The sequence below is a fragment of the Alosa sapidissima genome, chromosome 23 (genome assembly GCF_018492685.1).
Source record: "Alosa sapidissima isolate fAloSap1 chromosome 23, fAloSap1.pri, whole genome shotgun sequence".
NCBI classification, from domain to species: Eukaryota; Metazoa; Chordata; class Actinopteri; order Clupeiformes; family Clupeidae; genus Alosa; species Alosa sapidissima.
This window is the reverse complement of record NC_055979.1, coordinates 9,185,960-9,256,804: the sequence shown is the minus strand read 5'-3', so window position 1 is coordinate 9,256,804 and position 70,845 is coordinate 9,185,960. Positions and strand designations below refer to the sequence as shown.

At 44.9% G+C, this 70,845-nt stretch overlaps 4 protein-coding genes across 12 annotated transcripts in view; 2 read left to right on the top strand and 2 right to left on the bottom strand.

Moving 5' to 3' along the window:
• stat1a (signal transducer and activator of transcription 1a) overlaps positions 1–17,453 on the bottom strand; it is a 25,407-nt gene extending 7,954 nt beyond the window's left edge. The window contains exons 1-20 of the mRNA XM_042081241.1: positions 17,280–17,453; positions 15,735–15,897; positions 15,050–15,200; positions 14,796–14,891; positions 13,338–13,427; positions 12,542–12,620; positions 11,920–12,011; positions 11,261–11,412; positions 10,158–10,316; positions 9,630–9,722; positions 9,308–9,367; positions 8,808–8,831; positions 8,375–8,462; positions 6,521–6,559; positions 3,427–3,510; positions 3,121–3,219; positions 2,792–2,927; positions 1,069–1,124; positions 834–925; positions 95–234 (exon numbers count right to left, since the gene is read on the bottom strand). Coding sequence (XP_041937175.1) covers positions 95–234; positions 834–925; positions 1,069–1,124; positions 2,792–2,927; positions 3,121–3,219; positions 3,427–3,510; positions 6,521–6,559; positions 8,375–8,462; positions 8,808–8,831; positions 9,308–9,367; positions 9,630–9,722; positions 10,158–10,316; positions 11,261–11,412; positions 11,920–12,011; positions 12,542–12,620; positions 13,338–13,427; positions 14,796–14,891; positions 15,050–15,200; positions 15,735–15,862 — 1,858 coding nt within the window. The 5' untranslated portion in view covers positions 15,863–15,897; positions 17,280–17,453. The remainder of the gene's footprint in view (positions 1–94; positions 235–833; positions 926–1,068; positions 1,125–2,791; positions 2,928–3,120; positions 3,220–3,426; positions 3,511–6,520; positions 6,560–8,374; positions 8,463–8,807; positions 8,832–9,307; positions 9,368–9,629; positions 9,723–10,157; positions 10,317–11,260; positions 11,413–11,919; positions 12,012–12,541; positions 12,621–13,337; positions 13,428–14,795; positions 14,892–15,049; positions 15,201–15,734; positions 15,898–17,279) is intronic.
• A 6,374-nt stretch (positions 17,454–23,827) lies between these two features.
• LOC121698819 (protein Shroom2-like) lies at positions 23,828–59,148 on the top strand. Of its 8 annotated transcripts, none has more exons than XM_042081234.1 (10): positions 23,828–24,440; positions 29,563–29,711; positions 45,295–45,417; positions 45,891–48,582; positions 48,997–49,058; positions 50,739–51,494; positions 51,779–52,372; positions 53,449–53,617; positions 56,628–56,900; positions 57,812–59,148. In XM_042081234.1, the coding sequence occupies exons 1-10, from the start codon at positions 24,246–24,248 to the stop codon at positions 58,082–58,084; spliced, it is 5,286 nt and encodes a 1,761-aa protein (XP_041937168.1). In that variant the 5' UTR covers positions 23,828–24,245; the 3' UTR covers positions 58,085–59,148. The 8 variants fall into 8 exon arrangements, with proteins under 8 accessions (XP_041937168.1, XP_041937166.1, XP_041937170.1 ...); XM_042081232.1 differs by having other exon boundaries at positions 23,829–24,440; positions 53,446–53,617; XM_042081236.1 differs by lacking the exons at positions 23,828–24,440; positions 29,563–29,711 and adding exons at positions 36,182–36,520; positions 43,397–43,498 and having other exon boundaries at positions 53,446–53,617.
• An 889-nt stretch (positions 59,149–60,037) lies between these two features.
• LOC121698822 (claudin-34-like) lies at positions 60,038–64,398 on the top strand. Of its 2 annotated transcripts, none has more exons than XM_042081251.1 (3): positions 60,038–60,401; positions 61,773–61,817; positions 62,036–64,398. In XM_042081251.1, exons 1-3 carry the CDS (start codon positions 60,359–60,361, stop codon positions 62,812–62,814), a joined length of 867 nt encoding a protein of 288 aa, XP_041937185.1. In that variant the 5' UTR covers positions 60,038–60,358; the 3' UTR covers positions 62,815–64,398. The 2 variants fall into 2 exon arrangements, with proteins under 2 accessions (XP_041937185.1, XP_041937186.1); XM_042081252.1 differs by having other exon boundaries at positions 60,038–60,421.
• Positions 64,399–67,877: 3,479 nt separating this feature from the next.
• On the bottom strand, positions 67,878–70,223 carry LOC121698823 (putative claudin-25). Its single transcript, XM_042081254.1, has one exon. The coding sequence runs from the start codon at positions 69,642–69,644 to the stop codon at positions 68,967–68,969; it is 678 nt and encodes a 225-aa protein (XP_041937188.1). The 5' UTR covers positions 69,645–70,223; the 3' UTR covers positions 67,878–68,966.
• Positions 70,224–70,845: the final 622 nt, after the last annotated feature.

Below are 70,845 nucleotides of genomic sequence, written 5' to 3'. Positions count from 1 at the left end.
TGTGGTGTGTGTAGTCCTCACAATTGGCAGAATGTTCCTCCCAGTTTAAGGTGGTGTGGGTGTGTGTGTATGTGTGTGTGTGTGTGTGTGTTACCGTTGGTGCCCAGCTCTACCCAGCTGAAGGTGATGGCTCCGTCCCGGTTGCTCTCACTGAAGCGAAGCAGAAAGGTGCCCTGGGCCCTGTTATTTAGCAGGACCTTCCCACGATCCTTACTCACAAAACCCATGATGCATCTGCACACCGCCGAGGAGAGGGACGGAGGGAGAATATGAGAGGAGGACAAACAGAGAGACAAAGAGAGAATATAAGAGAGAGTTCACAAGATTTTGGGAGATATGTGACTTGAATGACTATCTCAAGAAGATAAAACCCATATTTAATCTCATCGCATTGCATCACTTACTAGAAACGCAGACGATTCGAAATTGTGTTTTTCTGACTTGTTGAAAATATTGGTTACGTTTTGCACAAAGCTGTAATGGAAATTCAGCTTGTGTATAAGTGTGTGTTGAGCTGTTAAAACACAGGGAAACGTTCTGAGCAATGTTGCTGGGCAATGTTCCTAAGTATGGTGGTTCTGGCATGTTTCCATTGATATTGACCACCATTTTCTTTTAAATAATGACTTCAATCATCAGTAGGCAAATTTTCATGATCATCTAATCAGAACACATGGACCAGGTTATGCGGTTGCCCAGCAACGTTGCTCAAAAAGCTGCCACATGTATACCGGTAATCACCATTATGTATAGTATGTGTACACTGCATCCTGACCAGTTTATTTACAGCTATGTATAGATTTCTAATTTAGTGTCATGAGCAGTGTGCCTACCCATCATTCCACAGGGACAGCAGGTGTCTCTTGATGAGGTCCAGAATAGCATCAATCCACAGCCAAAAGGTGAAGTTCCGCTCACTGCCTCCCTGTCAGAGAGAGAAAAAAAAAAGGGGGGGGGGGGGCTTATTGCGTCTGTCACTGCCGCCTTATCAGGGAATAAAAGAGGATGGTGTGTGTGTGCGTGTGTGCGTATGTGTGTGTGTGCGTGAGTGAATGAGCCGTAACTCACCCTGCAGAATTTATTCCAGGACACAGTAGCCTCTGAATCCTGCGCTGCCTTGGGCCCTGAGAGAAAACCGTATGATTGGACAGCGTCATAGAACAGCAACTACACTCCGTTCTAAGTGTGTAAAACACACTAATCTCACTCTAAATGTGTAACAACACACTGATAATCTAACTTGTAACAAAACATTGATCATGTAAGGGATAATGTATTGTCCGCCGGTAATTGTCAGCAAATAAGTCCCGACAGGGAGAACAGAACTGAGGTTTTGCTTCGACCTGAAGGGACTTATTTTCTGATAATTTCCGGCGGACAATACTTTATCCCGCTTATTACACGGCTACTTGCCAAAACGAGAAAAGAAACCTAACACAATGGGTCTTTACAATTATTTTTTGTTTCGTGTCTTCTGCTGACAAAATAAATAGTTCTCCACACAGATAGAACTTGACAGTTTCAGGTGTTGCGTGGCAACGTCTTACTAGCTTACTTTCCCTTTCAATGAAATTCCATTGCAATAAGCGAACAGACGTCTTGCGGAGGGATATGAAAGACGTTAATCAACCCGTTGCCATTGACAGCGGTGATTATACACTTTGCCGGTGATTTATGTAGATTTAACATTGGGCCTTCCCAACGTTCGGGCCTTTCATGTGAATGGAACTTTCTGCAGCACTCTGAAGAGCCGTGTAATAAATATTATTATTTCAGGTGCTATTTCCACTGTAAACCTATTGCTAATCCTTACCCTACTCATAAACACAGTCGTGTTCTTCACTGTAAGCAGTGTAGTAGTGTTCTTCATTGCTCCTTCAACAGAACACTGGCACTGTCATTTCACATATAAGCTAATCAACATCTATTATACATACTTTATTTGCAAACAACAGCAATGATAGAGGATTATTAAATATTATATAGACTCAGTCACACAAAGTCCAACAACACTAATAGAGCGCATGTGTATGGCAGGCAACAATAACACACACACACACAGAGTGTGTTAATGTGTGTATGTACATGTACTGTATATGTAAGTGTCTATACAAATTAACATCTATAATTAGTTACACCTTCTGTAACAGTTTGTAGTGCAAGTATTGGATAGCTCTAAGTCTCTTGCTGTTAGTCGCTTTGGATAAAAGCATCTGCCAAATGAATACATGCAAATGTAAACCCCCCATGGAGCTGAATTGCAAACGGCCGTGGCTAAATGTCGACCCGAACTCAAGCAGGTTGGAAACACGATCCATCATACATGACGCTGCTCGAGTCCTGCAAGCCACCAACCTGTGTCTGGCACTTACACTACCCACATATCAGTGACAAGCCTTCAGAATGTGTGTGTGTGTGTGGGTGTGTGTGTGTGTATTATGTTTGTACACCAAATGTGAGTGTGTGTTAGTCTTTATGTGGGTATGTGTATGCATAAATATGTGTTTTAAGGAGCGTCAATGTAGCATGTTTTGATATTTCAATGTAGCTTGTTTTGATATTTCAATGGGGCTTGTTTTGATATTTCAATGTGGCTTGTTTTGATATTTCAATGTGGCTTGTTTTGATATTTCAATGGGGCTTGTTTTGATATTTCAATGTGGCTTGTTTTGATATTTCAATGTGGCTTGTTTTGATATTTCAATGTAGGCTTGTTGTTGTAGTTGATGTTGTAGTTGTAGTTGATGTTGTAGTTGTTGTTGTTGTTGTTGTTGTTGTTGTGGTGACTGACCCAGAAGCTTTTCCCCCAGCATGTTGAGCTGTTCCCCATTGAGTCCCCGCTTGGTGACGGAGGAGAACTGCCAACTGAGGACCTCCGAGAGCTGACTCCACGTGGCCTGTGGCGGCTTCATGAAAAACAGCATGTTCTATAGATGCGCGCACACACACACACACACACACACACGCGCACACATAGGCACACGCACACACACACACAGCAACACACACACGCACACACAGAGGGATCATAGAGGGATGTCTTTTTTGGGTAAGTGGTTTTGGTATCATGTTGAAATTAATTTCAAGTGCGTGTGTGCGTGCGTGCGTGCGTGCGTGTACCTGGGGTTCGGTGGTCAGCATGTTGTACCACATGACGGAGGCCCAACCACTGGGCAGCTGGCACACGTTGGAGATGACCACTACAGGCAGGGAGCTGGCCTACAGCCCACAGACAGAGAGAGCGAGGGAGTGAGAGATGCAGAGAGAGAGAGGAGGGGAGGGAGTTTTTGTGAAAAGGGAGTTAGACGGGGGGAGTGAAACCAAATGCAATCCCAATTCAGGGTACAGGTGGAAAAAAAATGAAATCAAATTGAATGGATGGGTTTGCCCCATTGTGTGTGGGTACGCGAAGTCTCACAGCTCTACCTCCAGTTTGATGACCTGTCCGCCATGACAGAGTTCTGCCTCGAAGTTAAAGATGTGGAGCTCCTCGGTCACGATCAGGGGCCCCTACCACAGAAACACACACAGTCATACACAACAATCACACGGCATCACACACAGTCATCGCGAAACCCCCTCTCACACACAGAACGATGCAGTCTCACGCGGTCCAACGCCATCAAACACAGGCATACATTGTTTTCATGGTTGGCTAGAGCAGTGTTTCTCAAAGTGTGGTCCGGGGACCACTGGTGGTCCGCAAGCTTTCCCAAGTGGTCCGCGAGCAGACGTGGTAAAATATGATATAGATGAGTTGTTTGCAATATTGAACCAACTTGTATGTAAATCCAAACAGTTCTGCAACACTGTCTATGTAAGATATGCCAGTTTAAATCATATGAATCCTCTGACACAATAAGCAAAGTGAAAATACAATAAGCAAGGTGGTTCAGTGAGTAGGCCTATTGTGCTGATATACTGTTGAAGTAGGTCTAATCTATTTTTTTTTAGCTAGGTGGTCCATGCATTTTTTATTGGTTAAGTGGTCCTCCATCTGAAAAGGTTTGAGAAACACTGGGCTAGAGCACTGATTTATCACTATATGCTTGAGTCACTTTCCGAGATTCATTACTGGTAGATGTCCCAGGGAATGAAACATTCATCCTGTCATTATTCGTCCTGTTTAGTTCACGCCACTCCAGTTTAGTTCACACCCTAGCCTGTATATGCTCCCATTGAGTGACATTATAAAAAAGGATAACATCTCTTTCCACCTCTATGCAGATGACTCTCAGCTGTACTTGCCTCTAAAATCTAGGGACTCCATACAATCTCTCCTGGTCTGTCTTGAAGACATCAGAATTTGGATGGCTAACAACTTCCTCCAGCTAAATAGCGACAAGACAAAAGTCATCATTTTTGGTCCTCCCAAGGCAAGATGCACTGTAGTGCAAAATTTAGGTCACCTCACCCCATTTATCAAACCCTATGCCAGAAACCTGGGCGTCATCCTCGACTCCGAACTCTGCTTTGACGAACAGATTAGCTCTAAAATAATTTTTATCAGCTCAGAACAATCTGATAAATTTTATTCCTATCCCACAATGACCTTGTAAAAGTTATCCATGCCTTTATTACATCACGGCTGGATTATTGCAATTCCCTCTACCTTGGCCTCCCCCAGTCCTCACTTAGACGTTTGCAGCTGGTCCAAAATGCAGCTGCGCGTCTTCTAACTGGCACCAGTAGGCGTGAACATATCACCCCTATTCTGGTCTCTTTGCACTGGCTCCCAGTTGTTTTTAGGATTCAGTTTAAAGTTTTATTATTTGTTTTTAAGGCACTTAATGGGCAGGCCCCAACCTACATCACCGACCTTGTTCAGCCCTACTCAGTTCAAAGGTCCCTGAGAACCTCAGACAAAGGGCTTCTGCATGTGCCCCGCTCACGGCTCAAACAGAGGGGTGATAGAGCCTTTGCAGTTGCTGCTCCACGTCTTTGGAACCAGCTCCCCCTGGATATTAGATCTGCTCCCTCCATTTCTGCCTTCAAATCCAGGCTAAAAACCCACCTTTACTCCATGGCCTTCCTTGTTCCCTAACCCTGTACTTCTGCTCATCATATGTATGTCTGTGTTGTGTGCCCTGATATTGAAGGTTTCCTTTTAATTATGTTTTTAATGTTCTTATGACTATTGGTCCTTAGGACTATTGGTTTTTCTGTATTATCTGTCTTAGTCTTTATCTTAGTTGTCTGCTGTACAGCACTTTGGTCAGTTTATGCTGTGTTTAAATGTGCACTAAACAGCATTGGTCCAGTTCCATTACCTAGTGCTAAACAGCATTGGTCCAGTGCCATTACCTAGTGCTAAACAGCATTGGTCCAGTTCCATTACCTAGTGCTAAACAGCATTGGTCCAGTGCCATTACCTAGTGCTAAACAGCATTGGTCCAGTTCCATTACCTAGTGCTAAACAGCATTGGTCCAGTTCCATTACCTAGTGCTAAACAGCATTGGTCCAGTTCCATATTGGACAAAACATACTTTACTCTGCTACACCTCTACATGTTTGAGATATTTACACTTCTACATCTGTGAGAGATTGTTTGAATGTCAGCACACCAGAAACCAGTTTATCAGGTTAAGAAATAGTAAGCTGTAATGGCAGTAAGACAATGCAAGATGTGGACTACTGTGAAATTTGTAGACAACACTAATCTGTAGGGGTGTGTGGAGGAGTATGTATGTATGTATGTATGTGTGTGTACGTGTGTGTACGTGTGTGTACGTGTGTGTACGTGTGTGTACGTGTGTGTACGTGTGTGTACGTGTGTGTACGTGTGTGTCACTTTCCAAGTAACTCATTGTGGTTAAGGCTCCAGCCAACACGGATCTTCACTAATGCAGTTACATGAACATTACAACATTTCTGTGTGTGTGTGTGTGTGTGTGTGTGTGTGTGTGTGTGTGTGTGTGTGTGTGTGTGTGTGTGTGTGTGTGTGTCCAAAGCGTGTGTACGTGTGTACTCTAGCCACTTTCCAAGAACCTCATTGTGGTTAAAGCTCCAGCCCTGAGCTCTGTCAATACAAATCTCCACTAATGTAGTTACAGGAGCATTAACACACTTCAATCGAGCGTGCTTGCTGTGCTCACACTGCAAGGTGACCAATAAACATTTCTGATGTGCCATAAATCTAAACGGAATCTTAAGTCAGTTCAGTTGGCTTGGATTACATCTCTGGGCTAAAATCACAGTGCATTAGTTATTTATTTATGTTTTGCTTTTTGATATGTACTTGATATGTATATATGCTTATTGATATGTATGGATATGTATGTACTGTATGCTTTTTAAGATCTATGGATATGTATATATGCTTGTTGAGGAGCTTTCCTCTTAGCATCACGGCAATTGGAGCTGATGCATCTCCAACTCCTCAATGTCCTTGTCATTGTTTTGTGCTGACTGTTTGTGATCAATAAACAATAAGTATAAATAATAGTGCAAAAATGGCAGTGCCTGAATCGCAGTATGTGCCCAGCTTAACAGAGACGTGAATACAGGAAAAGCCCTTACGTCGTTGGTTCTGCCTTGCACCTTCTGCTCCTTGAGTTGCTGTTGGGGGCAGAGAAAGAAACATCAGTCAGTGCCATACTCTCTCCAGTCTACTCAGGTCCAGACAGCTGTTGTTAGTTTACTGTCCACAACTCATGTCTCATATTGCTTCCCGTGCTCTACTGAAAGATCATTATATTGTGTGTGTGTTTTTTTTTTTTTTTCACAACATGACACGAGTCCTCTTAATGCCCACAGACTTAATATTAGGTTGTGAATGTTTGTCTATGTGTTAGCTGTTTTGTTTATTTTTATGTCTTGGTGTCACGGGTACGCTGGGGACCACGTATATTTCTTAGTATTCTGTGTCTTTACACAACACCCCAGACAGAGTAGATTTAATCATTTCCTGGGGCCTGTACTACGAAGGGAGCTTAACCTACCCAGATGTAACCCAGGGTTACTTTGTTAAACCGGGGTTGACAAAACCTGGTTATCTTAAGTGGTGTTAATCGGTACTACGACGCTGATTATGAAGTTGATTTGTTGAGCCGGGGTTAACCTTATTGGAGTTTGTGCGCGTTCACATAAAATGGGCGGGTTGCAGCGCAAATCACCACTTTCAGTGATGACGCGTTCACCTTATTTTACGGATGAGGAATGCACAATTATTATGACAAGTTATGAGGGATTAAAACCCACTCTACGACAAAAATCAAATACGTCGGCAGTGAACAAAGCAAGGCAAGGCTGTTGGCAACGTATTGCAGATCGGGTAGCCTAAATGCCTAAAAGTAAAGTTTTATTTCCACATGTTCTTCAAATACGGAGGATTAATAGCTTGCGGAATGTATTTAATGAGTTGAAATAATTAAATTGCCTATTTTGAGTTCATAGAAATGCCTACAGATGCAACACAATTTAGAAGTGGGCATATAGATTACAGTAATAAGGATAATTGAATGTTTAAGTAGCCCCATTGACTGATTTAGTGTATTGTATGCCTAATCCTGTGAACATTTCAGATGCAACACCATTGCCAAACGCACATGGCAGCAGGTGAAAATGAAACACAAACACATTATTCAGAATAGTGGTTTATATAGTCATAGCTTGCATTAATATTTCTTAATTATGAAAACATGTAGGCCTAGTATGCTTATAGCCTTCACTTGGCCTCTGTTTTACAGCTAACAAGAAAAAGGTGTCTTTGAACACTACTGTAAGGCACCAGAGTGTTTTACAGTAGCAGAGGAGTTGGCCATCGCAAATAATAGCGGAAGGCCGATTATGGAGGGTCCAATGTCGTATGGATCATCCGGGTACGCTGACATGTCTCGGGAGAAATTGTTAGCGGAGGGGTGGTATTTATAAAGGGTGTGGTTAATGGAAACCTCGGGTTAACCAAGAACATAACCTGCTCGGAGCAGGTTTGAGATGCAGCGTAAATTGCCATGGCAGCATACCTCGGTTAAAACCTATCCACCTTTCGTAGTACGGGTTAATCGGGAAGTTACGCCACACGTGATCAAGTTACTCTCGAAGTTACCCAGATAAGCCAGTAACCCCGCTTCGTAGTACAGGCCCCTGATCTCCCTGCAGAGGGTTTTCCCTGGAGAAGTCAGTAATGCTTAGCTCATCAGCCAAATGCATCAGAATAGGACGCTATGCTGGGCTTCTGTTGAGGAGGAAGTGTGGTGTAATCTAGTAGAATAGTGTACTTTGTACAGTGTGTCAACAGCAACACACAGAAAACAAACACACACACACACCCAAAAGTACAAATAACAGAAAAAACGACTCTGAATTCCCATCAGAACCCTCATGCCTTGCTTAATTACGTATCTAAAATATCTATTGTTCAGTTTTCTTTACCAGATGGCGAAATTCGGCCGTCATGCCGTTGGACTCCTCCATGTTCATGACTTTCATGTTGGTGCCCAAGATATTAAATTTGCGACATCTGCAAAAAAACAGGGTCACAAAGGTCATTTGTTGCTATTTGCTATTGCTATTCACTACACATGCTGATGACTGCTCGCTCTCTCTCTCTCTCTCTCTCGTAAGGCCTCAAACAGACGGAATGCTATGCTGGTATGTTAATGCTGCAGAACGCGCACACACACACACACACACACACACACACACACACACACACACACACACACACACACACACACACACACACACACACACACACACACACACACACACACACACTGCTAGAGATCAAATGTCTACTGCTGATGGCGCTATTTAAAGATGTACCATGGAATTGCATTGAAAGAATGTGGACATGAGGACTTACCCCTTCCTCTTCTCCGTCACGCTCCTGTGAAGAGATAAAGCCGCATGAGTGAGTGAGTGAGTGAGAGTGTGAGTGAGTGAGTAAGTGAGTGAGTGAGTAAGTGAGTGAGTGAGTGAGTGAGTGAGTGAGGCACCGTAGAGTATGAGCAGCTCACGCACTCTGCATCGCTCCTCTAAACCTAAAGGGACGTCAACCTCGAACACCTTTCGTCAACAAAAAAACTACACAAAAGTCTGCAAACTGTAGCTCCCTTTACATGCAATTTCAATGAATACGATTGCCAAAAACAGTGACGTTTCAAGCCTTATGCTCTTCATCAGACTTCATCGGTGTACAGTATGAGCAGGTTTTTCTGCATCGCTTTTCCCTATGGCAACCCAACCTCTATCATCATGACAATTGACCCAAAACAACCCTGCTTATCCTTGAAGAGCTCTGTCCGTCTGCCGTCTGCCATCACAACTAGGCTACTCTACAGAGCTCTGTCCTGAAAAACTCACTTGTCAAAGAAGACCTTCACTTTGACGGTGTGGTTCAACTCCTGGAGTTTGGCCAACAGTCTGGGGAAAAAAAAACAGACACACACACACACACACACACACACAGACGCACACACACACGTGCACACACACGTGCACACACGCACGCCGCACACACAGACACATGAAAGACTGGTTTTAAGAAGGCTGGTTTAGCAGATGTATAGATCAGCATTGATGTGCCTACCTGACCTAGACACGCACGCACACACACACACACCTGAAAGGCTTGTTTAACAGATATCAGGTAACAGATAACAGGGATCAGCTCTGGTGCGCCTACCTGAGCTTGACTGTGAACTGCACTCCAGTCTTCAGCACCATGGGCTTCTGCGGGTGCGTGGGCATGCACGGCTGCCTCTCCACTACCATGGAACTGCCAAACACAAACACACACAGTATGTTGTTACTGGCAAATGTCCAAGTCACAGAGAAAAAACACCAATGGACCAACACAGATACAGAGAGAAAGAGAGAGAGACTTTGACAATTTCATTCACTAAAGTATCACTTGAAATTATTCATTTAAATGAAATGAAATTATTTAATTTAATTTGGTTTACTTGGATTTGATTTGGCAGGCAGAGAGCAAGAGCGGATACAGAAGAGTACTGCATTCCAACTCCACAAGGGATAGATTCAACAAAAGTAAAGTCAAATAACCCTCATCCCACTCTGACCTTCGGTTTGAAAGGGACAAGAGAGAGAACGAGCCCAGTATAGACCCTCCACTGTCTGGACTTGACTGGCAGAACGACTCACTGACAAGGGCAAGGAGCAGACTGACTGACTGACCGGCTGGCTTACTCACTTGACGATGAGTTTCTTGAAGAGATTCATTGTCCTCTCGTCCAGCGAGGTCTTGCTCTGGGTGATGGGGTCAGAGTCGTACGTGCACTTCTGTTCCAGTTCAAGAAGCTTCCTTAGCTGCTGGCGTACCTGAAGGAGACACTCAGCCACCACCGTGAACCTGGACACACACACACACACACACACACACACACACACACACACACACACACACAGGCTTTTACAAAGGCTAGCTCTTAGCAACACGAGCCAATTGTCCTGGTATGTTGTTGTTAATGCACAGAGATACGATCATCAAAAGTGACGGGGTAATTTCCAGCACTCGAGCGATTCTTTTCACAACTAGAAATGACGCATGAATCCTGAACTAAACTGGAGCCACAAGGCGCTTTGAAACACCTGTTAACCACACAGGATGTGGTCATCTGCTGTGAAATGACTGTAAGGACCATCCTCACTTCAATTTAAACTGCTGTCATTTCAACAGAGCTAAGTTGAAACAGGGAGGCTCTGATTTAGCCTTCATTTACAGGTCATACATTTTAAACACATAAAACATTTTCATATTATCCTAATTAATCATCCACTCAACAGAATTTCCAATTCCATCTAAAGTTTTCACAAACAGGACCAGAGTTGACCATCATGACCCTTCAATGTAAAGCAAGGGCAAAGATCCTTGATTACTAATTTGGGTGCCAGGATAAAGTGCTACATTATGCACATTGTTGTTGTTTTTGACACGGAGGAGAACTCAACTGCCCAAACAAGACCAGTGTTGGATGGAGGAGTTCTCAGTTACCCAAAAAGTTCTGAGTGCTCAGCTACCCAAAGGACCAGAGTTCTGAGTGCTCAGCTACCCAAAGGACCAGAGTTCTATGTGCTCAGCTACCCAAAGAGTTCTGAGTGCTCAGCTACCCAAAGGACCAGAGTTCTAAGTGCTCAGCTATCCAAAGGACCAGAGTTCTGACCTGAGCACACACAAGGGAGAGCTCACCAGCCCAAAAGGGACCAGATTACTCTGACCATATCAGACAAACAGGACAAAGCTTAGCTGTTCAAAATTGTCCGTCATGACGGTTTGAAGGGCAGTAGTGACCTCACCAGTTCTGCAGCTGGTCCAGACACACGTTGGGCGGCCCGCCGATGCTGGCCGTCTGCTGGCGCCGTCGCCAGTCGGGCAGCTCCATGGAGATGAGCTCGTGCTCAATCTGCTCGGCCAAGTTTAGCACACCCGCCATCTGACTCAACACCTCCTACAGGAGAGAGCACACATATGGATTTACCCACATGGAAAGATTAACTACTACTACACACATAATTATGGCTTTATCCACATGGAAAGATTAACAGCTACTAGTACTACACTATGTAGCAGTATCTGTAGCAGCTGTAGAAATCATAACAGCATTAGTAACTAATTATTTATTTTTTATTAGTATTACTTAATTAATTATTATAGTAGCTAATTTAGATATTCTTACATAACCTTTTTGTGTATTCAAGGTAATTCAACATGACTTCATCAGATAAGGTATTGGTGCTGGAGTAACCGGTCATAGTGTAATGTATATTAATCTATCTGTTCCCCCGGTTCTTGCTGCACCAGCATAATGAATGGGGAACGTTCACCCTGCAAAGCACTGCTTCGCTAGCTAGCGTGCATTTGTTCATTAAGTTCTTTAAGTAACAGGTTCAGGTGTGTGTGTGTGTGTGTGTGTGTGTGTGTGTGTGTGTGTGTGTGTGTGTGTGTGTGTGCTCACCTTCCTCTTGTTGTTCAGGTTCATGAAGAGGCCGTAGATGTGCAGATTGAGCCGCTTCAGGTCCTCTTTCTGAGGAGCGGTGTTTCCTTCTTCTGTAAAGGTCAGAGGTCAAAGAGAGTTCTGATGACTAATGCACTGTAAGGCAGCACAGCATCGGGAAGCATGACCTCACTATCTGTCTATGCATTCTGCATGCGTCATGTGGAACTTGTGGAGTCGTGTCCAGGCTTTTTGTCTCTCTTACTAGGTGATGACAGATATATTTCTTCCTTCAGATGTCACAGGTCAGGAAATTGTTTTCAAAGGACACTGTCTGTGGGATGGATCTGGTGATCGATAAGGTGGGGATCACATGGAGTGATGGAATTTAGGCGACTGCTGAGAAGGGGGAAAGTGAGGGGGGGAGTGCGTGTGTCTCTGTTAATCGCCTTTCTCTATTGAGGCAGGACGTTTCTTTCCACTGTACAGAAATAAGTAGTTAACATCACTTACATCACTACGGTCTGAGTGTACTGTCACGCTTCGCTGCTGCTGCTTGGGTACCACCCCACCCCCTACCCCCCCCGCCCACCCCCCCAGCATGGCTGGCTTCGGAGTCTTTCATCCACCAGGCCCCTCTCACCTCGACATGATAAATCCTTCTTCTTGAAATCGTAGTCATCCTGCAGGTCCTCCAGGTTTTTGATGTTCGTTTCTGTCTCCTACGAACAAGTAAATAAGTCCCTTCAGGACGAAGCAAGATCCTAACGCTGTGCGTCGGGGTCCGGCTCGCCCTGTCAGGACTTATTTTCCTGATAATGACCAGCGTTCCATTCATTATACATAGCTTACATAATTCCTCCTTTAGCTCATTACTATAAGATACTATATGATACTATATGAAGACATCCTAAATTGTGTAGATTGAATTACTGCCAAAACATTACTTATTAGTAATAATGACAATGAATTGTCACAAAGAAAAGCTTTTCATTAGTGAAATGTACATACTGTATCATGTCATATCAAATCATATCAATGTGCATATATCTCCTGCTGATAAGGATCTAGTGCCATAAATCTCCAGCCTATAGGATAAGGATGCAGTGGCGTTACGTCATCAGACCACTTATTCTCCCGGAGTTTCCCACTTATCTCGCTTGTTACCCTGAAATAGGGGAACTAAACAGCATTACTTTTTAAACACTTTTAAACTATTGCCCTTTAATAATTTTATGTACTATTACCTTGTGTTTTCTTTTTTATCCTTTACTTTTTTGACTATTGCCCTTCTGTTTGCTTATGTAAAGCACATTGAATAACCTCTGTGTATGAAATGCGGACTTGACTTGACTTGACTTGACTATGTGTTTAACTGTTTGGCAGTCTGAACGACACTTGCATCACTGTGGGGTTAATGACCTGATTATATAGCATACCTGCACCCGGTTCTTGATGTCCTTGACTTTGTTGTCGAGCTCCTTGTGTTTCTCCAGCACCATGTCAGTCTGTGAACTTGGTTGTGTTTTCTTAAAGGCATGAAGGAAAAAACAAATAGATGTTTTCAAAAGTATGCGAATTGGAACAGTCTTAATGTGCATATTAAGATATGGCGCCTCAAAGGCCTACGCACACGGCCGGCGACGTGACGGCGATTTATGGCAGGCAACAGGCAAAGTGGAATAGAATCTATTGAAGTGAATGGTGCAAAGCACACAGCAAGTGGAACGACAGGGCGACCGTCGCCGCCGCTCGACCCTTTTCTATTTTTCAGGGCGATTTCGATACGTCATAATAGAAAACAGCTGTCTGGCCACTGAATCGATGGGTGATCGCGTCGCCAGCCGTGTGTAGTAAAGCGATTACAGAATTCCACCTTTGTGTTTGACTGTCCTATCGCCCGCCGTGTGCGGTGGGCTTAATGTGCATACTAAGATATGGAGCCTTAATGTGCATACTACATACCTGCCAACTGTTAGCTTTCAAAAAACGGGAGATTGTTTTTCTTGTGTGTGTGGGGGGGGGGGGGGGGGGGGGGGTTGTATATTTAACATGTTTCATACACTCTTTGCAACACTGCATTTCGGTTGTTGCTTTTACCTTACCGAAACAGATACGCATGCCAGTTATTTATCCACCACATCCAAAACTCCAAAGCTGCTGTCAGATTATATGTTCCGAGGACACAAGTTTCCTATGTGTATCAACAAATTACGGGAGTTTTCAGGGAGAAATAACAAAACGGGAGGGCGCCGGGAGATGACCTTGAAATACGGAAGAAACCTGGGAAAAACAGGAGTGTTGGCAGGTATGGCATACTAAGATATGGATCCTTAATGTCACCCTACAGCTTGCCACGCACCAGAGACAAAACAGTTTGTCACCACACACACGGGTGTGCAGCAATGTCATCGATGACCATAATCTTAATTGCCGTTGGGAAAAGGGGTCGGTGTTCGCGTGCGGGCCATAACAGATAACAGTGGAGGCTCAGAAATGGACTATATGCCACGGAAGCGCTAGTGGTCAGGGCCTGGTGGACTCTATAGACGTGACCGTAAAGAAGGCTGTGACGCACAGTAGGGCTGCAACGATTAAGAGATTAGTTATTGACTATTATCTGATTGTGGCTTCTTAAACTTGAATATTTTCAGCTTTATTTACTCCTCTATGACAGTGAACTAAATATTGTTGGTGCGTGGACAAAACAAGGCATTTGAGGACATAATCTTGGGCTTTGGGAAACAATGATCGAAATGTTTTTACCATTTTCTCGCATTTTGTCGATCAAACAACTAATCGAGAAAATAGTCGGCAGATTAATCGACTATGAAAATAATCTTTAGTTGCAGTTCTAACGTACGGGGGAAAAGGAAAACGACAGTACAGGGCCGTACCTCTGTTTGCTCTGCATTGATGATGATGTGTCTTTCCTCTTTGAGGCTGCGGCTAATGATCACTGCCATGTTAACAGGATCATCCTCAAAACGAGCCTGGTGGGGGTGAGGGGCGAAATGCACACACACATGCACACACGCGCACACACACACAGATTAACAATTCTGATAATATACTGTAAATAGGTTAGACACTATGAGGACACACACACACACACACACACACACACACAGAAACTGTGCAGTGGTCATACCTGTAGATTGCGCTTGATTTTGCGGATGTTGTGTTGAGACAAGAAGTCCTTCTCCAGGGCGAAGCGGTCGTACTGATCATCGAGTTGATGTAGGAGGTCGTGAAAGCGCAGCGTCGCACAGGAAGCATTGTCCACATTGGCTGCATAATCCCTTCAGATGTTCACAAGCATAAACATCATTCAGATGTTCACAACATGATATTTTCGATGACTGGTCTAAAATCACCAATCCAAAGATCTAAACTAGCCATGAAATCAAGGGATTGGTTGTACTACAGAACAGCAAGGCCAGAAAAACATGTTCTGGCTTATATAACTATTGTACCTTTTGAGTACACAGGTTAGGATAGGGAAGCACATGTGTATACCCAAATAACCCAATAGAAAACATTTGCACTATCCGAATGATAAATAGATTATCTTAAGTGAGGCTATACAGTGCAGGTAAGGCAGACATGTCATCAGTACATACTGTATATACCGGATTTATCATGTCACCCATAGAACAATAAAATAATTCTGTAATTTTGTAAAAAAAAAGAAAGAAAGAAAGAAAGAAAGAAAAGAAGGAGCATTAACAAGTAACCCAGAGAAAAGTAGGAAAAGTAGAAGAACCCAGAGTCAGTTAACCATATAAAATAATTTAAGCAGGTGATGTGTGAGAGAACATCTCTGTGTTGCTCACCAGTCGTGGCTCTCGATCCAGGTGCTCAGGTATTGCCGCACTGCCATTGGAAAGGTGTCATCGTACAGCTGGTCCACCTGCTCCAGGTATTTGGGGTCGAGCTGCTGCAACCTTAGCCACTGGGCCATCTCTGCAACTAGTCTGGTCTACCACTTCCACTGAACTGGAAAGCAATGACCACCATTGAGTCTGCATCATTGGAGCTCACAACTGACAAACACTACAAATGTTTAAACACACTGGGTAAGTGCATGACAGTGTTAACAGGTATATCAGTTGCTACAACATGCACACCTGCGCGCGCGCGCGCACACACACACACACACACACACACACACACACACACACACAGGGTAAATCTCTCTCTCTCTCTCTCTCTCTCTTTCTGTCTGTCATCAAATACTGATGAATTCTGATGATGTTCACTGCTTTCATTGAGTCTTTTACCTTTTTGCATGATCATATGCTGGTTTGAGATCACAAAAGCACACACTCAGGAAAATATGAATCAACACCAGCAAACTGCTAGACATCGATCATCTGTCTCTGTCTCTCTTTCTCTCTCTCTCAATAGAAAGATCTTAATATCTTCAGGACAAAGAAGGTCTAAGTATGTAACTATTTGAAGTATATAGTAGGTATTTTTGACTCTGGGTAGATCCATATCTGGGGTGTGGAATAGGCTGATATTGTAAAATTGTAAAAACAACATCCTAATAATGGTAGCCTGCCAAGACCAACAACCCGGACATCAACGATTTCTGACAGGCTCCAAACAACCTTGCTCGTTATCTCATTGCCAAGTTCTCCTACAAAAGCAGCTAACCAACAACATACTTAAAATCTATTCTATCCCATAGTGCGAGTACTGTACTTGCAGGAGGAAGTAAAACATTTGGAAATAGGAAATGGAGGAAATAGAAACATTTGTTTTGTCCTCGCGTGTACGTGTTTATGTGTTCTACTTCGAGGGAAGGGGGCCGTTTACGCCCACTCTTGAACCTCCCGTGTTATGACTTGTACTGTAACTTACTGAAATGTTAATGTTTGTCGTTCCACAACCTCTACAGACTAACAAATAGCCTAAAATAAAATGCATGCGTTTCCAACAGATAAATGTAATATTTTAAGCTAGATATCAGTGCAACGAATATGCTGTTAGTTGACTAGTTGTATTAGTAGTAAAGTTAACGATCACGATAAAATTGTGATATGCGCGTGGTGAACATGGATAGCCACTAACGTTAACGTTACCTTTAAATAACATTATGCAATACATGTCAAAGACATTGTTTGTTAACGCCGTCGTCACGCCTTTTAGTGTCATGTTTACTTGTGAAATATATACATTTCCTAATTAAAATCACATCAACCTTGAGTGATTGCTTAGTCTCTACGTTTTCTCTGAGTGGGCCTAGTTTTGGACAGTATCATGGTGGTGCTGCTTACATGCGATTGTTTGTTAGCAGTATGTATGTAGCAACAACTTCCTGTTCACAATGAAGAATTTTGCTCAGAAAATGTAAACAAAATCGTTTCACTCACCTTGTTTATCAGTTAGATAAACGATGGACGGTCTCCGTATATTGCTTTATCGCTCAGGCTATACTTCTCAGAAAGCAAATATGCTCTCCATTGCCAGAGTGATCAATGAGTAGACATTTCCTATTCGACCCAAGGGTAGGCTACTGTCACTACAGAAGAAAGCGTCTTGTCCGCAGTAGGCTACTGCCATGACGTGTTGATGACAAGAGCATGGGCCAATCAAGAACCATTTGTTGTAGAGGGTGGGCTTTGAATTCATGACGAACGTCACATGTTCGTTTACAAGAAACTGAAACTCTAGGATAGCTTTTCAACTGAGCGGACTTGCTGGAAATGACTAAACGTCCTGGGGCCTGTACTACGAAGCGGGGTTACTGGCTTATCTGGGTAACTTCGAGAGTAGGCTAACTTGATCACGTGTGGCGTAACCTCCCGATTAACGCTTACTACGAAAGGTGGATAGGTTTTAACCGAGGTATGCTGCCATGGCAATTTACGCTGCATCTCAAACCTGCTCCGACCAGGTTATGTTCTTGGTTAACCCGAGGTTTCTGTTAACCACACCCTTTATAAGTAGGCCTACCACCCCTCCACTAACAATTTCTCCCGAGACATGTCGGCGTACCTGGATGATCCATACGACATTGGAGCGCAAATCGTGAGGCACTCTCTTCGAAGGGCGAGGGGTTTTAGAGACCGCCAGGGGAAAAAAAATAAAATAAAAAATATATATATATATAAAAATCACCATTTTAACAAACTTGTTGAATTGAATGTCATATTAGCCTACTGTACCCTGCACATAAAGGCTACACATTTCCACAGCACCAGAATCCGACCGAATGCCTCCCTCAACCCCCTCCATAATCGGCCTTCCACTATTATTTGCGATGGCCAACTCCTCTGCTGTAAAACACTCTGGTGCCTTTCCTCCTAGTGTTCGAAGACACCTGTTGTTAGCTGTAAAACAGAGGCCAAGTGAAGGCTATAAGCTAGGCCTACATGTTTTCATAATTAAGAAATATTAATGCAATCTATAACTATATAAACCTACTATTCTGAATAATGTTTTTGTGTATCATTTTCACCTGCTGCCATGTGCGTTTGGCAATGGTGTTGCATCTGAAATGTTCACAGGATTAGGCACACTAAATTAGTCAATGGGGGCTACTTAAACATTCAATTATCCTTATTACTGTAATCTATATGTCCACTTCTGAATTGGGTTGCATCTGTAGGCCTTTCTATGAACTCAAAATAGGCTATTTAATTATTTCAACTCATTTCAGACATTCCGCAAGCTACTAATCCTCCGTAACACATATTTGAAGAACATGTACAAGTAAAACTGTACTTTTAGGCATTTAGGCTACCCGATCTGCAATACGTTGCCAACAGCCTTGCTTTGCTCACTGCCGACGTATTTGATTTTTGTCGTAGAGTGGGTTTTAATTCCTCATAACTTGTCATAATAATTGTGCATTCCTCATCCATAAAATAAGGTGATCGTCATTGAAAGTGGTGACTTGCGCTGCAACCCGCCCCTTTTATGTGAACGCGCACAAACTCCAATTAGGTTAACCCCGGCTCAACAAATCAACTTCATAATCAGCGTCGTAGTACCGATTAACACCACTTAAGATAACCAGGTTGTGTCAACCCTGGTTTAACAAAGTATCCCTGGGTTACATCTGGGTAGGTTAAGCTCCCTTCGTAGTACAGGCCCCTGATCAGAGCTGTAGATAATTAGACAGTCTAGTTTGCTTGTTCTGGTGTTTGGTTTATTGTTTTTACCTAATTTAATTTAGGCTAAGTATTAATTATTATGACCCTGAAATTGTGAATTTACATGTTTTGAAACGTGTTGCTTGTATCAAATTCAAAATGAAATAGTCAAATTTGTCATTGTCAACATTTGATATGTTTTCTGTGTCCTTTTTGCAGCTAAATATGAGTTTATGAGATTTGCAGATTATTACATTTTGTTTTTATTTGCATTTTGCACAACGTCCCAACTTTTTCTGATTGGGGGTTGTATTGTGCACATGCTGAATATCTGGCTACAGCAGAATAACATGTTTAGAACTAACCTTTTAACCTCTTTGTATTGACTTCTCATCACTGTAGTGATACAATTTGACATTTGATCTATCCATTAGTTTAACTAGGCTAAGCCTAGTCCTGTATAATTTTTTTTTTTTTTTTTTTTTTTTGTCATTTCGATAGGCTTACTGTATTCAATTGATCTGTTTGTTTATTTTGGCTAGCCTGGGTGGGTCTGATCTTGAGATGGCGTCCTGAGGAAGCCACCAGAGGGACAAAAGGTGGAAATCTATATCCACTAGATGTCAGCATTGTCCCAGTCTCGGATACTCTGCAGGTTGCGATTATTATCAATACTTTAGTGCAGGGCGATATAGCAAAAAAAGGTGTTTGGAACATTTCATATAGATTTTTGCAAATTATGTTTCTTCACTTCTTCAGACCCTATAGTTTGCAAAACTACCTGTTTCCAATTGTTTCCCGGACTGCACAGGTCCAAAATCCAAGATGGCGGATATATCACCAAAAATTGCAAATAATCGCCTTTTTAAACATTTTAAATGGATATACGTTAGGTATTATCATTATATACATACATTTTCTAATAAAATTGAATGACTTAGGTAATAAATATGACCATGGGTGACATGAGATGTCATGATTATCAACCAGTGATGGGTGTAACCACCATTATGCTATTTATTGGCATACCCGGAAAAACACATTGACTGATTTAAAAGTTTCCTTCACATAACCTAATAATCATTTGAATTAAAGTAATGTTCTGCACTCACCCCAATAGATTAGAGTAGATTAGATTCAACTTTATTGTCATTGCAGAATACAAGTATGAAGACAACGAAATGTGGTTTGCATCTAACCAGAAGTGCAAAAAAGGAGAAAAGTGCAATGTGATATACAAAGTATAGACAGGTGGTGCATAGACAGGTCAAGAAATATAGTGCAGTGTAGACAGTAGTATACAGTTGATTTATATAAAGTAGAGAGGTTTAGAGTAATATAAATATGTGCAGTGTATTAGCAGTTACCTTATAAGAGCAGAATAAATATGGCTATGTAATGTGAACAATGTATGAACAACATACATTGGGGGGGGGGGGATCTGCCTCCTTGTTGTCCCTGTCAAGGTTGCCATGGTCGTGGACACCTCAACAGGCACAGGCAAGGAGGCATTGGACAGGAGTGGTGGGGGGGGGGGGCTTAGTTGGCTGGTTGTCACTGGGATGGAGAGCTAGACTTCAGCTGCAGGAAAGAAGCTTCCTCTGAACCTGCTGTGCGCCTTATGCAAGCATCGCTTGCCCTGAATGGCCTCAATGGAGGCCAAATGTGTGTGTCAGCTCCTCAAAACATGGTTTTCAAACAGCTAAAGCCCTTCGGTGGAACATGTTTAAAACTCTAAAACCCAACCAGGGAGTGGAAAAACTCGGGAAAGGGAAATCCCATCCCTATGATTGCCCTACCATCGCCTATTGCTGTCCCCATGCTCGGATTTCTGCCCGCGCAGCCTAGCGACCCACTATTTGCCCGATGACAACTCCTAATTCCTATGGACAATTCATCCCCTACACTGGACTATTTGAACTTAACTCTAAATAGGATTCATGCATTATCATACTGGTTATGTAACCATCCAACCACTTTGTAACATATACCTCAGGTGGCTCTAAATACCATGTTCTATTCTCTGTATATAGATCTTACTGTCCTGTAACTGACCCCAGGCAGATTTGTCAGGCCCTTGAGTCGTGGATCTGCTTGAGGTTTCATCCTATATGTTTCTCCCATTCTTGGGAGTTTTTGCTCGCCCCTGTTACTCATGGGCTCTGTCTGAATGTTTAACACTGTGTAAAGCGCCTTGAGACATGTGTAATGTTTTAATGCTCTATAACTGAAATTAAATCGAAATTCTGAGAGCACACAGGCAAGCAAATGTTTGGGCACAAGATACAGTGCCTGCTCCAAAGATTCTTGACTCACTATCACTGGGATGGAGACAAATTGTTGATGGGCAATGGGCTCCTGTTCTGTCAAAACTTCCACCAGCACCAGAGGCTGTTGTGGAACTTGTGAAGTGTTGTTGTCTTGCCAGCCAATGCAGTATAAGGTGTTCATGCAAGAGTAACAACTTACCATTCACGCAACTTTGCAGGTGTGAAGGCTCTGAGGAGATGTACACCAATATTAAAAAGACAGTGACAGTGGTGAGGATAAATACTTGAGTGACAATGACAATGTTTTGTTGAACTCTTCAATAATGAAACAAGATGCAGATTTTTCTCTCTTTTTTTCATTTTTTCTCCAAATTTTTTGGCAAATGATGCAATACATATTTTGAAAATAGTCTGTATCTCACTTGTCTACCTTATTAGGTGTATATTTATCAAAAAGTTGACCACTTTAAGCCTTTATATTATTTTTCCGCATATATTGTCCGCCATCTTGAATTTTGGCACTGAAAATGAAGAAAAAAATTGGAAACAGGTTGTTTTGTATTCAATGGGGTCCTAGCAAGTAAAAAAACACCAATTGCAAAAATCTATATGAATCGTTCCTAAAATAACACAATTCCCCATACTACTTGGCCTTCCATCAACAATAAGCTTTATTTGTATAACACCTTTCATACACAAAATGCAGCTCAAAGTGCTTTACATTTGGAGCATTGATAAAAGTGAGTTAACTAAAAGCTCTCATACAGGTATGTTTCAGGTCGTCTAAATGTTTACAGAATTTGCCTTTTTCATGTACAGAGGCAAGGTGCAGCTTCTCCGCTTTGCTTGTGGAGCACTTTGGGCACAATTAAAAGATTAGCATGGGAAGATCTAAGGTTCCTTTGTGGTTGATAAGATATTAAAAGCTCAGAGATATATGAAGGTGCTATGGCATTTAGAGCTTTGTAAGTAATTAACAGAACCTTAAAATCAATTATATAGGAAACAGCCAGTGCAGTTCAGCTACAGGGGTGATGTGCTTTCTCTTCTTTCCCCTACAGTATATGCTTTTTGGGAGACCAGTAGAAAGTGCATTGCAGTAGTCAAACCCACTAGTGACAAAGGCATGGATTAATTTCTCTGCATCTTGTTGAATTAAAAAAGGCCGCACTTTGGCAATGTTTCTCAGGTGGAAATAAGCTGTTTGGGTAACTTTACTAATATGGGGCTTGAAGCTTAACTCTGTGACACTTAGGCTTGTTACTCCCAATACTAAGAACAATGTCTTTGCTTTGATTTTGGTCCAACCAAAAGTACCTCCGTTTTATCGTCATTTAACTTTTAAAAAAAATGTTGCTCATCACTGATTAATGGAGGCTAATCATGCGATAAGGGAGCAAAGGCCATGTGTACATGTGGGTTTGTTGGCTCCACAGAAATATATAATTGGGTATCGTCTGCATAGCTGTGGAAGTTTACATTATGCTGACTTACTGTATGATGTTTCCTAACAGAAGCATAATAGCAGAGAGGACCAAGACCTTGGGGATACACCGAAGGGCAAATTAGTATGCTTTACAGACACATGATTCAGACTAACATAAAAATCTCTGCCAATAATGTAGGTTTGAAACAGTTTAAAACATTATCAGAGAGACTAACCCAATTTGCAAGGCGGTGAATGAAAACGTTATGATCAATAGTGTCTAATGCTGCTCTCAATTCTAGAAGAATAAGGATTGAGACTTTGTTTAAGTCAGTAGCAAGTCTTCAAGCAAAAGATCATTAACTATTTTTACTAGGGCTGTTTCTGTGTTGTGATTTGATCTAAAACATAATTTGAAACAACTTTTTCAAGTATTTTGCTCAGGAAAGGTAGGTTTGATATAGGCCTGAGTAATTACTCAGGATAGTGTTAATTTAGATTAAATTAGATTCAACTTTGTTGTCATTGTGCAGAGTACAAGTATAAAGACAATAACCAGAAGTGCAAAAAAACAGAAAAGTGCAAGATATACAAAGTATAGACAGGTGGTGAATAGACAGGACAAGATATGTAGTGCAGTGTAGACAGTATTATACAGTTAATTTACAGAAGGTGGTTTACAGTCATAAATTAAATATAAATATGTGCACTGTAGGCTATTAGCAATAACCTTATAAAAGTAGTGAGAATAATATCTAGGAGGACTATGATTTTGATAGTAATCTTGGCGGCCTTTGCGGTGTCTCATCCTTACTTTGCCATATCAGGTGTGTTGAGTGTGTGTGTGTGTGTGTGTGTGTCACTTAGAATCGCTCAACTGTAGGTTGCTCTGGTTTTGAGTAACTGTGAGATTCCTCCCCTGCTGCTACAATTGAAAAACAAAATACTGTTAACAGTCTTTTTTTATTATTTCATAGTAGCAAACTAAAAGCCTTTTTATAGTAGCAAACTAAAAGCCTATCAGCCATTAGAGGAACAACTTTAACAGCAGGAGGCGCGCGTGTGGGCATTTCTCTAGGCTGAAGAGCAGTCAAGTCTGTCCAACTCTCATTAACCTGAACATGAACAACTTTTCTGATAGCTTAACATAGATTCCCAGAAGCGGTGTCCTCTTTGAAGTGAGCGTCATAACTTTGAACGGACCAACCACTGCTGGCCGACTGACTGAAGGGTGGATGATGCTTCTCTCTTGAGTTTTGTTTTTTGTTTTGGACAGGATGAGGGACTCGACAGAAACGTTACCAGTGTAACGTTATCTACAGCTTTCCCACTGCGTGGTTAAGCAAGAAGGCTGTAGCTTACACCGTGATGTAGCTGAGACAGATATTTGTGTAGTGTTATACCAGCCAAAAGAATACTATAGTAACGTAGGCTATAACGTGCAGGTGTCAGCTGGACGTAGGCTTCTATAGTGCCGAACTCTTCGTTTGTCCGTCCACTTGACGTTCATGTCAAAGTTTGAACATCTAAAGTGACTTAAGTACCATGGACATCGTCGTCTGTCCCAGAACTGACTTTACTCGTCTAGCGAATGGCTTGGCTGGCATTGGGGGACCATTGATAACCGGTGCGAGTGATGCGGGATGCGGTCTAGTAGAGACTGTGCTGAGCGGTGGGGCGCCCTGGGGATTTACGCTGCGGGGAGGACGGGAGCACGGAGAACCGCTCCTCATAACAAAGGTAAACATTTAATTGAAGTAGCCCTAGCATTTTGTATTTTAGTTGGCTACCCTTCCTTGTTTATTGATGCAAACACCAGCTTCACGTTTTGCATTGCGCTTGGATACAGTTGGGCTATTGGCATGTGCGTAATGGGCTAATTAGACTATTATTTGGCCTAGCCTTTATGTGTAGAACCAACCAGCGGTCACAGAAAGAACTAGATGTAGGCATACTGTAGATGCATTAAAATGACTGATTATGTCGACTTAATAAGATATGCTCTTAAAGGCAAATGGGAATGCTTGTTTGTCAAAAATATCAGTTTAGTTTGAGATAAACAATTGTTCATATGTTTATTTAGATTAGATTCAACTTTATTGTCATTGTGCAGAGTACAAGTACAAAGACAATAACCAGAAGTGCAAAAAAAAGTGCAAGATATACAAAGTAGGCTATAGACAGGTGGTGAATAGACAGGACAAGATATATAGTGCCGTGTAGACAGTAGTATACAGTTTACATAAGGTGGTTTACAGTCATAAATTAAATATAAATATGTGCAGTGTAGGCTATTAGCAGTAACCTTATAAAAGAATAATATCTAGGACTATGATTTTGATAGTAACCTTGGCGGCCTTTGCTGCAGTGTCTCATCCTTACTTTCCCAAGTCCTATGTCATCACAGTCAACTACTACTTTTTGCCAGGATCAGCTGTGTTGAGTGTGTGTGCATGTGCATGTGTGTGTGTGTGTGTGTGTGTGTGTGTCACTTGGAATCGCTCAGTTGCTCTGGTTTTCAGTAACTGTGAGATTCCGTCCCCTTGCATCTCTTCTTCAGACGCCTCTTACTTTCTTACTTCAATCCGTTTCCCCCCCCCACATCTCCATGTAACGTCAGCGCTGTAGAACCTCAGTGCTGGACGCATGTGTGAGTTTTTTTGACAGCACTTCCCTGATTTTCGCACCTCGTAGTGTGTCAGCTCGGAAAACATGACCCTTAGCTTCACCCTTTCTTTGGCATGTGGCTGACGCATCCCAAATCCCTCCTTATTCTGAGTCAAAGCAGATCTCTGCTGTCTCTATGCTCCATTCAACATGAACATACGCTGGCAGAGAATTGCTTGTGGCAAGGTAGTGAACGTTTCCATGAGAATGGCAAACAGCTTTGGCGGATTCTCTGTCTGTGTAGTGTTGTGATGTGTAGAATAACGTTGGGCGCAAAATGGTGAAGTGACCGGTGAAGTGACCCTCATTTATCCCTATAACCGACAGCCTAATATAAGGTTTGTCCATGACATATTAATACTAAATTATGAGACTCTCACATCCTGACCAATGTGTGTGCATGTGTGTGAGGGTGGGGATGAGGGGGCTGGTAAGGTTTGAGCTAGTCGATCCATCCTTTTTGTTATTTGCTAGTTCAGGCAGTGTGTTAAGCATCTTAGCAAAGCCTATATACAGTATATACCGCAACAACTTGCTGCATTAGCTTCAAAATGTATTATTATTATTATTATTATTATTATTATTAGCATTTTCTTCTCTATTGTTGTGTTAATGTTCCAAATGTAAAGCACTTTGAGCTGCATTCTGTGTATGAAAGGTGCTATACAAATAAAGCTTATTATTATTATTATTATTATTATTATTAGTGGGGATCTGCCATGCAGGCCTCCAAGCCACTCTGAAAGACTGTTCCCATGCTAGCTGGGATTTCACAATCCAACATCTGGGAAAACACAGTCTGATTACTGTAAGAATAACATGGGTGTTAGTTCTCCTGAATTTGGGATGTGAACCAGAAGACTTCATGTTCATGGTTTACATGTGTGGTCATTATTGAAGGAAGGTTGCTGATATATTAACAAGATGAGATACACATAGGTATAAAGGAGGCCTTACTGAATCACTGCACAGGTTCTTTTGGTTCTGAAGTTGGCAATGCCTAGATTATTGGTTATGTGACTTTTCTCAAAACTTATAAAATCACATTGCTCTTTGTGTTTTTCTTTGTGGCTAGTATTTATAAAAAAATTCATATTATTACATAAATTGTTCTATCAAACTCCTGTTTGACAAGAAGACATATTCTAGTTTTGATTTTGAATTATAAGCTTAATGTTTTCACCTTATTAGCCAGCCGTACGAAAACAACCTAAACAACATCGAAATAAATTCCTTCCACTTCACCACTCCCTCGGGAAAGACAAATGGAGTCCATTCAAGTCTGACACCTCATTAAGCCTGTCTGCCCATTCTTGGCTGCTTAAAACCCCTTTCACTGTTCTGTAAGGGAAGTCAGTCAGTAGCATACAGACCAGATGCCTCAGTCACTTGGTTTAGGAGTCAAGGCTGTTAAGGAGATGGAAGCAATGACTGTAGATATACAGTCATTGGATGCAAGTGAGAGATCCGCCTGATAACTCTACCTCATCAGACCTAATTGAGAGCAAAGCTGTTTTCTCTTCTCTAGCCTGTTCTTACCGTAAAAGTCTGGAATGTGTTTTGTTTACTACGACCACTGAAGGAGAACGAGGAAGTGGTTATTGTGTCCCCTCATCCTCATCTGTGTTTCCATGGATGTGACGGAATGCATGTCATCACTGCACACATACACACACACACACACACACACACACACACACGCTCTCCGCTCTCTTGGGGGCTCGTGCATTTTTCAACACTCCCGAGTGCTCAGGTTTCCCCGTTATCGCTTTGCCGAGAGCCCATGGGGTCGGAGCATAATACCGGCCTGATGAGCCACTCTCACCACCATGCTGGCTCCTGCAACAGTAGTTTCACTGATATGATCGTGTTTAGACTTGTCCAGACGGTCACTGTCAGAGCCGAGGCTCCGACGGCTGTCTGTCAATGCCATTCACAGGCAGCAAGCTACAACCAATGCACGCACATCAACATCAGGGTCCTTTCTTTGTTTGTTTTGTCATTCCAGTGTGCAGATTTTTGATAGTGCATAGCTGCAGCCCTTACGGCTGATGTTCCTCTTCTCCTCTGGAAGCATTCTGTTTCATGTTCCATAATGCTCCGATCTTACAAAGCTGTCATTTCAAGTTGCTGGTCACTTTTAGGCCCATACGCTCCCCCATTTTGGGCCGTCACTGACACTACTTCCTGTCTCATTTCTGTTGCGTAATTTCACTCTCCGTGGAGTTTGACGGAACAGACTCATGGAACATGTCCTGGACCCGGGGTGTGTTGGCCATCTTTATCTCTACAAGTTGTTTGTGTTAAATGCAGCTGCTTGCAAAGAACATGAGGGCCTTGTGTGTGTGTGTGTGTGTGTGTGTGTATGTATGAGGTGGGATATCAGGTTATCTCAGTCCACTGCCTTAATCTGGACACACACACTGTACCACATCCTTCCCAGCCAGAACTGAGTCATCGAGGAAGAGCTCTTGTACAAGGAGACAAGGATACAAAGATACAAGGAAGTTTATTGTCACATACATATAGTTACTAGAAGTAAGAAATGCAGTGAAATTATGTCTGGTGTCAGCCTATTTGTGCATGTATGGGGAGGGGGGGGGGGGGGTAAAAAGTGCAGTAGAAGAGGGGTTTAGTAGATTAAGTGGCAAGGGCTGCATACAGTAAGAAAGTTGGGGGAGGATTGGGATTGGGGTGGGGGGGGGGGGGGGGGGCACCAACAAGGAGCACCCAAGAGCAACAGGGGCAAGGAAAAACTACCTTACCAAGGAAGAAACCTTGGGCAGATCCACGGCTCAAGGGGCTAACCCAACTGCCAGGGGTCTTGGTGTGTGTGTTGAGGGGATGACAGGGTAGATGGGATAGTGTGCTGTGTATGTGGGGAGAGGGCAGTGTGCAATATGTATGTTGGAGAAGCTTCCTCATGAGACAATGTGCTGTGTATTGGGGGGGGGGGGGGGGGCAGTGTGCTGTAAGTGTGTTGGGGATGTGTGTTGGAGAAGCTTCCTGATGAAATAATGTGCTGTGTATGTAGGGGGGGGGGGGGGGCAGTGTACTGCAAGTATGGTGAAGGGACTTACTATTGCAAGCAGAGTACTGTATGTATGATGTATGTGAGTGATGACAGTGAAGATGTAGGTGTGTGGGTGGGAGGGGAGTGGAGCAGTGACTGTGTGTGTGTGTGTGTAGTGTGTGTGTGGGTAGGTGGGGGCAGTGTGCTGTAAGTATGTAGAGGATGTGTGTTGGAGAAGATCCTGAAGACAATGTGCTGTGTATGTAGGGAGGGGGGGCAGTGTGCAGCAAGTATGTAGAGGAGGCTTACTGTAGCAAGCAGTGTGCTGTATGTATGTGAGGTGATGACAGTGATGATGTAGGTGTGTGTGTTTTTTGTGTGTGTGTTGGGGATGGGGGTGGGGGGGGTCATGAGGTCAAAAATAATAAATAAAAGTTCTATGGAGATGTGCAAAAGTTGGAGAAAGTCAGATATGTGTGTGTGTGTGTGTGTGTGTGTGTGTGTGTGTGTGTGTGTGTGTGTGTGTGTGCGTGTGTTTTGACGTGTGATGAAATAAGAAAATAAATAAAAGGTCTGTAGCATAGGGAGAGGAATGTAAAAGTGCTAAAAGTCATGTAGGTGTGTGTGTGTGTGTGTGGGGGGGGGGGGGGTTATGAGTGCTGAGGAGTGAATGAGTGCAAAGTCAGTATAGTGTGAGTTCAGAGTTGGGAAATGTTTGAGAGTGCTGAGGAGTGAATGTGAAATGAAGACTGAACTATTTAACCACAATTCCCAATGCCGTGTGTGGAAGAAACCAGGCACTGAGCTGCACTGCACTTAATACGAACCTCATTCAGATGCCCATTCTAGTTTTACACAGATCTGTCTTTTACATGGTGGACTCAACACTCACCTAAACTGGTCACGGAAGGAGAATATTAGGAAAGTCATTATGATATATAGTATAACATGTTATAACATTGTATTACATGCCAAAAACCCTGTGCTGGTGTCAGACAGCCTCTCTCATAACATGATGGTGATGGCCTTCTCTTATCTGTGGTATGTTTGGATATACACTCATGTTGTTTAATATTGACCTTGCAGGCCTATCATCAGTCTGTCATCATCTGTGTGTGTGTGTGTGTGTGTGTGTGTGTGTGTGTGTGTGTGTGTGTGTGTGTGTATGTGTGTGTTCCTCAGGTGGAAGAGGGGAGTAAGGCTGCTATTGCTGGTCTGCAAGTGGGAGATGAGCTGGTCAGTATCAACTCCGTCCCACTGAGTGGCTTCAGACTGGAGGCCATCTGCTTGGTCAAGAGCTCCCACAAGACTCTCACACTCACACTCAAAAGGTACAGTAACTGCTAGCACACACACACACACACACACACACACACTCAAGAGCTCCTAAAAGACTCACACTCAGAAGGTACAGTAACTGCTTGCACACACACACACACACACACACACATACACACACACACACACACAGAGCATGTAGCACTCTCTACACATCCGAGGCCAGTTGGAGCAAATGCTGGGGAGTTTTGCATCAAGCATCAAGTTGAAACTAAATTGTGCTTCTGTCACTGGCTCCGCTAAATCACCAGCATGGGAAGAGGCCATCCTTAACCCCTGTCTGCCACAAGGCTTGATCAAAGACCTCATATTTGTCTGTATTGTGGCAACTTTATTGGTTACTGTTTCACCCTCATGCTCGGGGCATGTGTTCAGCTTTGTTTACAATCTATTGGTCTGAAATGACACACGCACACACCATCGGCCACTCTATTTTAAATCCCCCCTCATTCTCACAGGACCAGTGCATACTAGCCCTCTATACATATTTAGCCATAATTGTCCTTAAACACAGACTGCGCCCCTGATTCTCCACGCAGACCACAAAACTATGCCTCAGCTTTGGCTTGGCCGCCGGATGGAGGATGGCAGCGATGGCAGTGATAGGCGATCTTTACCAGACCACAATGGAGGGCTGGGCGGAGAGGGGTGTAGCGTTTCCTCGGCTATTTACGGCCAGCGTTTAGACGGGAGGTGTGGCGACCCGAGCCGTTCAGCGGAGACACTGGGGCATTCTTCACGGCTGGCGGGAAAGGGTCTGACATGCCTCTTCTCTTTGTTGCTGGAAGATGAGATGCTCCTCCTCGTGATTGAATGCTTTTGGAATCCTATGGTGTTTTGGCCATGCAATACAAGTTTAAATGGACTTTCTCTACTCTCATCATTGGATGAATTTCTGTGTCTTTATCATTCTGATTGGTTGACAAGTGTATTGTATTGCCATTTGTTACTCTGGCCGGTATGGTCATGCAATACAAGTTTACAGTAAATGGACTTTCTCTGCTCGCCTCTGATTGGCTGAATTTCTGCGTCTTCATCCTTCTGATTGGTTGACCTGTGTATTGTATTGGCATTTGTAGGCTAACCCTGGCTGGGAACACTCTAGCACTTCTGTCCAGTTGTATTAAATCCAGCGTATTTGTGTCTGCATGACAGTCCAGTCGCTATCTGACAAGACTACTTAAAGGCTACTTGAAATAGGAAGTCTGAAACTGGATGATTAGTCCTTAGCAGAGTTTGTTGATAGATAAAGGTCATCCTATCGCTGACTTATCAGAAGCTATCGTATCATTGTCTGGAAACCATGACAACTCACTGTGCGCCAGTCATGTGAAATCACACAGTGAATATGCTGAACTGCAAATATTAAGACTTAGTTCTGTTTTTTTCCTGCATACTTTGTATTTTCTGAATGTGCGTCAACTTTTCTGTGGTCATTAAGTAAAGAAGTGGGCGTTCCTCAGAGAAATTAAGGCGTGATTGAGATGGTTTAGCTGGACATCGAGAGGCCCTGGGTCTCCAGCTGAAGGCCTTATTTACTTATCTCTTTCGTCAATGTGCGTCGGAAGCGCTGCTACTCCCCCTCACATGAAGTCGTGAAAACACCGCAGACAAATGAACTCACATAGGAAAGAATGTTCCAGCCGCCTTAAAGTCCGCCCAACCTGCCATAAGCACTAAACATGTGAGCCACCTTTGTGTCGTTGCAAACCCCGGCTTTCAGTGCAGCTCCATCTCTCCATAGTGCACCCCTCAGGGGCTGTGTGTTGTAGCAGCAGTTAACTTTGGTAACTGCTGTTACTCCACTTTGATGCATTTGGTCCTTGAAATTGAGAGAACTGAACCGGGAAAAACCTTGAAAATTCCTCGAGTTGGATGATAAATGAGGTGTTGGAAAAGCCTGTCAGCCTAAGAGGGGCAGTGGTGTAGTCTAGTTAGCTGTAGTGGGTATACTGTGATGTAGTCTAGTTAGCTGTAGTGGATATACTGGGATGTAGTTTAGTTAGCTGTAGTGGATATACTGTGATCAACCCCAAATGTTAATACGTATCCTTGCCTGTTTTAAGTGGGTATACTGAGATGGTGATGTTTTTTAAGTGGGTATACTGAGATGTAGATGCTTTTTAAGTGGGTATACTGAGATGGTGATGCTTTTTAAGTGGATATACTGAGATGTTGATGCTTTTTAAGTGGGTGTACTGCGTAGTCCTGCGTATCACGTAGACTACACCACTGGAGAGGGGTGCCAAGTGATCATTCTAAAGAGCTGTTTGATTATTATCACCTTCCTTAGGAGCTCGTTGTGAAAGTGGAAGAGCGCACAGCATGATGATTCACATCCTCTAAAATAACTTTATCTCGCCTCGGAGTACTAAGAGTGTTGCAGATATGATTAAACCTATTTATGTTGACCTTTAACCTTATAATACTGCAAAAGATGTATCGTAGACAAACACCATGGTGAAGATGGTAAGATGCCATGACACTTGATATGTTCATGGTCAACTTGTGTTATGTAAACAGAAACACAGTGAGAAAATGATGTGGTATGTGTGGTCTGTTTCAGGCTGAGCATCACAAATAGAAAGGGATATTTCTGACACTTGAGTCAGTCTAGTGTTTCTGTTTTGTCTCTCTTGGTGATTTTTTTCTCTCATCAGTGCGAGGCAGCAGATCTAGCCGTGAGCAGTGAGTGTGACGAGACCCAGATGTCCGTGTCCCTGACCACAGTGTCCGTGTGTCCTGGCAAAACAATACACACATTGTCTCCACATCCCCCGCATGTGTGTGTGTCAGCCATGTTATTTCAGGACAGATAGTGAGCCTTTGGGGAGGCTAGAACAGAGTGTCTGGAGGCGTATTCTGTCCTGCGGTGGGACATCCTGCCTGACGAGGTGTTCTTAGCCTCGTACCTGCAGGGCCCCCCCCCCCCCCCCACCACCACCACCTGACTGAATCCATGGTCATTGCACGTCTTATTTACACGTTGAGCCATTATCAGTAGACATGGCCTCACAAGCTTTCACTGACCTGAAGGCCTTACATATGCCAATTATTGCAAGAGCCAGACTCCCCAAAGCAACTTTTGTATGTAGCTACTGTGTGCTAGCCCAGCTTGTAGTGCTAGCACACAGTAGCTCTCCTGCAGTGGAGATCCTGCCTGAGCTAGAGGAGGTATTCTCAGCCTCATATCTGTGGCAGTGGACTTGGTTGAGTATCTGCACGTATGTCTTACTTTTGGCTCTTTCAAATAGCTGCTTAAATACCTGACCACACACACTCACACACACGCACGCACGCACACACACACACACACACACACTCCGGACCTTTGTCCATCCTGTGTCTGCAAGTCTCCCATCCCCTTATCACCCCTTTATCTCACCACCACCTGACTGAAACCATGGTCTGTGTGTGCGTCTTATATCCATAACGTAGAGCCATTATCGATAGCAAGGAACAACATTCTACAAGCTACAGTGTGATAGGAGTCCTACTGCATTTTACAAAAACGCAAGATAACCAAGACAACGGTGTGGAAAATGTGAGTAAAAGGATATATGTTAGGGCGGTATTAATAGGCACAGGAAGGAAAGGCATGGTACTGTATGAGTGAGATAGTTGTTGTTGACATTTTTTACTACTCCTTACAATTAGCCTGGCCATGAGTCACCATCAGTGTGACCTGTGTGTGTGTGTGTGTGTGTGTGTGTGTGTGTGTTTGTGTGTGTGGTGACACGGACCCGTCCAGACGGTCTTGTGCCATGACTCACTCCGAGCTGAGCTCACAGTCTCTCTCTGTTACTGTAGCTGTTGGTGGCTTTGGTGAGTGTGCATGACCCCTCATAAGGGTCAGCAGGAATTGTGCAACTGTTACAGTTACCCATGCGGCTCTCAAATCAGCCCCCAGCTCCTCGGCTTAGATGCCTGTTTTTGTTCTTTTTGTGTTTTTTTGTTTTTGTCTGTATGTTGAAGCTGTCAGGATGTTTTGCTACCGCTCGGAGCAAAGAGAGAGACAACACTGTTTCGCCTGTCTGTGTGTGTGTGTGTCTGTCTATCTGTGTGTGTGTGTGTGTGTGTGTGTGTGTGTGTGTGTGTGTGTGTGTGTGTGTGTATGTGTGTGTGTTTGTGTCTGTGTGTGTCTGTGTGTGTGTGTGTGTGTGTGTGTGTGTGAAACACCATTACATGATGCACCGTCCAAAAAAGGCCTTTACTCTCTGTGTGAGCGTGCAGCAATGACAGCTACACAAAAGGAGGCTTAAGGGTAAAGCATTGTCTGAGTGGAGTGTGTATGTGTGTGTGTGTGTGTGTGTGTGTATGTGTGTGTGCGGGTGTAGGGGTGGGGGGTGGCCGGGCCAGCTGAAGTTCTCTCTGTCCTCTCGGTGTTGTTTGAGTCCCAGTGGTGGTGTGGTGTACCTCTGGGGTGTGTGTGTGTGCGGGAGTACGAGTTCCACCAGGTCACTCAGGGTGATACACGTACAGACTGGTCACTCAGGGAGATACACCTGATTGGATTTCACCTGTTTTCATCTGCAGACAGGCAACTCTGCATGATTATGGCATTGAGAGTTTCAATATGCTGTTGTGTTGCACCGTAACACGCACTCATGAGTGGACAGAGTTATTTTGATCTCACTGCCGTTCTGTTGACTGGTTTCATTTCTCCTGTTTTCATACACAGCCAGTCAAAGTGTAGAAAAGTAAGAGACCGCACACAGGGGCTGGATGATATCAAAATCGTATTAAAAGTGCCGGAAAATCTTCCAGGCCATGAAACAAAAAGTAACAAACGTTTCAGGCCTAGCCCATCATCTGTGTTCCCAGTTTGAAAAAAAATAATAAAACACTGACTGAACTTTTTTTTGGAGCTGCGCACCGGGCGAAACATCTTCTATTAGACTAAAGGCGCAGACACCAATTCTACTTTCATACACAGGCAGGCACCTATGCAGGATCATGATACAATTAATTCATTCAATGACCAGACTGTCGACGATTGAACTGATTAACTGGTAGCTAATCAAGAGCATTATAATGACACAGACTTCAGTCTGGTATGTCTGGAGCCATGAGACAGTTGTGCAGCTATGCAGGATGGAATAATAGTGATTAATAGTAGCGATAACAGGGAATAATAGCCTAGAGGTTTGGGGAGACTAGAGGTTTACAGGTGCATTCTGTCACAGCATCACGAGCCCTTATGATAGAGTGGACGTGGGTTCCCCTGATGTATATCACATGGATTTGATCTCACCTGCCGTACACTGTTTGTTTGTTGTGTGATTAGGAAAAAGGTTGGGGTGACTGAGGTCGTTCCTTTGCCTGAAGCCTGAAGCCTGAAGCGTTCTCTAACGGAACCGGCTTCTGTTCTTCTCGGAGCCTTGATATCCAGTTGCCTTTAAAAATGCATGAGGTCCTCTGGGTCTGCATGCCTTTGAACAAATTAAGCTGTTTTCTCTCTCTCTCTCTCTCTCTCTCTCTCTCTCTCTCTCTCTCTCTCTCTCTGTGTGTGTGTGTTTGTGTGTGTGTTCTCACCAAATTATCTGAGTTTGTACTCCATTCATATTTAAGGGTCAGAAAATTGATCCAGCTGTGTGTGTTCTCACCAAATTATCTGAGTTTGTACTCCATTCATATTTAAGGGTCAGAAAATTGATCCAGCTGTTTTGTTACTTGTTTTGGCTGTATTTATTCACTAAATCAGCCCACAGTCATCCTCGTGAAATTACAATGGTAGTGAAGTACGCCATCTTGTGGCCACAATTTCAGTGTTTAGTGAAGATAACAAAACATTATATGCAGACTCAAAGGCTTCATTTTTATTGTGTAATTACCACATAGATCGATGTTATGTTATGACAGACAATATTATAGTCAAATTATAGTCAAATGATTCAGATAGACATCAGCTTGACATTATCTCAATTTCCACAGAGATGCATCTTGTATGTTTTTGAAATGATTGGCTGTACTGTAGTAATTCAGAGTCAGAGACTGTGTGTTTGCACATACAGTGGTTGTAAACTGACTGAATGGTAAACATTAACAGTTTAAACAATTAAATTAAACAGAATGGTAAACAGAATAATTAATCCAGAGCTGAGTTACTATGTGCATATGCATATTCACACACACACACACACACACACACACACACACACACACACACACACACGCACACACACACAATGGTAAACAGAACGATTAATCCAGAGTTACTACGTGCATATGCCTCATAGACTCATGCCACCTGAATGCTTTTTTGCGCTGGTGGCTAAGAATGTGAATCCAATTACTACCGGTAAAGCCCCGATCACCGGCCAGCTTAAAGTGGACGTGGCCCAAGCAAAGTGTCAGAAAGGGAGACCCTTGTGTGTGTGTGTGTGTGTGTGTGTGTGTGTGTGTGTGTGTGTGTGTGTGTGTGTGTGAGTGAGTGTGCAGCCTAATTCAGAACTGCCCCTGTTCTATTTTCATAAAACACTTATTTTCTGTGGAGAAAAATGTGGCATGACGTGTCCGGCTTTGTGACGGATTAACAGTGATGTGTTAAGTTGGTCCTGTCGTCCCCCTCTGGCCGGTCAGAAGTGGATGAGTCCGCTGCCTAGGTGAGTTCCCATCAGCCGTGCGAGTGCGAGTTGATTGGCTGAGGGGGCGGCAGGCCATTGTATTGTGGAGCTTTTTGGACGGCAGACAACCCAGCTGAACGGAGGCAAGTTTGGGGGGCTTCCTGTGTGTGTGTCTATGTGTGTGTGTGACTCATGGACTATGGAGCTCTCCGGAGTGACGAGCTGTTTTAGATAAGGTATGTTACAGTTCACTTTTATTTGTGCCTCATTGTATTTGCCTTATAGGACTGAATCATAATCTTTAAACAGCCTTCAGTTTTCCTGTAAAACTATCAAGCTGCTTTTCCTCTCAGTGTGTATGAGATAAGCTATGGACTGTGAGCCGTTGGGCCTAGTGATAGCTGACTCCTTTGGAGCCGTTGGATATGTAACATACAGCAATGTAATGCAATAGTGACTCATTCAATGTTTGCTGTTGCCTTCCGCATTGATACAGTCATACAATAATGTCCTACATATTTAAACTCTGCGCTCTGACTGTGTGTCACTGTGCCTTTGGAATGGAGCGCTCTACTTCAGCTGTGTGTGGTACTGATGAGGGGTTAAGTGGTAAAGCATCACTGTCGTTTCCGTGGTTATGGTGAGGTATCCCTTCAGGAGATCCACTGTGGTGGGCCAGAGATGTTGTCCTTGATGGCCAGGCCAGGGGCAGGTGTTACATCATGAGCTGGTGAAAGGAGAGGTAGCGAGAGCTTAGGGATTTGTGCATCTCGTGCCAGATTTAGCTAACGGGCGTGCCGCGGGCGTGCGGACGGAGAGAGAAAGACAAAGCTCACCGGCGCCCAAGGAACGTGCGCAGGCGATTTCAGAGGCATTAGCCAAATGCCAACAAATTAGCCCCTCCACTGTGTGTTCTGTTCTCACACACACACACACACACACACACACACACACACACACACACACATGCGCACACACGTTTGCTTTCTCTTGGCTGTCAGATGGACTGGGACCTTTCCATCCACCTTGACATCTCCAGCCATTTACTTTACTTCATCTTCCTGTCTAGAGAGGAAGTGCAGCCTCTTGTGCAGCCAGTGAGTCCCTTGTGGTATTGCTCCCCATTGGCATTGTGTGGTCAGTGTGTTGAAGATAAGGCGTAGGTCTGTCTGTCTGTCAGCCGGTCTTGTCCGGCTAGCAGAAGATTCTTCACACTTCAAGTCTGACCCTCAGTCCTTCCCCCTCTCGTCTTCTTGCTGAGGCAAGCGAATACCGCAGCCTCCGTCTGGTCTCTAGGCTGTGTGTGTGTGTGTGTGTGTGTGTGTGTGTGTGGTGTGTGTGTGTGTGTGTGTGTGTGTGTGGATGTGTTTGCTCTGGTGTTTAGAGTAACGCCTCAAAAATCCTTGAGGCAGCAGAAGTGGAGGAGTTGGGGGCTCATCCTGCTGTTTGTGTTGGCAGCGAGGGCCGCGGGCAGCTGTACTGGATTAGCACAGGGAGGCAAACATACACACACAGACACACACAAACACACAGACACACACACACACACACACAGAGCTCATCCTCCCAGAGGTTGCCAGCACGTTGCTGCCTCATCGCTGCCTCATCAGATGAATGGAGACGTTCTTCAGACCGTCTCTCAAGTCCTCTGTCTTCTGCCGCCCCTCTGTCTCTCTGTCTGTATATCTCTCTCAATCTCTCTGTGTCTGTTTTGTCTGTCTGTCTGTCTGTCTGTCTGTCTGTCTGTCTGTTTATCTTTTTAGTGTCTCTCTGTCTCTGTGTTTGTGTCTGTTTTATCTGTATGTCTGTCTTTCTATCTCTCTTGTCTCTGTTTTGTCTGCTTTTCAGTGTTGTCCTGTCACTATCTGTTTCAGCTGAGCTGTCTGTCTGTCTGCTTTTCAGTGTTGTCCTGTCACTATCTGTTTTAGCTGTCTGTCTCTCTGTCTGTCTTGGTGTCACTTGTGTTTCTTTTCTTCCTCTTTGTCTTTCTGTCACTGTCCCTGTTTCAGCTCTCTGTCTCTTTCTTTGTGTCTCTTTGTTTTCTCTTGGTCGTTCTCTGACTTCTCTTTTCTGTCTCTTTCTCTCTTTCCCCTGTCTGTTTGTGTGTTACCTCTCTCTCCCTCTCTCTCTCTTTCTCTCTCTCCCTCCTCCTCATATCTATCTGATGATTCCTTCTCCCGTCTCATAAGCACAATTCTGAGTCTGTCAGCACATAAACCACACACTTAATACTGTGTCGTTCTCTAACTCAGATTTATTTGTTGGAATTTTCCTCTTGGGGAAAGAACATCTGTGTGTAGGGATGAAGTATGAGGTGGGTCTTTTCGAGGGTTTTGTATGGCATGTGTGTGTGTGTGGCTTTGTGTGTGTGTGTGTGTCTGTGTGTGTAGTTTAAAATCTTTCTGTAAAAACTCTCAGACAAGGGTACAGAACGGCCCATCACTCTGTCCATGTTTTCCTCTTGACTGTGTGTGTGTGTGTATGTGTGTGTGTGTGTGTGTGTGTGTGTGTGTGTGTGTGTGTTGTGAGGGGAGTGTGTGTGTTTATGTCTGTGTGTGTGTGTGTGTGTGTGTTTGGGTGTATGTGTGCACAGTGAGAGGAGTGTGTGTGTGTGTGTGTGTGTCATGAGGGGAGTGTGTGTATGTCTGTGTGTGTGTGCGTGTGCATGTCTGTGTGTGTGTGTGCAAGTGTATATGTGTGTGTGTGTGTGTGTGTGTGTGTGTGTGTGTGTGTGTCCAGTCAGGGTCAGAGGTGTCCCCTCTCCCATAAGCCCCTGTGTGATTATGGTGGCACTTTCCTTTGTGGCGGTGTGCTCGGAGCCCATTCACCGTCTAGCCGGGGCTCAGAGGCGTGCAGAGTCTGTGCCGCAGGGGCTCCCAAACAACCAGCCCACCGCCCTCCCTCCCTCCCTCCTGAACCAACCCACCCACCCACCCACCCACTGGTGATTCAGGGAATGAAACATTCACCCCGTCATTGTTTGCCCCGTTCAGTTCACGCCACTCTAGCACTGAACAACAGTTCAGCCCCATTTACAACCTCATACAGTCACCCACAATTACCTAGTGCTAAACAGCATTGGTCCAGTTCCATTACCTAGTGCTAAACAGCATTGGTCCAGTTCCATTACCTAGTGCTAAACAGCATTGGTCCAGTTCCATTACCTAGTGCTAAACAGCATTGGTCCAGTTCCATATTGGACAAAACATACTTTACTCTGCTACACCTCTACATAATTGAGATATTTACACTTATACTACATCTCTGAGAGATTTTTTGAATGTACCTACAATGTCAGCACACCGGAAACCAATTTATCTCATTCAGAAACAGTAAGCTGTAATGGCAGTAAGACATTGTAAGACTTAGACTCCTGTGTGTGTGTGTGTGTGTGTGTGTGTGTGTGTGTGTGTGTGTGTGTGTGTGTGTGTGTGTGTGTGTGTCTGTGTCTGTGTCTGTGTCTGTGTGTCTGTGTCTGTGTGGAGGGGTGGGGTGTGTGTGTGTGTGTGTGTGTGTGTGTGTGTGTGTGTGCGCGCGTGCTGTGTGTGAGTGTGTGTGTGTGTGTGTGGAGGGGTGTTGGGGGGTCAGGGGAAGTTGTATTCACAGCCCTGCACTGAGAGTGCCCTTTGCCCCCCTCTGGAATGCATCAATGGGGAAACTTTCTGACAATGAATCTTTGTCAGGGGCTGGGTAGTGAGGTGCAGACCTCAGGTACTGGTCCCTCTGAGACAACTCATCTCTTTTCACACACACACACATACACACACACACACACACACACACACACACACACACACACACACACACACACACACACACACACATATATACACACACACAACCCATCTCTCTTTACACACACACACACACACACAAACACACACACGCGTACATACACACAACCCTGCCGTAGATTTGTGAGACACACACACAAACACACACACACACACATACACACACACAACCCATCTCTCTACACACACACCACACACACACACATACACACACACACACACACACAACCCATCTCTCTTCACACACGCCACACAGAGTTTGACATGATGGCAGGGCAAATGTTGAAATCAAACATTTGAGTTCCAAGGAGCAATTGCATTGGCATCCAGGATGTATTGGCATTCAGCCTCACAACCACAACCACCATGACAACCATGGAGAAAGACAGTTTAAAATACTTGTTTCTCTCGTCATTTACTGATGGTAGCTGGACAGTTCTCCTGGGAAGCACCTTCCTGAAGCCCCGGTCCTGTTGCAAGTTGAGTTTGAAAGATAAAGTCTCTGAGAGGCTGTGACTGTGGCATTGTAAATTCCTCACACTCTTGCCCCCTCAGGCAGCTTGTCTTCACTTGAAGGACAGTTTGTTTTAAAAAGGGCTATTAGTCAGTAATGGGAGGACTCCATGTTGCTTATCACAGGGGGAGTGGACGAGACAGAAACAAACACACACACACACAGACAGAGACAGACAGACGGAGTCCTACTTTCGCAACCCTGCCGTAGATTTGTGAGCCTCTGACCAATAGGAGAGCTCAGATAAATAGCAAGGAGGCTTGTTATGACAATGGCTCTCCAACCCCCCCCCCCCCCACACACACACACACACAGACACACACACACAGACACACTCACACATACACACACACACACACACACTCACACATACACACACACATACTCCACCTCCCTCCCTCCCACGTAACAGCTAAACCACAATAATCCCTCAAGGAAATCTACTATTGACTGGGACATCCACGCCGAGGCACAGGCCCAGCCCTCAGGGGAGGGTGAGTGTGTGTGTGTGTGTGTGTGTATGTGTGTCTCTGAGAAAGAGCCATGTGTGTGTGTGTTTGGGAAACAGAGAGAGGTGTAGTTTAGAGAGAGAGAGAGAGAGAGAGAGATGTGTGTGTGTGTGTGTGTATGAGAGGGGAGGTGGCTTCCACTCTGTGTGTATTGTGTGTGTGTAGAACTACAGAGCGTTGACTGGCCAAGAGACTGGCTATGATGAAGTGTGTGAGTCTCTGTCCTGTAGCTCAGTGAAGGCTGCTCAGATTGGGATCAGATCTGCTTACTTACTCCCTCTCCTCTTCCATCCTTGAAGAGACAGGAATGCACTAGATGAGAGAGAGAGAGAAAGAGAGAGAGAGAAAGAGAGAGAGAGAATGCCTCAGACAGCTTTAGACTTCTCTTTGAGCTCTAACTTATCACACCACGCTAGACTTGGACAAGGTTCTCTCATATCCAGGAAACATAATTCCTGCTCTTTCTCTCGACTTGCCTGCTTTGCTTACGACCTTGGTAAGTTATCTGTGCCATTTCTTCTGTGTTTACACTGACATTTTTGTGGACTTTGCTCTCTCTTTACTGTTGGAAAGATGGCAGTAAACTGAGTCCTTAGCTTTCTGAAGTTTTGAACGTTTTGTACTTCTATGAAGTCTGTAATGTATCTCATGCCCCTGTAATGTCCGGTGGCGGTCAGGGCAGACATTAGAGGAGAGGAGTGCATAGAGCGCAGTGAGTTTTATAGCATGGACACTTAGTGCACATATTTGCTTTCACTTCTTTACTCAGATAAGCATCAGTCAGCATGCTGTGTTTAAGTGTGTGTGTGTGTGTGTGTGTGTGTGTGTGTGTGTGTGTGTGTGTGTGTGTGTGTGTGTGTGTGTGTGTGTTTGATGGAAAGGATATTGAAGTGGTGATCTGCGTATGCCATCTGTGTGGTTATATAGATCTAGCAAATGATTGAATGATCTTTTTATGGCTGTGTTCCATATTAGTCCTAATTGAAGGTGCATTTTACTGTTGGCTTCATCTTCCATTGAATTTGAGTTACCATGTATAAAAAAATAGGTGGCTGAAATAATTGTGTTAGTGTGTTTGTGCATGTGTGTGTGTTGAGGGTGTGGGGGTGGAGGGTGCTTGCCAGGCTACACCCCCCTCCACACACACACACACAGACACACACACACACATACACACTTCAGTGGAATATCTGCGCGAGTCCTGCTGTAGCCGTGGCGATGAGGGCTCCAGGAGCAGGAACAGCATTTGCATTTCTATTGAGCGCTGACGCAGGGGCACCGTGGAGCGCGAGCAGACCAGTCCTGCACCCAGTAGAGGAACGCAACTGAGGCACCACTGCTAAAACATTACAACTTAGCCCATTTGTGACGGAAAAGCCAGGAAAGCTACGCTAGCTAAGCTAACTAAGCCCCCCTCTCTTCCTCCATACTGTCAAGATTAGGTAGGGGCTATGGAGATCCCAGTTTTGTCCAGATGGTAGTGGAATTCTCTCTCTCTGTGTCTCTCTTCCTCTGCCTGGTTAGAGTGTAGTGATCTAGGGGTCACACCCTGTCCATCCTGCAGGGGTAGTAGCTGTGGACACAGCCTTGCGTCTGAGCCTATCTAAGAGAAAACATGGCCCTAAGTCAATTTGCTAAAGACCACACATGACGGGATTGAAACTGGAGCACAAATGCACCTGTTGTTGGTGTATCACGGGATGAACTTAGGAAGCAAAATGTTTACGTTCTCCTTTTTGCACAGAGGATTGGATTTACTGTGCAAGACTGTGTGCGGCCTCATCTGACCTCTATAGAGTGTGTTGAGCTTCTAAAGAGCCTCCATAGAATGTGTTGGGCTTCTAAAGAGCCTCCATAGAATGTGTTGGGCTTCTGTAAGATCTCCATAGAATGTGTTGGGCTTCTATAGGGCCTCCATAGATTTAGAGCCTCTCTCTCTAGGCCTCTGCATAGAATGTGTTGGGCTTATATGATCTCCAAAGAATGTGTTGGGCTTCTATATGATCTCCATAGAATGTGTTGGGCTATAGAGCCTCCATAGAATGTGTTGGGCTTCTATAGAACCTCCATAGAAAGTGTTGGGCCTCCATGGAGCCTCCATAGACTGTGTTGGGTTTCTGAGGGCCTTCATAGAAATGTGTTGTGGTTATGATGCAGAGCACAGGTTACCTGTGTTGGACATGTTTTTTTCCCTTCTTCCATTGCTAAAAGGAATCTACTGACCCCTCATCTCTTGTGTCCTAATACAGTGCTTTCAGGTTGACAAATCAGTTTATGTTCCTCCTCCTTGTGTAGGACGATGAAAATGGTTGATATCGTAACGCAAACAATGCCTGCCGAGAACGAGGTGCACGTGGCCCGGAACTTTCTTACGAAGATTCTGAGAAGTTCCATGAGGTATTGCAGGAGTAGTCCAGTTGCATCCCATCCCCGGCCACCCCAGCCATCCTCAGCCAACCCCCGAGCCTGTGTTCCTCAGACTTCTCCCATTCTCCCAGTAGTTACTCCATACTGGTGATCGCCTGCATGTTCAAATCTCATATCTTCCCACACATGATACTCAGTTACACACTAAGGCCTGCCTGGCCGTCCCCACTAGTTCCTGGCCTTTGTTTCAACACTAGCACAAACCACAACCACTGCCTCCTACACCCATGTGCAATCTGTTTTTACCTTGTCCACTTCCTCCTCTTTGCTGCCGTGATCATTTCCCATGTCTCCTTCTTGCCTATGTCATTTCCTCCTTTTCCTCCTTCCTGTAGACGACACCATCTCCTTGGTAACTGAATCTAAACCTAGTTGTTTCGGTGAATAGCTGAGCTACAAACCTACACTTCCACTTCCCTTTCCTCACGTGACGTAGTCTGGTTCTCGTCCCTACCCAACCCCTGTCCAGTGTCTTCACACCTGGCGTGAGTCTTATGCAGCGCTGATTGGCCGTCACTTCAAATACACTCTCGTCAACTTCAGGTTTCCCTTTAAGATCCACTCAAGTCTTTTCTCATGCCTCCTCCATACCTGTGGGGCAATTCCATAGCTGTGGGGCAATTCCATAGCTGTGGGGCAATTCGCCTTCCTGTACTTACCCTTTTCCCACGCCTACACCATACCTGCTCCCTGTCACCTCCATACCTCCAACCGCTCCACACCTCCTCCATACCTGCTCCCTGTCACCTCCATACCTCCAACCGCTCCACACCTCCTCCATACCTGCTCCCTGTCACCTCCATACCTCCAACCGCTCCACACCTCCTCCATACCTCCAACCGCTCCACACCTCCTCCATACCTCCAACCGCTCCACACCTCCTCCATACCTGCTCCCCGTCACCTCCATACCTCCAACCGCTCCACACCTCCTCTATACCTGCTCCCCGTCACCTCCAACCACTCCATACCTCCTCCATACCTCCTCCATACCTCCAACCGCTCCACACCTCCTCCATACCTCCAAGCGTTCCATGGATTAGCTTTGGCAATTCGCCTTTCTGCTGTTTCCCTTTTCCCACGCCTCCTCCGCACCTCCTGTCTGTCACCTCCATACCTCCAACCACTCCCTGGAGTAGCTGTGGCCTCCTCCTCTTCCTCCATCTCTCTGTGGTGGTGGTTTAGCTGGAGCAGCATGTCCTCCTCACGTGCATGTCTCGCAGGATTAGCCACCTAATCCTCTTACCTTGCTGTCATTTTCTCCCGCTTCCATCAAAGTGGACGTAAATAGCTCCATGTTTGTCACCGCTCGCTTCTGTGATGACATTATTAGCAGTAGTGATGTTTGTGTAAGTAACCATGAGCAAATGAAATTCACTATTTCCTCCTGGGTTTTACTTTTATTTCATCAAATTCACCCTTTGATGGTCTCTTATTAATTGGTCTTATTATCATGGTGGTATATTTGGGGGTTAAATCTTCTATTCTGACCTCCTTGCATGAATTTCAGGAAGAACCGCTTCAAAGGGTAGGTTTCATTTTGCTCAGAAGTTAGTCTATGTGTCTTCAATCTTGAATGATAAACTGGGCTCTTTATGGCTTTGTACCTTACAGCAGCACCTGTTTGTGATAGCATGTCTCTGAGCTGTTGTCTGTGTCTGTGTGTGTGTGTGTGTGTGTGTGTGTGTGTGTTTGCATGCTTACGTGTGTGTGTGTACGTGTGTGTGTGTGTGTGTGTGTGTGTGTGTGTGTGTGTGAACATCTCAGGAGGAATGATTCTGCCAGCAGACCACACTCCTGGCATTCATCCAAAGTGGCCGAGACCCAGACCCAGAGGATAGCACAGAACACCGAACCAGAACCTATATGGCAGTCCAAATACAGCATAAGGTACTGCTACACACACTACAAACATCCACACACACACACACAGCACACACACATACACATACACACAGCACACACACACACAGCACACACACATACACACCACACACACACACACACAGCACACACACATACACACAGCACACATACACAGACAGCACACACACACACACACACACACACACACACACACACACACACAACCCACACACACACACACACAGCACACACACACACAGTACACAGAGCAATATTTACAACCCTAAAACATGCACATGCATCTTCACATGAGCTAAAATATGTGTCAGAGATTCTGTCTCTGGACACCCTATGTGTATTCTCTGAGCATCTCATTTCATTGGCTTTCTACCTGCTCCCTGTACAATGGAAATTAATCTTAGTTTTAATAACCGTTAGCCGCCGTTAGTGTGATCTTCTGAATAATTGTCTGAACTCTCATCATTTACATTTTACAGCTCTTCCTCTAATGACGTGTCTAAATGTTGGGACCCTGCAAAGCAGCATCAGGCACCAAATCAACTCACCACAGTCCAGAACATGGAAGCTGTGGACCCCTGTCCACTGACCGACACGTCCAGTGTGTCGTTACCCCCCTCCAAGCACCTCAGCGCTGTCGACCTGTCCACAGGAGCCGGCGCAGGGACACTCCGCAAGCGAGACTCCCCGCACGCGACCCTCTCCATGAGCTCCAACAGCCTAGACCCCGGCAGCGGCGGCGGCCTGTCCAAGAGCCAGGCGGCGTCCCTGGAGTGCATGTTCTACCGTGGCGGCCAGAGCGAGGCCGGGGGCCAGCCGGAGCGACCGCGCTACCTGCAGCTCCCCGTGGTCAGCAGCTGTGGTAGGGTCAGCCCGCGGCTGGAGGAGCAGGTGAGCTCCCGGTACTCCTCCTCGTCGACTTTGTCCTGCGTCGCCACTGCCGCTGGAGGAGGGGGAGGTTCGAGGGCGAACATCAACCCCGTGTGGAACGTTCCGGAAGCCAAGAAGCCTACGGCTCCGTCTCCGCCACCACCCCCTCCCCCGCTGCGCAGCGACAGCTTCGCCGCCACCAAAGTCCACGAGAAGGGCTTGACCGCGCCCGGGGCTCTCCCTGGACCGGACGGTCCCTCTGCTCACCCGCAGCAGAAGGCTCCCCAGGGCAGGTCCGCTGTCGAACGGCTGGTCAAGGGCACCGAGAGCCAGCAGCAGCAGCAGCAGCAGCAGCAGAGTGTCCAGTCTGGGGAGAGAGGTGGGCCGGACGCTCGCCATGGCTTCCTGGCGTCTCAGAGAAGCGAGGTGCTGCCCCCGTATCTCTCCGCCGAGGACTACAACGCCAACCAGATCCCCCTCAGCAAACCGAGCTCTCTGTCCAGCTCTGACGGACGGCAGGGCCTGGCTGGCCCTGACTACCAGCGGCAGCACAGCGACGAGAGCTCTCACCTCAGCCTGCACCCCAAAGGCTCGTCGGCATCGTACACCACAACCACGGCCGCCGCCACTCCGAAGCACCACAGCGTCGGGGGATACTACCGCAGCCTGCAGGAGCTGCCAACCAACACGTGCAGCCGAGGACAGGCCAGAACCTCCACCGCGTCGCTGTCCAGCAACGCCCTGGACCAGAGCTCTGACCGCGGCGGAGGTGGAGGGCACGTGAGGTACTACTGCTACACACCTCTGCAGCAGCCGACACTGACCACAGTAACAGCAGCTCTGCAGGGATGTGTTCAGGGCAAGCCGGAGGCCTGGAGAGACGAGGCCGGTCCAGTCGGGACACAGAGGGCCATGAAGAACAAGTACCCCGCCGCCCAGCAGGCTTTTAACGGCTACGGCAACAAGCAGGCGAGCGGTCAGACGGCCTCAGAGAGTCCGTCCGCTGGGCTCAACGTGTGGATGGCGCGGTCGAGCTCGGACGAGCGGGAGCGGATGACCAGTGGGGGCGGGGCAGACGGTCACCATGGCAACAGGTATTCTCACGGTCAGCAGCAGCAGTTGCAGTCGCACAGGGAGCCGCCGGCTGACCCGTGGGTGTCGCAGGAATGCCGTAAGATTTGCCCTCAGCAGACCCCTCTGCTCCACTCGCTGTCTCAGGAGAACAAGCTGCTGACCGAGAAACGATCGCCGCCCCTGACCACCACCGTTCCTGGTCCTCAAGACAGCCCAGAGCTGGGCGGTGGCAGCGGCAAGCAGGGTCGCCGGAGTGACCGCTACGCCACCACGCTGCGCAACGAGATTATCATCAAGCGGGCGCAGCTGCAGAAGAGCCGCAGCGCCGCCGCCCTGTCCTGTCCCGGGGAGGCGGACGACGAGGCCAAGCCCGGCGCCTGGAAGTCCCCCGAGACGTCCACTTCCTCTGACGGATCCTTCTCCAACACCTACAAGGACCACCTGAAGGAGGCGCAGGCGCGTGTGCTGCAGGCCACGTCCTTCAAACGGAAAGATCTAGAACTTCCTGGGAGCGAGGGCACGCCCGCCACCGCCGCCATGTTGGCGCGCCGAGATCTGAGCGTGGCTGAGATCCTGTCGGGTAAGGCCGGAGCTGTTGCCGGCGGCAACCACGTGTCACGCATCGGAAGCCGGAAGCGCTTCCCCATGAGCAAGCGCGTGCACTCGTTCTCCGAGCCGGACAAGATCAACGAGGTCGGTGTCGAGGGCAAAGGGCTGACCTTGGACTCGGTCGGCTCGTTCATCGACCGGCGCATGTTCTTCGAGGGAGTCGCCAAGCCGACGTTTTCCAAACCTGCTCCTAAGACAGGACCTCAGAGCTCACCTGAGGAGCTCCACATCAGCGCAAAGGCCAAAGGGCCACCCTCACACGAAGAGCCCGCTGGGTCGAAGGTCATAGGGTCGTCCCCGCCACAAGGCCACCACGCCCACAGAGGCCACCTCAGGGAGCACCACTCCAGACATCACTCAGGGAAAGAGCATGGTTGGCCCAAGCAGGAGCCCCCTCTGCAGCAGCAGTCGCCGCCACTGCCCCCGCTGTCGCGGTTGGGCACGTTCGCCGAGTACGAGGCCACCTGGAACATGCAGCGGAAACAGTCTGAGGCCAGGAGCTCGGGCAGGTACCACTCGGCTGAGAACATCCTGGAGCCGTCGGCAGAGGACGGGAACGAGGCTGTGTGTGTCCACGAGAGGTCCAGGTCATCCCCCTCTGCAGACTTCTATGAACAGGTTGGTTCTATAGTCAGTGAGGAGTGCTGTGCTTCTTTGGCACTAGGTATGCTCACCAATCAAAAGTGGCACAACTTACAGAGACATTTGGAATATTGAACTGAATCTGGACATTGACATTCAAAAATAGCAATATCTGTCAGAACATTTCATTTATAGGTAAAGACAATGCATTCATTTATACTCAAAAATAGGTTAAACCTTACGCTGTTGTTTTATACGTTGAATTCCTGGTTTAAATGCACGACCTGTCTTCCCTTGTAAGACTTCCCAGTTGCGAGGGTTTCGGTGGCCCATGGGGAACGACACCTGAACCATTTGGCCCTTTCTCAGGCCGACCCAGGAATCCCAGGCATGTAGGTCTGGCACAGGTGCCATCAGACAGGCTGACCGCTGTTCTCTATTCTTCCACAGAAAATGCCCCTGCCTGCCAGGAAACTCTATCTAGATCGGCCAGCTGACACCCACACCATGGGGTAAGGATCTCCCATAATGCACTCCAGTATGCGTGTGTGTGTGTGTATGTGTGTGTGTGTGTGTGTGTGTGTGTTTGCGTGTGTGTGTGTGTGTGGGGTGGGGGGTGGGTGTGTATGTGCGTGTGTATGTGTTTGTGTGTGTGGGGGGATTTGTGTGTTTGTGTGGTGTGTGTGTGTGTGTGTGTGTGTTTGTGTGTGTGGGGGGATTTGTGTGTGTGTGTGGGGGGATCTGTGTGTGTGTGTGTGTGTGCGCAAGGTGAATGAGTGGGGCTTTCCTTCAGTATCGGTGTGTATCCTATGAGGTCAGATTAAAACAATGTTCCCATTATTAAGGCCAACACTGGTGCCCAGTCACCTGTGTTGCACCTAGAAGCACCACAATGTGTGTGTCTGAATGTGAGCGTGAGTGTGTGTGTGTGTGTGTGTGTGTGTGTGTGTGTGTGTGTGTGTGTGTGTGTGTGTGTGTGTGTGTGTCTGTGAGTGTGTGAGTGTGTGTCTAAAATCAATTTGCTACGTGTTGGCGAAGTGACCATAGCAAACTGGCCATACTGTAACTGTAGGTCCCGCTCCAGCGGCTCCCTTGTCCAGTGGCAGGCACAGCGTGCGATGCGCCGCTTTGTCAGTGTAACAATGTGAGCTCCGCCTGGGCTGCCCTGTCCTCAGACTCAGAAATGCTTCGCATGCCATCATGACATGTCCCACTTGCTGCCTTTTGTTCAGGTGTTGCAGTTTTGAAGGGGGGGGGGGGGGGGGGGGGGTTGTTGCAATAAATCAAGCCGGAGTGAAACCATGGGGCAAGTGATAAATATCTACTGTTGTATCATATGAAGCACTTTAGGTAACACACACCCGTATTTACATAACAGCAGACAATGGCAGTATTGGGGTATTGCTGGTTGCTGGTTGCAAGTGTGTCATTTTAGCTTTTGACAGCTTCTCAGATTGACTGCTGTATGGATGAGAGCAGTTCTATGGTTCAACCTAGATTAGTTGGTGGTTTTCTGTGTGTCTGTGTGTGTGCGTATGTTCGTATGTGCGTATGTGTGCGTGCATATATGTGTGTGTGTGTGTGTGTGTGTGTGTGTGTGTGTGTGTGTGTGTGTGTGTATGACTAAGCTGAGGCATCAGACAGAGTTCTGGCGCTTCAGCAGAATTCCACAGAAGGCCTCCATGCCACAGTCTTGGCAACTGCTTGGCAGTGAAATGTTTCTCTATGTTTTTCTGCTTCCAGTCTTTTTTCCCCTGATTTGTGGGATTTTGCAAGACTATGCTTTCTCACAGAGTGTTCTAGAACATTTTTGAAAAATCCTTGTGATTTCCTGTTTTTCTTCTAGAATGACAGAGAAGGACAAGTTAGATTCACAATCACTCTTCACAATGCTTGATGTTTTTCAGTTATTGAAATAGTACTGTATACTGAAATGTTTTTTTAAATATACTTTTAGGATTTCATATGGTCTGATGGTCTGATTATCAATTAGTTTGTTTAGTGTCTGGTGTGTCAGCCATCTTGACTGTTTTAGTCTTGTGTGTCATATGTATTCATAGTAGACTGCAGACTGCATAGTAGTCTGTGTAGTAGCATTGTAGACAGTACCTTCGACTTTTGTGTGTGTGTGTGTGTGTGTGTGTGTGTTACTGCCTTCCTCCCCTCATGTGTTTATGTCTGTGCCACTGTAGCGTGTTGGCCGAGAGGGGCCTGGCGGAGAGCAGGGGAGTACGAGAGCGTCCTGCCCAGCCTGACCACTTCCTGCCGCCCTCTGAGGCCGCGGCGTCCCGAACGGATCTCGAGAAGAGAGACGTGTCCACGATCGCTGCCCCCCCTGCGGACCCCCGGTACCACCAGCCTACGCCCGATCCCCCGCCGTACCCTGACCACTTGCGCCACGTCGGGGTCACCGCCGCCCTCGAGCAGCCCGCCCTCCCCAAAAAGAGGGGCGCAGCAGCTTCAGCGTTACCCCAGAGGCTCTCCCCGCCCAGAGTCGACACTCCGGGGCCCTCTGTGGACATGACTGTGACCTCGCTGAGAGAGTCCAGTGACCTCCAGACTGCTGGTCATTCCGCGAGGGGCAGCAGCAGGTCTCCCGGGGTGGGGTTGGTACTGCCAGTGCCCGCTATGCCCACGCTGGCATCGGACGCCACACTGAAGGTGTCCCCGTGCCCAGAGAGAGAGGTGCAGGCGGGCAGCCGACTGGACGAGGAGTGGAGGGCCCTGCACCAGACCGCCCTGGCTGCCTTGGCACCGTCTCTGGCACATTCTCCTCTTCCTCATCCACACACTCATCCTCACGGTCCTGCCTCCTCGCCCGCTGCCCTCAAGGGCACTGCTGCCCTAACGGTGCCCACTACCAATGCCACACGCTCACCCTCGCCACAGTTTGCCCCACAGAGACTGACCGACAAGCCCCCAGCACCCACACAGGATGACCTATCCAGGTACTGCATGCCGGTCTGTTACAAGTCTGTCATCAACTACCAAGATGATTGTAAAAAAATTGCCTTTTAAAAGAAAATGTTACATTTGGACCTTCAAATGTCCCTAATGTTTTAATATTCTTTATTAAAGTCAAATTGAACATGTAATTTACAGAACAAAGTACAGTAATATGGCCAACATGGCGGCCATTTTGTGGTCTTTGAGTTGGTATATTATAATTGATCTTCCTGTCTGATGCCCTAATGAAGTAGTCCTGTGTGTTACTATGGTTACATGGTTACAGTGATAAGATGGGTGACGCCTCGGAGCTGAGTAACGTTGTGAAGAGAGTCCCCGTCAGGATCGTCCACGCTGAGACCAGTCTGGAGCGGAAGGGCCGCCAGTACCTCCTCAGCAACGGAGCTCAGGGTGGGCCAACAACAACAACAACAACAGCGACAACAAAAACAAGCCCTCAAAGCAGCTTCGCCCCCCAGGAGCAGTCCTACTCCCTCTTCTGTGCCTACTCACGGCAGGAGGAGGCGGAGTGGGAGGCGCACCGCGGCTCCTCCAGACCTCCTCAGGGGACCCCGGGCTTCCCTGTAGCCCCAACAGGGGCCACCCTGAACGGGCAGTCGAGAAGGAGCAGCCTGCCCGCCGCCGCCACCGACGCGGCGGTGGGCGATCGCTCAGATGACGACGTGAAGAGAGAGGAGCTGGCCCGGGACATCATGGGTAAGGACAAGTCGCTGGCGGACATCTTGGACCAGAGCCGCATGCGGACCACCATGGACCTGATGGGGGGCATCTTCCCGCAGGGCGAGCAGGTGCTGGAGGGGGCACAGCAGCGCCGACGAGTCGCCCCCAAACAGACGTCGCCCCGCGCCGCAGACGAGAGGTAGGTGCTCTGAGATACTGTACAACAGCCTCAGGCAGATTCAATCTCCCATGCAGTAATATGGATTATTATATGTGTCCTAAAAGGGGTCTGTGGTAGCCTGGCCAATGGCCATCCCCTTGAAAATTGAGCAGAAGTACGTAGGAAGGCAAGGCCATGCTAGGTCTGTGGTGGACTTGCCTTCATTTCATTGTTTAGTCAGCACAGCTCCTCAGATTGCAGCACAGTTGTTACAGGATGGTGTACAGTGTATGTGATGTTGGGGGTTTCGGTTTCATCTCCTCTCCTTGCATCTAACAACCCAAACACACCTAACATGCACTTCCTGTCTTCCTCTCTTCTACTTCCTGTCTTCCTCTCTTCTACTTCCTTCTACCTCTTTCTACTTCGACTACACTTTTGACCACTTTTGACTTTAGCTTCTGCACTCTCATCTCTGGTAGTCTGGTGGTGTTTATTACCTAAGATCTCCTTTGCAATGTACCTTGACTGTTAATCCTAATTTTGTAAATAAATGTAAATGTAATGCAACAGGGGCCTAATATTTGCCTGAGATTAATAAAAAAAGAAGTAATCCAGTCTGTTAAAGTAAAAGTATTTAAAGTTAAAGTATTTACTAAAGGGTGAAGTTAAGTGAAGTTTATGAGATAGTAGGCCTCACACAGAACATGTTCCCATTGGTTGTGACCTCAAACAACATTTCTGTAAACATGCCTCTGTTGCAGTTGAGTTTAGCAACAGCACTACTGCCCCCTACTGGATGAAAATAATACATGAACCTGTTCAGTCCAACAGAGCACATCAGAACAGAGCTCTCAGTCTCTGAGAACTTAAACTGTGTTTGTGTGTGTGTGTGTGTGTGTGTGTGTGTGTGTGTGTGTGTGTGTGTGTGTGTGTGTGTGTGTTGTGCGTGTCTGTGTCTGTGTCTGTGAGTGCGTGTGTGTGTGTGGTGTGTGTGTGTATGTGTGTGTGTATGTGTGTGTGGGTTTGTGTGTGTGTCTGTTTGTGTGTGTGTGTGGTGTGGTGTGTGTGTGTGTGTGTGTGTGTGTGTGTGTGTGTGTGTGTGTGTGTAGCAGGAGGGTGGAGGATGACCTGGCAACGGCGGTGTCCGTGGTGAGTAGCTCCTCCTACTACAGCACGTCAGCGCCCAAGGCGGAGCTCCTGATTAAGATGAAGGACATGCAGGAGCAGATGGACGAGCAGGACTCCGAGGACGAGCTCGACTATGACCTCTCCAGCAAGAAGGTAAGCAGGGCACACACACACACAGTCTCTCAATCACTTTTTCAGACACAGACACACACACACACACACACACACACACACACACACACACACACACACACACACACATACTGTACACATACAGTACACATTCACACTCTCACACTCACTGATTACCTGTCGGTTACCTGTTAAGAGAAAATCATCTGTACTCCCAGTGTATCCCAGTGTACTCCCATTCTGTAGTTCTCCTTCCTAAAGGGGGAAAGGGTTGCACTCCTGCTTTAAACTACAGGAAGGTATCTGAAACAATCAGCTCAAAAAAAGGGGAGATTGCATGGCGGACAAATTATGCTAAATTAAAATCCCTAATTAAAGTTTTTCACAATTGCTAAAACACATTTTTTTAAACCTTCCCCCCTTTTCTCAAAACTGTAAACACCAACCCCAAATTTCAAACTGCATTCACAAAACCTCTGCAAAACAGAACAATCGCCTCAAAACAGATGTACCTGTGCTCAAAACCAAACACTGTCTTCAGATCATCTTACAAAGCAGTCAAAATGTAAACACTACTGAGCAGTCATTAGACACTACATCAAAAAACGCAGTGAGGCAGCTCATGCAGCTCCAGTAGAAATGTTCATTGTTTACAATACAGTAAATGCATTTTGCATCTAAAAGAAAAAACAAAACAAAACAAAACAAAGCAAAAAGATTTCAGTGGATTCAACATTTACTGTAAATCCAGTAAAAATGAAGTATTGAGAATGGGGGTTTACAGTTTATGTTTACAGTTTTGAGAAAAGGGTGGAAGGTTTCAAAAAATGTGTTAAGCAATTGTGAAAAACTGTATACCGGAAAAGACAGGCACTTCAGTACTGCAAATGAGAAGTACATTGCAGTCTACAGTCTACAATGTACTTTGAATGCCCCACTGACTGTTTCTGTCCATTGTTGATATGAACCTGCACTGTTCAGCAACCTGTTTACACTCTGAGCTTATATTGGTTGAGTCACATCATTTGAAACAAGTGTGATCAATTTTGAGTCGTGTTTACAGTTTTTTTCAGTCGCTAACAAGCGTTTGTCTAACCAGTTGTTACATTTTCAAAACTCTAAACACAATTAGCACAGCATCGGTCGTTTGTGGCCATACCATTCACACATTTCATGTCGTTTTCACACAATATGCAGTCAGTGAACACATTTCCACAGTGCTTACATTTTCTTAACAAACAAGCTATACCTCCCAACAAAATGATGGATTGTTTTTGCAGTATTTACGAATGTTAACACACAACATCCCACAATAGCAAAAACAATATTCCAAACCTTAGATACAGTATAAAAAACGTCTGCTTCTGCTACCAAGCGGTTTTATCCCATCGCCTTGGATACTGTATTATCAGATGCGATGTTTATGAAAACATGTGGCCTATCCCTGAAGATCGCAGAGATTATATACAGTGATTTTGTGCTTGTTTTAGTTTTTTTTTGTTGTTTTTACTGTATCTGGGCTTTTTGCTGTTGTATTTTTGTTCAGAATGCTCTTGTGTGTTTCATGGATATTTTGTTCACTGTAAGCAATACTGTAAACTTTTTCTGTTCTATCATACTGTAAACAATATTTCTACTGAAAATTCTTACAGTAAACAGTAAAGGGAAAAATTATTTGCTTTTTACTGGAATGCTTTGAACATTACATGTGGACATACAGTTCCCAACCAAGAAATTTAGTGTAAAAAGGGCGGATTGCATGTTTTGCATGCAAATACCTGTAAAACTGAAAAATTAAAAGTCTATGCAGTTTTTGTAATGTCAACAATAGCCAGTATTTTGAAACCTGGTGTACTTTGATTGACTGCATGTACCTTGTGAAGTGAAAACAAGTGTTATTCTTTGACAGAATAATTTCATTTTGAGTCAGATTTCCAGTGTTTTGGTAAAGTTAGTGTGTGCAGAGAAAGATGTGTTAATATATATTTAACAAAATGTCTTTTTGAGAAGAAAATGATCCATTTGGCCAATTGTGTTTTGTAGGTGTGAGTCTGTGTTAAGAGTTTAGAAAAAGTATCCGAAGTATAGGTAAGCGCTTGTTAGCGATTGAAAAAAACTGTAACATAGGGCATTTTGTGCTTTCTTTCTTTTTAGATTGTTGAAACAAGTGTCTATGAGATCTGCAAATTGTGTTTTATACGTGAAAACTGTTTATGATTTGGCCAAAAGAGTGATCGAGAATTTTGTTCAGAGAATGGAGTTTAGTGTTTTAGCAAAAACTAATATAATGGATATAATGCATTCCATTAGCAAGTTCAAGCGGACTATGTGCAAAACATGCTCCACCATACGCAACACTTGTAACATCTTTAGACAAAAGTTCAGTAACCTTGTGGTCTACATTTCTATAAATGTAAATGGCGTAAAATGGCAATAAAAAGGCTTTGTTTACTTAGAATGGGCAGATTATAGAATGATGTGAGACTTGTGACATTTTTATGAGATGACAACATTTGTCAGTGAGTCATGGGGTCTTATTTAGATAGAGTCACCTTTACCTCAGTTAAACCAAGGTTAGGCTAATCTACAAAGTGAGTGTGTGTGTGTGTGTGTGTGTGTGTGTGTGTGTGTGTGTGTGTGTGTGTATGTGCCGTGTGTGTGTGTCCCCAGCAGCAAGAGCAAGAAGGTCATATCTGGCTAACACAGAGCATAGGCACACGTTAGGTCTCTATTTCTAACATTGTTTTTTAATGTTTTAAACTAAACATGCTACATGTACACACAGCAATTTTAATATAGCATGTGTGTGTGTGTGTGTGTGTGTGTGTGTGTGTGTGTGTGTGTGTGTGTGTGTCGCGTTTCTGTGTGTGTGTGTCGCGTTTGTATGTGTGTGTGTGTGTGTGTGGTGTGTGTGTGTGTGTGTGTGTGTGTGTGTGTGTGTGTGGTGTGTGTGTGTGTGTGTGTGTGTGTGTGTGTGTGCCGTGTGTCTGCCCCGTGTGTGTGTGTGTGTGTGTGTGTGTGTGTCCTGCAGCAAGAGCTGATCAGCAGCCTGAGTACGAAGCTGCAGGTGCTGCACGAGGCGCGTGAGAGCCTCCAGGATGACGTGCAGGACAATAACGCGCTGGGCCAGGAGGTGGAAGCCACCGTGCAGGCCGTCTGCAAGCCCAACGAGCTGGACAAGTTCCGCATGTTCATCGGGGACCTGGACAAGGTGGTCAGCCTGCTGCTGTCCCTCTCCGGCAGGCTGGCCCGCGTGGAGAACGCCCTCAACAACCTGGAGGAGGGGGCCTCAGCTGAGGAGAAGGTGAGGGGCTCTGTGTGTGTGTGTGTGTGTGTGTGTGTGTGTGTGTGTGTGTGTGTGTGTGTGTGTGTGTGTGTGTGTGCGCAATGCAATGTGTGTGTGTGTGTGTGTGCAATGCAATGTGTGTGTGTGAGCGTACGTCTATGTGTGTTTGTGTGTGTGTGTGTGTGTGTGTGTGTGTGTCTGTCTGTGTGTGTGTGTGCGCGTCTGTGTGTGCGTGTGTGTGTGTGTGTGTGTGTGTGTGTGTGTGTGTGTGTGAGGTGTACGGCTGTGTATATTTTTTATCGATGTTTGTAAATATACAGTATGTATCCTGTATGTGTTATGTGTGTGTGTGTTCATGTTCCATGACATTTGTGTGTTGTTAGACATGTTAAGTATTTTCTAAATAACGTTCCCTTCTTATTAGATTATTAGATTATAACAAAAAGCATAAATGTACTTAATAGTTTCACAAAGCAGATGTCTTTTCAAGGACAGTTTTGTAGCATGACCACAGAACTGTGCTGAATACCATGTCAAATTGCATAAAGGTCTACCAGCTGCTCTAACTAGACAAGGAAATAGTTAGTGTTTAAGACCCCAGGGCCAACCTGGCAATGCAGAGCAGATAGCTACTGACACATGGGATGCACCCATGCAGAACAGCGAAATATTGCAAAACTGTTATATCCCTTTTATCTCTAAATACTAGTCACACACCAATATACTACACAGGGACAGTATACAGGAACGGAATGAAATAAACAGTTGTCTCATATGTGCAAGAACACATAACAGAAATATCAGGACATAAAATGTAAATGTAATGTAATGTAATGTAATGTAATGTAATGTAAATGTAAACTACTTATGACTGTAAAAATCATAATTCTGATTCCAATACTTCTTCTGTCTTCTTCCCCCTCTCTCAGCACGCCCTGACCGAGAAGCGCAGGCTGCTGATTCGTCAGCACGAGGATGCCAAGGAGCTGAAGGAGAACCTGGACCGGCGCGAGCGACTGGTCTACGACATCCTGGCCAGCTACCTGAGCGCCGAGCGTCTGGCTGACTACGAGCACTTCGTCAAGATGAAGTCGGCACTCATCATCGAGCAGCGCAAGCTGGAGGACAAGATCAAACTGGGAGAGGAACAACTCAAGTGTCTGAGAGACAGCCTGCCTCTGGAGCAGAGACTCATGTTCTGAGAGAGAGAGAGAGAGAGAGAGAGAGAGAAGAAAGAGAGGGAGAGGGAGGGAGGGAGAGAGAGAGAAGGAGAGAGAGAGGGAGGGAGAGAGCGCAAAAGAACAGAGAGGATGAAGAGACGCATTCTAGAACTGGAACTCTGGAGAGAGCAAGAGGAAGATGAGAATGAAAGACCACAGACGACAGGAGACGACAACAGATCTTCTGAGAACTGGAATCTGTGACAAAGCATGAGAGGGAGAAAAAAACTCATATTATGTTTGTTTGTTTGTCTATTTATTTGTTTGTTTTTATTTCAAGACTGCCAGTCATATAAATATACGCTTTGCTTTATTCAGAGGAAGATGGTGTGGGAAATAGACAGGCCTACAGAGAGGGTTGAACATAGTCAGTAGGTGAAAATCTACAGTATGTCATGATAATGAAGAAGTTTGGAATGTTTTAACGCTTATGCAGACATATGGGTTGATAAACATGTCTATCATAGTTTGACGGTCCTAAAGCTGCACTTGTGATTTCTCTTCTGGAATGAACATTTTATCTTATCATTTTATGCATTTTATTCAAGGTTGTATTTGTGATGACCTTCAGTGATGCTCTTTTTGAGATGGTGAACTATGAATATATAATATATTTATATATACAGATGTATATATAATTTATTCGAAAATGTATTTTAGGGTTTGAATGGAATGGATTATTTGCCATTTTTTTGCAAAATTGCCTGTTGATTGTAGTTGTTAACAGTTCACATAAAGATTATTATTACCGGTATTATATTTCAGATAAGAACAGTGCGTTTATATGCTGTATGTAACTGCTACCAAAATATTCATACCTGTTATGATGCTGTTCTAGAGAATAGCCATGGCGTTTGTCTGTAATTTTCATAGACTTGCTACCATATTCAGATATATTTATATTTTCCTTATGAATGAAATGAAGAAATTGAATTTTGCAAACTAGATGGGATGTGCTAGCACTTTACAGTGAAGGTCTTATTCTGAATGATAAACACCTATCTGGATTGGAACATTAAAATGTGCCTGGGTAGGCCTACATTGTATTCATTGTGCCCTATCGTTGTGTGTGTGTGTGTGTGTGTGTGATATGAATTATATAGGCTAGTATGTAGGTCTGTATTCTGTAAGCAACTGAACAAGAGTTACCACACGTTCTGGTTTTCCCGGGATTGTTCTCTTTTTTAATGTCTGTCCCGGAAAATTGATAAGCTTTCCCGGGACACCAAATGTCCCGTTTTAATGCACGTACATTTTTTTTAAAAGTATTCCCTAGTTTCACTTTCAATAAAACCTACGTTCCGCTCCTGCAATCCTACTATTTTTCTTAAGTTATCTTGATTGTATCCAGCTGTCGGAGGCAGGGATCCGCGTATTTGATTGGTTGTAATGCAGACCTTCGAAACGAAAGTTTACCTTAACCATCAGCATCACCTAGCAACTACCAGCCCCGCGCAGCATGTCCAAGAGAGTGAGTGCGGAGCAGATTGGAGAGGGTAGCCTAGTATAGTAAGAAATTATGGTTCGATTTGGTTTGATAAAATGGGGGGCGAGACGGAGGAGAATATAGGTCTACAATCAATGTCAGGGCCAGCGGCGAAGAAAAAGAGTAGGCTATACAACGCCGACAGGGTGAAAATGTCGGAGTGGGTAACAACATAATATGCATAGATAGTAGCCTAGCCTATATTGTTAATGTTTTATGGATTAGCTAAAAGAGCAGGTGAAAGGGCATTATAAGAACCGTTTAGACTCAGCAACCTAAAGTGACAATGAATTGCACCATTTATAGTACAGTAACATTTGCAGCATTTGTTAATAAGTTATTATTTAAAACCAGAAATAGGCCTAGTATTACTATGAATTATAGCCATTTAACATTAATCAAAATCAATCTTTTTTTTTTTTTGATTTTCACAAATCAAATGTGGCAACCCTAAACTGAACAGTATAAAGTCGTACCAGGAGGAGGAGGAATTCTCAAACTTTATCAGGGATTTTTTTCTCCAGGTGTATTTGTATTGTGACTAGACTGTTTCCTGGTTCGCATCACAGCCTCAGTTTTATTGATGTGAAACCTACCTGCTGTAATTCAGTTATAACAGCGCTATCGTCATCAAAGGTATTCATGACGTAGATGTCTCAAGTCAATATTTAGCCTATACGGTGTGTTTCCCGCATTTACCAACTTGTCGGCAAAATAAGGAAGTCTTCGAATTTTCCTTTGATCTTGAGAAGAAGGAAACTGAAGCCTGCATGTCAATCAGTCTATTTGCCATGCCCTTCTCACTACGACAAGGCAAGTGGAATCATCTCGAGGTAAGGATCAATATGGTCATATAATAGAATGACTGGCATATAGCCTAGAAATAACATGTTTTGCCAGTATGCTGTAGTTTTATTTTATTTAAGTCGCTCATGTCTAATAATATCAAAGTGTAGAATGATTTTTGAGGCGAAAATAACCTTCGTGTAAATGGCCGAGGGGGTCGTTTCAGTTCAGATGTTCCAAGTTTGGATAAAGGTGCATCCTAGTTTGGATACAAGTGCATAGCAAGATTGTTGAAAACCCCTTTTGTTTGAATATTCATGTTACTTTGTGAAATGTGTCAAAGGAGGACATTTTCTGCCTGATGAGAAGTTATAGCACGGCTTGTAAAAATCGGCAATTTACATAGCATAACTGTATTTGCATAGTCTGCCCATATCTAGGCTAAATGCTCGATTATCAGCTATTTTAACAGCAAGTTTATCTGTTTAAACTCTGTTTACTAGTTAAAGTTAGGGTTGGGTTTTGAAGGTGTTGTTCAGTAGCTGTTCGACAATAATTTTATACTGAACTTGAATCTTAAGATGATCTAGGAACTCAATGCGATAGGTTAGTGATTGGCTACTCGCTCGATAGAAATAAGGAGACATTCGATATCATAATGTAGGCTAGGCCTATTCATAGCCATTATTTAATGATTAACAACTGTTTTAAACAAAAGCCTCTTCATCAAATCAATCACCCCTAACCATTGCACTATTAGACAATGGGCACATGACTGACCCATACTCCATTTGTTGTTTTTAGGCCATAGGCCCAAATGTTTTCATTTGACAATTAATATAATTAATATTAGTTAATTAGTTATTAGTCAATAATTAGTATACATTAAAGGTGCCATGTGTAATGTCCGCCAAAAATCAATTCATACTCCACATTCCATAAAAGATGGGGGCAGTATACCTCCAGAAAGTGAGCTGGTTTACCCTAGAGTAACAACCGAGACTCGTGTATTGCAGTTTGGCTAGCGGTTATGTTGTCCGCATACTGCCTCCCATGGCCGAAACTGGTATTATGACACCTGTCGGGCTGTGGCTAGTAATTTAGCATGCTAATTCAGGTTGATATCTCTGCAGCACTATACCTTGTTATTTTTTTAATGACATCATCGCCCATATTTCTACTCATTCTTTTGATGCGTGTAGCTCATCTTTTGGATATTTTTACCTAAATTCTTACACATGGCACCTTTAAACGTGTTCTTCATCAGAAATTGCTTGATTTTCCCCTATGGTTTTGTAACAGTGATTTTGTTTCATTTTCTGCCACAGTTTGCACATTTTTTTTCCACCTAACTCAACACATGTAATTAGAACCTTTTCCTTTTTGTCTCTCTCCAAGGGACCTGGGTGCTTTGTTTGTCGTGTATCCTGGTGACGGGACCAGGTAGGTGAGAACAGCAGTGTGACAGACCATGAAGTTATTCTCAAATCCAAAGTAGAAGCGAGCAAATGTGACAGTAGTCTCTGAGCTGAAATCGCTCTTTTGCAATACCCAGTGGTCAACAACAGTGAATTGGGTGCTTTGATGTGGCATGTGAGGTTGGTGACCAGTGTGGACATGTCTTACCGGCTGGAATGGGTGAGGAGCCTGGTTTTGTGAAGATTTGACCCACAGGTGTGAACCCATGGCTTACCTGGCCCATACAGCCCATCCACAGCTCGTTGGACTATGGCTGGGCAGCATAGGATGGATCCTCACCATGGTGACCATCGGAATGGTCCAGTGGCGTGTGTGGGTGGTGGCGGACATGAGTGTCGTCTCGTCTGGGCTGGCGTGGGTGGGCATCTGGAGGGTCTGCTTCTACAGCCACACGGTGGTGACTTCGCAGTGTGGCCCCCTGTACTGCCAGAGGATGGACATCTCGGACCGTTTCATTCCCAAGGAGATCGCCGTGGCGCAGGTCCTGATGCTGCTGGCCCTCGTGCTGGGACTCTTGGCGAACGCCAGCACGCTCTACGGCCTGAGGAACGTCTTCTTCGGCCTGGACAAGCGCAGGCCCATCCGAGTGGCCTTCACGGCAGGTGGCCTCCTGCATCTGCTGTCCAGCTTGTGCTCTCTTTTGCCTCTCTCCCTTAACCTGCATGCCGTGGCCACCAATCAGAACATCAGCTTTCCGGAGAACTTTCACATGCCTCCCACACCCTTGCAGCAGTACGTCGGAGTCGCCATCAGGGTGGGCATCAGCGCGGCTGTCCTGACCATCGTCAGTGGGGTCATGTTCCTCTGCTATCAGTTCCCGGTCAGAGCGCACGCCAGGGTGGAGCCCTCGTGGGCAGAAGAAAGTAGCTCCAACGATCCCTCTGCTGGACGGCCTCACTCTTTCAGAACGTACCTGGCGTGCCGGGACAACCCAGCCTTCCAGTCTCAGGAACATGTCTAGTAGTACGGACCACCAGGAAAGAGGCAGAGGTATCAAAAGATTGACAATGCATCATCTGTTTTAATACTTTGCAGGAAAGAACAGAAACTGTCGTCTAAAAGGAGACACTTCTGGTAATTGTTTTGATGAAATTGTGCACTTTGAGACATTTTAGAGAAAATAGTTTTGCACAGAGCTTGTGGTATGCTTATCTGTAGAACACCTTGAATGTAAACCTGCACCTCAACCAAAGACTGAATTGAGATATGTTAGTGAGAGCACTTTGAATGCTTTGAATGCCTTACTACATGAATGTGCAGCATGACTGTAAAGCCACACAGATAATGCACTGAGTTTACAAGTTTGCTGCTCAATGGCCTGACCTCTGTGGACCTGCAGCTGTTTGGGAAGTGGCATACACACTTCCCTCCCCCCTACACTTTTTCAGTAGTCACTGTCATGCATTCCTTTTCTCAGTGGACTCATGGGTGGGTAATCAAATTGACCGTTTGTTTATGTCCAACTGTCCTTTTTCATACCTACAGTGTATTCCTACTGGAAAGCCAATTCATATGTTAGATCAGTGTTTCTTAACTGGTGGGTCAGGACCCAAAAGTGGGTCGCGGAACCGTTCTGGGTGGGTTGCGGAGCTTGTTGCTAAAAAATAGATCTAATGTTGAAATGTTTGAGAAACATTGTATGCCAGTCGTTGCCATGGATAAAGACAATGTCTGTGTGACAGGTCATGTTAGACATCATTTTGGTAAATATTTGAAGTATGAATTTACTTATGTTGAGGACAACAAGTGACAGAAACCCCAGTGTCTGGTATGCAGTGAATTGCTGGCACATGAGAGCATTAAGCATCAAAACTAAAGCGCCACATGGAAACAAAGCACCCTACTGTCAAAAACAAACCTGTCGAATCCTTTGAAAGGCTACACATGAGTTGAGGACACAAATATGCCCAACATCAGCATGTTCCAAACAAGTACAGGTCTTACCTCACCGAATCAGTTGGTTTCAACGCTAAAATATCGGTCGCGACGTAATGATCATGGGAATTTAAGGGTCTCAAGGCCAGACCAGTTAAGAAACACTGTGTTAGACTACAGTACATGTGGATAGTTATTATTATGCATTGGTCATGATCCATAAATATGTTGTATTAAAATCTACCCTACACCCAGAGTATCAATATATGTTTGTTTCTTTCAAGCATGTGGACACACTGTTTATATGTAAGACTGACATCTACAATGCTGTTAAGTTACAGTATGTGTCTTCTTGTGGTTTGCATACTTATCATTAGTCGCCTTTACATGTAAATACACATCAAACACACTTATATGGATACTTGTATGGCACTATATTTCTTCAGTGTCATTAAGGTATTTTTTCGAATTCTAAAGGAACTGAAATCAGCAGCCTAATAAATTTGAATTGCTTAGCACAGTTGCTTAACTCTAACTCTGTTTGACCAAGCAGTACTAATGCAGTTCTGAGTTTAGGTCTTCCCCATGATTCCTGACCACAGTAGGAAACTCAAGTCCCCAGGAATTAGCAATATAGGTCATCCATTAGTGATTAACGTATAGTTAAGAGGGAGGTTAAGGTTAAAATTCATAGAATATATAAAACTATATTCTCTTATTAATATATTCTGTATCATGTATCCCATCTTTAGATATCAAAAGGTAAGTTAATCCAAAAATAGTGTTAAATAAGATAAATCTCCAAATGTCTCAGAATGTTCTATCATTTATCAACATTTGAATCATACAGGTGCCAGGTCTCTCCTTGTTCTTGACATGACTCTTTTCACATACCCTCTGTGTCCCAAAAAGCCTTTCTTGAGTTATCCGTCCTCTTCAAAATGGCCGACCACCAGTGGTCCAGCAGGAAGTGATGCGGGTCCCTGTGGCCCCCGTAGGTGGAGGCCCTTCCCCGTGACCCCTGTTGGGACCTGGCTCATGTGAACAGGGGCGGAGGATGGCGGTGGCAAGCACGTGAAGTCTGCTCCAGACCTCTCATAGCCGCGGCTATCACAGCGTCGATTGTTAGCCGGGAAGTGTCTGAGTCCAGTCCAAACAGTACTCACTTTGGCCAGCTTTGTCCCGGGGGCTACGCCACGATGGACAAACAAAAGGCCTTCTCTTCAGCCGAGATCGACCCCTCTGTCAGGCCGGGGAGGGCCCATTCAAAGGATCAGATGGGACCTGCGATTTTACACGAGTAGCACTGCACTGCAGAGCCAGAGAGAGACTTTGATGGCTACATACATTATATCTATCAAGCCTGCATTCATCCAAGTGGCAGACGCTTTTATCCAACGCAACTGTAAAGTGAAGCACAATAGTCAAGCTTTAAAGGACAATTCCTGCGCAAAATGAACCTAGGGGTTAATAACACATGTGAACCGAGTTCGTCCGTTCTCTGGGATATGTTTTCATGCTGATCGTACGTGACCAGTTTTACCACAAACCGCTAATAAGCGTTTAACGCTAGTCTTCGGGGCACACGCAAAGTAAGAAGAAATCGCTATTTCTATACCAAGGCTCAAAATAGTACCACACTTCCACGGTAGCATAATGAGGGGCCCTACATGTAAACTAAAGCATTGAGAACTTCGCAAGTGTACAGACAGTTTATTAAAAAAATAGTTTAGATAGACGTTGGACTGGAGCAACGCGAGCTGAATTGTCACGTGACTGTTTTCCCAAGATGATGCCAGCCTGTACTGTACTGTACTAAACTATCTTTTTAATAAACTGTCTGTACACTTACAAAGTTCTCAATGCTTCGATTTACATGTAGGGCCCCTCATTATGAGAGGTAAATGGAGATAGACTTCAGGGTCGAAGGGTAGGTATGTGAGGGTATGTGTGTGAGGGTAGGTGTGTGTGTGTGTGCGGAAAACGATATTTTTATATTAAGTCAGGTGCTCACAGTGTTGCATCACCACATTTATATTTATATTGTTATCATCAGCATGTGTGTGTGTGTGTTTGGTGCTAGGTTAAACTGATTGGCTGAAAATTGGTCAATTAGGTTATAAATGCTCATGCAATGTTTGAGTTCAATATCAGTTCGGTAAATTGTTTTATGATCGTCGCCTTTTACAGTGAGATGAGATGATGGAAACGCCTTTAAACCTTTAAACCAATAAAATAAATAATTGCACAACAATACTCCTGGCCAGAAAAAAAAGTATGCATCTAAATCTGGACAATTACCAGTTTCTAATGACACCACCACACCTATGTTTGAAGTTCCTCACAAGAACATTGTGCATCCCTGAAAAATCTTCTCCTTTAACTATAGCTTAGAAATGTTCAAAGACATTGACAATGGCTATTCATTACTAAGGGTCCAATAGTTTCACTGTATATGAACAGAAACAGTGTTTAGCTGAGTGCAAATTTGCACTGAGCTGTGTAATCTTCATAGCACAAAGAAAATCAATATTTCTATCTAATGACTAATAAACCATATCTCCTTGTTCACTGAACTCGAGCACAGGCATGAAAGCTTTGTGAGGACATGAGGTCTCTTAGCTTTCTTTGGTGTCCGATGCACAGAGCTCAGCCGCAGAAGAGCAGGAAGAATGTGAAGATTAAATAATCTTGTACTTTGGTTTGAAGTATCGGATCAGGACACCAAAAAAAAAAAAAAAAAATACTGCAGCTTCCTCTCACGAGGTGAAGAGCACTATAGGAATCACTGTACAGTGTGATTATGGAACATCCTTGATCTAAAGCCAGCCGTGCAGATGGATTAATGTCATGATAAGTGAATCAGACAAAGAGAATGGTTGGCTTCCAAGGCCTCTGTCTTGCCATGAGGTCTTCCATGGGGGTCTTTGGCCTTTGCATGAGACAGCAGTACTCTTTTGGCCTCCTCTTTTCTCTCCATAGTAGAAGTGTTTGAAGTACCAGGCATGTGTCCAGTCAGCGCTGTATGTGGCCTTCTAATGCAACAGCAACCTTTGTATGTAAAAAGATGGCTGGAGATTAGCATACAAAGACATAATGACTTCATTGTGGGAGCAGTAACAAAGGAAGCTTTCTCATGACGCCTTGGACACATGCTGTGCAGCACTGGACCCTTCAAAGTCGAAGCCGGGAGACATGGCATCAGGGGACATGGGAGGAACGGACCCTGTTAGCTTAGCTAGTTAGCTTAGCTTGGGAGCGTACTGTTCCCTGGGTCCTATGTGCCCCGCTTTGTATGTGACTGGGGAACATAGGACCCCTAATCATAACCCTAACCCGAGCTGGGAACATAGGACTCGGGGAACATAGGGATGACCCCCTTAGGGCTTAGCATACAACTTATATAGCAACACTTGTTGGATCCAAACCAGCTAGCGATGCAGATTTCCACTCTGATTCATTATGTGCTCTTACTGACCCTGTGACCTTGGTGTCGCTACCATGCTAGCTGGTATCTGAATGTACACACTGCTCAAGATTTTTACATGTAGTCAGATGCCTACAATGTCCCATCACCACATTGATATTTATATCTTTATGATCACCATGTGTGTGGTCCAGTTCATTTAAAAAAACTTTAGCCTTAGCACTGTAAACAGCTTTCACCTTACAAGCAATATTCACCTTTTATTCATATGTAATGTGAGACAGAGAGGCAGCTAGCACCTGAAGGAACTTTGATGGTCTTTGAAGGTACACTAATTCTGACTAGACTCAGGGAGACAACAATAACAGAAGCCCCTTAGGGGTCTTGGCAGGCCCTGATGGGCAGACCAGGGGTTTGTGAAATGACGTCTGACTAATAGGTGCTGAGTGACCTGCTGAGCACACTTCTGGTCGCCTGGTCATTAGCCAGGACTTAGCTCAGGAGCCAACATGGAGGATCAGAGGGGATTAGTTTCAAAAACTGTTTTGGTGGACACGCTTGTCAGGCCATTTAAAGGAAACTCACTGCAGGGCTTTCAAGACAGAAAATATTAGAATTATGATTTCAGCGGGCTTTTGTAAAACAACACATCTTATAGATTCTTGATTCAATGAAATTAATTTTTTGATTATGATATTTAAACTTTTTTATTGAACCAATATAATAGTCTCTAAATATGACAACAGCAAATGTTGTAGATATATGTGAAAATAATTTAAATATATTTTCTGATATGTTCATGGCATAGTCAATGCACAATCAACATAAATATTTTTCCTAAGTAAGATGTATTTTGGTGTGTCATGAACGATACACTTTAAGATTGTTACCTACAAAACTGTCAAGCAACAATAACTGTATGAACTTAGGTGATTTTCTCTGTGAATTCTAGGAGATCCTGAAATTAAAATAGAAAAAAATGTTCAAACTTACAAACTGTGTGTGTGTTCAATTGCTCTGAATAACTTCCAAATAATATTCTTGGAAGAAGAAGTGGATATACAGAAAACTTTGTTCAGAATTGGCCCTGTATAGAGCTTTACACATTTTAGCCTTGCTTTTGTACATTGCACATAAATACATACACATGAAACAAGCATGCAGTATAACTTTTACACTGTAATTACTTTTGATTAATAACCAATATTCTTTGGTAATAATAAACAAAAACAACTTTATACAATGTCAGATGTTCTGACTGATACTTCCACACATGTTGTTGTCTCTACTGTCCACCTTAATTTGGGTCAATTTAAATTTAAAAGTCAGTGTTATTAGATAAACATTCCTTTATGTAAAGAGGACCATAACAAGAACAACCTTATTGGTCTTATTGATGTTTTATAAATGATTATTTTCATGCATGCATTCAATGCACTGGCACGGCTTGCACATTTCAATCTTTAAATGTATTTGTTTGTTTAAATTCAGATTCTGATCAAATATGTCAAAGGAATCTTTGGATGATATGTATGACGTCACTTAAGAAAAATGTACATAGAAATAAAAATGTATGAGAAATCTGACCCTAAATGTAAAACAAGAACATTGGAATTGACATTACCTTGATGATTGAATAAAACCAAAATGAAGAATATAGCAGCATCCCATCAAGTACAAACAAGATCTTATGGCCATATATCTGTCACCATAAAACAGTTCCAGCCAAAAATATCTGACTTTTGGTTAGTGGATGAAAAAATCTAACTCTGGTCCATGTAGTATATTTGCAGAGGTACGCTTCACATTGCTCACACGTAACCTGTGCGTTTTCCTAATTTGTGGTTGACCTCTGGGTGCGTCATCGTGTGTCTCTGCAGGGGAATGGCCCCTGCGGCGGGGCAGGTCTCGTCCTGTAGACACATGCAGGAGCTGACCAGGAGCAGACCGGCCACCAGGTGCAGCAGCCCTGCGCCCCAGCCCCAGAACAGCGCCTGGCCGAACTCCCAGCGTGGCACCACCTCCGGCACGGACTCGTCGAAGAAGCGCTGCACCGTCAGGTGGGCGACGTACGAGACGGGGATGAGGCCCAGGACCGCCGTGGTCAGGGAGAGGGCACCGCCAAGCATCTTCAGCACCCGCTTGGCGCGCAGCGTCTCCGTGCCCTTGCAGCTGTTCACCACGTACATGCCGGGAACGGCGAGCGCCAGCGCCAGGAGCCCCGTGGACAGGGAGGCGCCCATGAGGATGCGGGCGAGCCGGATGTCCGGCGGCAGGCCCAGGAGGCTGTCGTAGGGGCTGCACTCGATGACGCCCAGCTCCTGCACCACGCACGTCTCCCACAGGCCCAGTTCGTAGCTCTCGGCGGGAAGCAGCTCTGTGGCGAGGGTCAGCCACTGCGACATGAGTGTGGTGGTCAGCGAGCACAGCCAGGCCAGAATGATGAAGAACAGACCCAGCAGCTCCAGAAGCTGAGATCTGAGATCCATTTCGCTGCTGTCCAGCGCCGTCCCGTCTATTCCTGCTCCGGTCCTCTCCCACACTCCCCTGCAGTCCTGGTTCTGTCCTCGACAGTCGTATGGTCCTGTCCCGGTTCGACTTCTGCACTTGGTTATCTGGTGCTGGTCCGACCCTGTTCCGCTGTCTAGTCCTGGGCAGTCTCTGACAGCTGTCTGGTTCTAGTCCTGTACCGATTGTCTCCCCTGCTCCACTGTCTAGTCCTGGGCAGTCTGGTTAGCTCACTATCCGCCTGCAGCTGCCCACGTCTCCCCTGTCTCTTGATGAGCGTTGGCTTGGACAGGAGACCTCAACACAACACGGGCCAATTAGTGAAGTGCAGACACTCTATAACTCCAGCCGAGAGGAACTCCTTCAAAGATCTGTTATCCCTCTCAAAATGTGTACACATCATTTACGTGATCTGAGGCGACGCGCTGCTCACTGACATGTTACCCACCCCTTTCTCTCTCTCTCTCTCTCTCTCTCTCTCTCTCTCTCTCTCTCTCTATCCCTTTCTATCTATCTATGTCTCTCCCTCTCTATCTGTCTCTTGGAGGCTGTCGCTGCTGCTCTGTCAGAGGCCAATGTGCAGAGAGAGAGGCAGGGGCAGAGGCAGAGATGGCCAAACAACAGCATCATTCACACACACACACACACACACGGTGCCAGCCCAACACTCCTTTTGCCAATCCCTTCCACCGGATGCTGTTGAAAGACAAACAAGGGATTGTTGACATTACAAACAAATTGACATTAAATAAGATATAAGATAAAGGTTTAGCTCATATCCTTATATCCAAGGTTTGATTTGGTTTGATATACAGGTGGTTCTTCGCTTCTTAGAATGTCAGGGCCATACATGTTTTTCTGTTGCAGTAATAGCAGAAGTCAAACACAAATTAACCAAATTAAAGTACTGAAGTAAGCTTTTTATCCTGTTAGGGAAAGCTTCAGTTTAAAGATACATTAAAATACTTCTCATGCGATAAGCTGATTACATTTTTATATAGCCTATGGAGGGGGGCCAAGAGACCCTTTACACATGTGACAAGGAAAAATCTGAAAACAATAGGCTATTATTGTTAATCAGATCTGAGCAGTGAAAACTATGAGGACTGTGACGTCTGACTGTAGGAGGCAACACACGAAGCATCAATATGAGAATGAGAGGAAAAAAAATCAAACCCAGTC

Excerpts from the sequence above, each read along its gene's own strand:
- LOC121698822 (XM_042081251.1), top strand. The coding sequence starts at position 60,359 with ATGTCAATCAGTCTATTTGCCATGCCCTTCTCACTACGACAAG. Across the intron at positions 60,402-61,772 it reads GCCCTTCTCACTACGACAAG|GGACCTGGGTGCTTTGTTTG; the intron begins GCAAGTGGAATC and ends TCTCTCTCCAAG. Across the intron at positions 61,818-62,035 it reads TATCCTGGTGACGGGACCAG|ATTTGACCCACAGGTGTGAA; the intron begins GTAGGTGAGAAC and ends GGTTTTGTGAAG.
- LOC121698819 (XM_042081232.1), top strand. The coding sequence starts at position 24,246 with ATGGACATCGTCGTCTGTCCCAGAACTGACTTTACTCGTCTAGCGAAT. Across the intron at positions 29,712-45,294 it reads CTCACACTCACACTCAAAAG|GAGGAATGATTCTGCCAGCA; the intron begins GTACAGTAACTG and ends TGAACATCTCAG. Across the intron at positions 56,901-57,811 it reads GGGCCTCAGCTGAGGAGAAG|CACGCCCTGACCGAGAAGCG; the intron begins GTGAGGGGCTCT and ends CCCCTCTCTCAG.
- LOC121698823 (XM_042081254.1), bottom strand. The coding sequence starts at position 69,644 with ATGGATCTCAGATCTCAGCTTCTGGAGCTGCTGGGTCTGTTCTTCATC.